This window comes from Leptidea sinapis, chromosome 2 (assembly GCF_905404315.1).
Source record: "Leptidea sinapis chromosome 2, ilLepSina1.1, whole genome shotgun sequence".
NCBI lineage: Eukaryota > Metazoa > Arthropoda > Insecta > Lepidoptera > Pieridae > Leptidea > Leptidea sinapis.
Genome location: NC_066266.1, coordinates 26,393,363 through 26,465,451, shown reverse-complemented (window position 1 = coordinate 26,465,451; position 72,089 = coordinate 26,393,363). Strand labels below are relative to the sequence as shown.

The 72,089-nt window shown below is 34.9% G+C and overlaps 4 protein-coding genes across 4 annotated transcripts; 2 read left to right on the top strand and 2 right to left on the bottom strand.

Moving 5' to 3' along the window:
• Nucleotides 1–15,147: 15,147 nt before the first annotated feature.
• On the top strand, nt 15,148–25,311 carry LOC126975048 (copper chaperone for superoxide dismutase). Its single transcript, XM_050822842.1, has 4 exons — nt 15,148–15,320; nt 17,555–17,710; nt 19,519–19,622; nt 24,072–25,311. Exons 1-4 carry the CDS (start codon nt 15,168–15,170, stop codon nt 24,241–24,243), a joined length of 585 nt encoding a protein of 194 aa, XP_050678799.1. The 5' UTR covers nt 15,148–15,167; the 3' UTR covers nt 24,244–25,311.
• Nucleotides 25,312–25,464: 153 nt separating this feature from the next.
• On the bottom strand, nt 25,465–30,507 carry LOC126971471 (uncharacterized). The gene has a single exon (XM_050817803.1). The coding sequence runs from the start codon at nt 30,441–30,443 to the stop codon at nt 28,620–28,622; it is 1,824 nt and encodes a 607-aa protein (XP_050673760.1). The 5' UTR covers nt 30,444–30,507; the 3' UTR covers nt 25,465–28,619.
• A 2,389-nt stretch (nt 30,508–32,896) lies between these two features.
• Nucleotides 32,897–36,233, top strand: LOC126975220 (partner of xrn-2 protein 1-like). The gene is made up of 2 exons (XM_050823016.1): nt 32,897–33,073; nt 34,283–36,233. Exons 1-2 carry the CDS (start codon nt 32,910–32,912, stop codon nt 34,428–34,430), a joined length of 312 nt encoding a protein of 103 aa, XP_050678973.1. The 5' UTR covers nt 32,897–32,909; the 3' UTR covers nt 34,431–36,233.
• On the bottom strand, nt 36,203–55,855 carry LOC126974224 (S-phase kinase-associated protein 2). The gene is given in 4 exon segments (XM_050821688.1): nt 36,203–42,279; nt 43,206–43,325; nt 54,552–54,672; nt 55,695–55,855. Coding segments are annotated over 4 exon segments (396 nt in total). The 5' UTR covers nt 55,783–55,855; the 3' UTR covers nt 36,203–42,212.
• Between the last annotated feature and the right edge of the window lie 16,234 nt (nt 55,856–72,089).

Sequence of the window (72,089 nt, the reverse complement as noted above, 5' to 3'; positions counted from 1 at the left end):
CAAAATTAGGGATCCGTAATAAAACTGCTATTTTGTAACACAAGGTGTAAAATCGAAAACCTATTTTTGCGTGCGCTGCAAAAACTATTGACAATAGAACAAAATGATGTACAGGCTATAATATAGGCAATATTTTATTACTTATAAAACTATCGCGTGAATTATACTTTATATGGCAAAACAACGTTTGCCGGGTCAGTTAGTATTATAATATATATATGTTCTCAAAGATATCAAAATTTAGAGGCGGCAAAACTTTAATAGCCTACGGGCGGCAATTCTGTAAATCCGCTACTGAAAAAATGGTAACCATCGTTGACTTTTCTGTCCCAACTTATCGACGGTAATTCACCTTATCCGTACACGCTGTCTGTCAATGGGACGACGTATAGCTTACCAGTGATAGACGTTTGTATGGACATTGCAATTCACGCGTCCCAATATAGGGCGATCAGAAAGACTTATCGGATATATTGGGACAGCTTCAGATTATTGACTGCTAATTACTGACAGTAGATGGTAGTAATTTATATCTATCTGTAGGTAATATATTGGGATAGGCCGTCTAATGACTTAAATAAAATCAAAAATATTTTATTTCGTAGGTAAATTGCAATCCACTTGAAATATCTCATATTCTCATACAGCTCGTTCGGAATGCAGATTTTCTTACAGGAGAAAGAGCAAGAAACTCTAAGGTTGGTCTTTTCAAACCAGAATGGTATTACAAGTTATTATTGAAGTTATACTTCTTTTGGCGCAATGGAGAAAAATGATGAGAGTGAATTTTTACGATGCGCGCGCACACCAACACCTGAATTCTTCAACGTGAAGTTAGTTCTAGGTGGCATGAAAATCGATAACGATGTTCAAGTTGTATATTCTAGTATTTTTATAGAACACGTGTTTCGTAACAGTACAATTAAACAGTGTGAATAAATAAATATTATTTTGGTGTTTTTATTAAATCAATTTCATAAACGACGGTGATAGTATTTACTAATAATTTATTAGTATATCTTTATATATATTTTGAATATTAGTGATAAAACTAATTTGAATAAACTGTTTTGAGTGCATTTATAGATTTAAGGTTAATTGTCGGTATGTATAATTTATTTACATCGTTAATTAAAATTAATACATTAGTATCTAAAAAATTTTTTTTTTCGTTTTGTTTTATTTCTGGTATATTAACAAATTTTATGTATAAATATAAAAAAAATCTCTCTCTCTCTCTCTAATGTTTACCTTAAATGCTGAGTGTTTATACTATCTTTGATCTTAACTATTTGTTAAAATTTGATTTATTTTTCCATACGCCAAAGAAGTATAACTTTTAACGCGTGTACACATGCTCTTTTTTTTCAATTAAATTTACAAATAATTTAAATTATATATTGTAATTGCAAAGTGATGCAACAAAATATAGAAACGTCAATTAATTATATTACAATCTTACGACTTTAAAAAAAAGATGTGCCAATACCCTTATACTGAATCCTACTTTCGTCTTTAGATCCTCGAGCATCGATCGACAGCAGGCTGTCGCAAATGGAAGAACAGATAAGAAATCTATCGGCACTCCCGGACCTGATTCAGCGGAAAGTTGAACAGATGAAGTCACAGTTCGACGAGTTGACAAAAGAGGTAAGAGAAGTGCTTCTGATGGTTAAATCAATAGAAAACATCATCATCATCAGCCGGAAGACGTCCACTGCTGGACAAAAGCCTCCCCCAAAGATTTCCACTATTAACGGTCCTGCGCTGCCCTCATCCAAAGTAATCCGGCGATCTTGACCAGATCGTCGGTCCATCTTGTGGGGGGCCTACCAACAGGCCTTCTGGAACGTGGTCGCCATTCGAGGACTTTACTGCCCCATCGGCCATCTGTCCGTCGAACTATGTGCCCTGCCCACTGCCAATTCAGTTTCGCAATCATTTGGACTATGTTTTGGTTTGGAAACTCCGAGAAAAATTATAAATGAATGAAACTGAACCACAGAACTTTTTTTTTGGAGAGGAGGAAAAGTATTTATATCCTCTTTGCTATCATCAATATAAGCTTTGTAATTCTTTTTCAGAAGACGCTCCAGATGGCAAAGGCAAAAGAAATAGCGACGATGCAAGATGAAACAGGTATAACATGATAAACAAGTATATCATGTGTTTGTTCCGATATGCACTGCGAGCACTGCACAGCGCTATCACTGTAGAAAAATTCGTTCCATTGTGGACTGTCAGTAACCAGTATACTGCCGCAGTACCCTAGGGAATATATGACGTCATAAATCGCCGCCATATTCTACTGTGAGCACTGGCGTTATCGAAGTAAGGTACTCGCAGTACTTTGATCACGTGATCAGTCAAAACCACTCGAGTGCCTAACGTTTTATAAACAATACCTACAGTTTAATCCCAAATATTTTTTATTTGACAGCACTCCAACAACAGTTTTTTTTTATGAACTAGAAAACTTAAATACGCTCATTTGAATGCTGCGTCAAAAAATGCGACTGACAGTATACGAGATTGCGTTCCGTTTTAAATAGTAACCAGTATAACTGACTATAAAGGAACGGCTTCACAGTATACTAAATTGACGTCACACTGTATAGTGGTCGCAGTGCATATCGGAACATACCTCATATAAAATATACTCAAGCAGTTTTAGAACAGGTAAACTCAACAACAGTCCTAGATATGTTATTATTGAAAACAGTTTTTAATAATATAGGAAAAACTTAAATTTATTTATCATTTCCTATTTAATTTGTTATTTATATGATATTTATTTCATTTCAACATAAGCATACTTATAACTATGTATATATGTATTTACAATGATTTTGCAATCTATACATACATTTAAATAAAATTGGAGTGTCTGTTTGTAATATTGAAATAATAACCGTTTTTTACTACATGTATATGAATATTATATGGTACATACATCTAAATAACAATGTTTAAAATGTTTGTATGTCTGTCTGTCTGTTTGTTCCAGCTAATCTCTGAAATGGCTGGACCGATTTTTACGGGACTTTTATTGGCAGGTAGCTGATGTAATAAGGAGTAACTTAGGCTACGATTATTTTAGAAAAAATCTTTTATTTTAGAAAAATAAAGTAATGTTGCCATGTCCGAGAAACAGTCTAACTCTAAAAATAATTTATCTGGCAAAACAATGTTTGTCGGGTCACCTAGTTATAAATAAGATTTAGAAAGAAAGAAAGAAGAAAGAAAGAAAAAATGTTTATTGACGTCATTATACATTCTGATAATAGTTCTTAAAGTTATACTAATCTAATTATGATCTAATGACGCCAATGGGCCCCCAACTCATGCTGAGTTGTGGTTTCGAAAGAATCCACAACGCTGGTCTTCCGTGGAAACCCAGAGAGCGCTACTAACGCACAGTCCTGTCACAAGAAGGTGTACAAACTATTAATTGTCTATGAGCACAAAGCACAAAAAATAGTGAAACTCCGATCTAAAATTAAAACTAACAACAAATAAAAACAATTAAACTTGATTTAAACTTGCCATTGCCACACAAAAAAACCTAATTTTTTTAAATATTTTAAATTGATTTTCGGACAATAATGAGATATTGCTTGTATTTTAATTCAAATAGCCCTAAACTAACGCAGTTCCGTATGGGAGGTGGAATATTATTCCAAAACTTCGTGGAAGCATACCGAAAGCTGCCACGAAATGCAGTTGTTTTGGGGAAACCAAACCTGTAGCCATACGCACCTGGCGTCGTGGGAACTACAATTTGTGCCCACGACTTTGTCCGTACAAATTTCGTGATCGCGCATCTTTGAGAAATTGCAATCTAATTACAACATGCCCAATGAACAAACATCGAAACAGCCGTATTTTGTCACTAACTCTTTTTTTAATATGCTTTTATTAGCTTCATACGTATGTTGATGTATGACCGATGACAATTCAATATAACAAAAAGGTTACGTTTTTATAGAAAATCCCACTAAAAAATAGAAAATTCATCTAAATACCTCGGAAATTGATTCTTTCGGCCCTCGGTTAACCATCTATATATATATATATATATAAGAGAATGTATGTTTGTATGTTCCCTAATAACTCCTAAACTATTCGACCGATCTCAATGAATCTTTTTAATCTAAATCTAAAAAACAATTAAACTTGATTTAAACTTGCCATTGCCACACAAAACAAACAATTTGTTTTAAATATTTGAAATTGATTTAATTTTCTTATTAAGTCTTATGTTACTGCGAAGAAGTGCTACAAGAATACTTGCAGAATATCCGTGTTGTAACAAAAATATACCTACGATAAAAGTTTGAAACCTTAAGATTAGTCTCCGCTCCGCTCCAACTAGATAGCGCAGGCGTAGGCGTGAGGTGCGGCAACTAATACTATGCCCAAGTGGGCGTACTCGAGCCAGTCTCGAACAATGTTTGACGTTGACGTGCCACATGTTCTGTTAAACTTTGCTAATAATTGAAACTAAAATTGCGTAGTAAAACTTTGTTTAAATAATACTACAAGAAATAAGAAAGACACTGATCACATATCATCAGTAAGTATTTTGTATTTTATTAATTTCAATGTAAAATAACACGAAGCGTATTTAGGTTACAAAATTTGAAAGATGCCATTGAGTGTCAAGATGCCACGCACACAAGCATCTAATAGTTGCCGTAATAAAAAAAACTATTGTTCTTAGGTAGTGCGGTATCTAGTTGGAGCGCAGCTGAGACCCATCCTCTAAGCTTTAAACTTATTTAATTAAATAATATATAACTGCTTCAACTCTTTAAATGTCGTCTGTCATTCGGTACGTCTGAACTTGTCAATTATTTTCATTATATTTATTAGTCCCTTTTAATATTTCATAAAAATGTCATTATACAAAAAAATATCAACAAAAGCAATGTTTATTCCAGCTCCACGTGAATTCGAAGTTCCTGTCCACATCATTCAAACTCCTGAACCAATCATCCAAATACAGGAACCAACCAATGACGTGAAGATAGAAGAACTTAAAGAAGACAAAAGTGAAAGTTTTGGACAAACATTGGATGAAGAGCAAGAGGTAATATTGTATCTTGTCTTACATAGTAAATGCACACAAAACAGAACAAGAAAAAAAATTAAAATAAATGTCCTAAAATTGTTACATCTCTGCAAAAAAGTGGTAAATAATTGGCTGACTAATCTAACTTATGAGTATGAAGGGAAGAGGCAAGGAGAATTATCTCATATGGGAGTAAAGTTGACAAAAAGTGTCCAGCTTACGCTGTAAATTACAGTTCAAAAAGCCTCCAGCACAGGGTATGGCATGAAGTATGGTGAATATAGTAATTGTAAACGAACTGAAGTATGCCGAGTTAAAAAAAACAATATTATTGTCGACTAAAGTAGTTAAATAGTGAATATTTCAACAACTTACGTTGTACAAAATATAACCTTAAAGAATTATTATTATAGGGAAACCTGCACCTAGATTGATTTTATATTTGGCGCTTCTTTTCAAATCTACCCTGATGCGACTGTAGCGCCACCCTAATTTAACGCATTTTGACGGACACTTTTTCATAAACACAGATGATTCTCCTTACCTCTACTTTCCATACTTACGAGGAAGTGGATGGTCTAGGAATGTGATCGACATTGACAAATGACATGACAACTGACAAGCAGACGAAGACTATAGATGGGACACACTTCTCTTTATAAACCTGATTTACAGTTCAATAAGTACAGTAACGAAATAAGAAATCGGTCTGTTATGCAGTAAGTTTTAGGTAGCGTCCATACGAGTGAGTAAATAGGTTATAACTAATAAGGTGTAATAATAGGTAAAGGTAATCACGGGCTATTTTCCGAATGTAACTCAAACCTCACCCATGACCTCAAGGAGTTATCGGTGACACCAGTGGCTTGGCCCGATATGTGGCCAAACTTTGGCACTCGAAAAGAATGTGTGAGGCCGTCTCTTTTGCCTCCATGCATCTCCTGCACAGGAGACTATCGGCGACACTTATATTAAACAGTTGCTTGTTAAAAGGGCTATAACCCGTTATTGCACGAGTTATTTTACGTAACATTAAAATCGTGTTCTTCTTTTGCCTGTATGAATCGATTCGCGAGAAATTTTTGATATATTATTGGCATACCATAACACATAAATTTGCGGTTTTGAATGAAAAATATAAGTATGTGCGATTTTAAAGGAAATTTCTATGCAATGATCCATGCACTTCCAGGTCGTTACGACACATCTTTAAGAGGAACCTTGTATACATTTCCTATGATCTTTCTAGCAGCGGTGCTCAGTTGCAGTTGACCCATACGTTTGTTTTTGGCTGCTATCGGTTCCAGTGAATCTAAATATTCACACATTTGAGTATAATATATCTGGCCTTATTCTTCGTCTTCTTATCGAGCCGACGGTCACCTCAAATACGGGCAGCCCAAAAAGCCGCAATCGTGATAGCTCCTCGTTAAAGTTGCGTTGTCTTAGGATAAGCCCTCGATGTTAATAGAGAGTACTGTCAAGGCGGGCTCTAATAAGGGCCGTTTACAGCGAGCTTGGTTCTTAGAGATGGCCATCGTGGTGAAAAGATTAGTCAGCCTACTGATTTTGTTTGAGTAGTGCTGCTTCCAGGGGCGCCGGGTGCTTGTGATCGGTATAAAACTAAGCACCACGCGGGGAGGCTCTATTCATGTCCCCATGGCCTTATTTATAATAATTAATATTCCAGAAACTCTCATCTTCATGTAATTTGCACTTGAGCACAAATTTTTAATATAAATTACATTTGAGTATTAATTTTCAGTACATCATGAGAGAAAAGCTAAGTCAAGAGCTGCGTATAGTCAAAGAGAGGCTATCACCAAGTCCTGACCGAATGAGAGCCAGTCCGGACCCGGTACGAACCGTGCCATACCAGATGCAACCCAACCCAGAGCAGATCCGAGCCAACCCAGTCCAAATGCTACCCAGATCAGAGCTACAGCTACGGCCCGCAGCTAACCAGAAACAACCAGTCGTAACCGGTGTTAAGTGGAAGAAGGCGGATTTTGATGACGCGAGCTTAGAACAAATGCTATCAGAGACCTTGGCTGCTCAATCTGAAGTGATCCAGGGAAAAGCTATGGGGTAACGAATAAATATGTGGTTTTTCTATAAACCTAAAAACATGCATATATTTATAAGACTTAGGTCAAATGACACTTGTTAATATCAGAATTAAATATGCAACCCTTTAATCACCACTATAACAGAAAAGATGAGTTTTTCACGAGAAGTGGCATGTTAGTAATTTCTACTCCTTTTGCACGTTTTATATTTAGCGTCGATATTTCCTTACCATAAACATAGACACTGTCATGACATAATCTGAAAATATAGATTTAAACAATTTTCAGAGTAAACTTCAAAAAATATGAGAAACCGGCCCCACCCTTAGATCACCTTCAGAGCTCTGAGGTGTACAAAGCCGTTCACAACATGAACCAGGCTCCCAACAAGAAGGTGGAGCTCTTGAAACCAGCCATTGCAGCCTCAGACTACATCCAGGTATATGGAATACATACCTATTATCAAAGCTTGGAACCGGTTTCACTAATCACGGTTATCAATGGTTAAACCTGGTTTTTGTCAATTATTTCATTTGGAGGGTTAACGTTAAGACCAGATGTACGCTTGGCTTGTAAATTTCACTAAATTTTAAACTTAGACTGTCAAATAAATCGGTAAGGAGGGTAGGAAAAAACTATTATTATTTGGTAAAGGTATAACAAAACTCAATAAAAATTCACTTTTTTAATTGACTCGTATATTTACATTTTTATTTGTACTAAAATTAATGAATTATCCACTTAAGCCAATGGATGTTGGACGGCGCTAGATTTTAAGTAAATACTATCAAAAGATGCGAAGATATCTCAAAACCGTCAGATATTCCCATTTTTGGTTACTGCATTGCGATTTATATGTAATAAATATCTACAAATAGTAAACTCTCAACTAGGTCAGGTAAATAGGTCAACTCTTTTGTTTGACTGCTAAATATGTACAAAGCTGTCTTGAAGTCTAGTTGCAAAACATATGCAAGGGTTGCCACAAAAACATTCAAAAAAATGATGACGCACGTCCATTAACAGCACAGTGGTTGGCATATCTATATATATAAAAATGAATTGCTGTTTGTTAGTCTCGCTTAGTCTTGAATTATTTGTGGAAGTCCAGAGAAGTTTTAAAAGGAATTGAATAAATAAGAAAATGCTGCTAAATTAAATAAAAACAACAAATTTGTTTTTCCTTTGATGTGTCCATACATAATTTCTGTGAGAGAATTTATTGACGCACGGTTTGACAGTTCTGCTGTGAAACAATTTCATTACGACAGCAGGGTGCATATTTTACGAAGTAATTTTTGATGTTATGGTATATTATTGACAAATTCATATAAAAACATTATTTTATTTATTATATACAGAACAACGTCTGTCGGGTCAGCTAGTTTAAGATAAAAATATATGTCATTAAAACTTTACAACGGTAGTTTTCCAATTACAGGGCATAATGCGACTCAGATCCGCACAATGCCGAATTGTGCTGATGCTTAATTGGAACATGAATTAGTTTTAAAATACACCAGCAGAATGCGTGTGTACTAAGTTCAGTGTTGAAAAAAATAATCATAGAGTTAGTATTATAATAAGAAAATAAGATGTTGTCTTCTTCATTTTGATAAATATGTTCATTTCCACGAAAACATTTATAATGTATGCTTCATTAAATGATTCGATCAAGCCATTGCAATGATGACAAAAGTATATTTCTGCTCAATAAATTTGTATACTGTATACTTTAGGATATTAAAATGAAATTGTATTCACAATTTAAATGTGGTATGTAAAATTAAATACTTAGTGAATGTTTGTACCTTCATTAATTTTAATTTTATTTATTTAGAGCATTGGTAAAAAGACCATCAGCTCAAAAATAAACGAAGAATATTTAAATATTTTTTTACTTTCATACTTACATTTTTTTTAACACAGTAAGAATTAAGTTTTATTATTTCTAAAAAACTACGACGAAACGAATATTACTACCGATAGTAAATAAAATTAGGATCAATGCCAACTTATAGAAAAATCACACGTTAATTTTCTGCCACTGAGTTGGTATCTATTCTACGCATCATGCGAAAGCACTACTTTTGAGAGTGTTCGATTGTGCGAAGCTGTAGTTGGAACACTCAACGTTGAGCGTTATGCTGCATAATGCGCTCTAGTGATGTAATTGGTAGACAGTCTATACTTGCAACAGATTTCGTGTATGTGACATATCTAAGTACCGATTTGCAATTGAACGAATCGATACGAACTCAAATGGCGCGTGGGCAGGAGGGGGATGCTGTTCTTGTACGTTGGCGCACATCATCTTTGTTCCATCTAGTGGCCAAATTTATAACGACTTAACTAAGTTGGACGAAAACTACATAATGTACAATTACCTCTATTACTGCTATTTTAATCATGTGTTAACAATGAGATATTTTCAGAGTCTCCGATCCTTATCACCGGCTCCCGGAAAGCAGTTCACAGAAGATTGCGAAGTTTGATCTTAATTAGTTGTTCACCATGAAGGAGTAAAATGGGAGAAACTCCAACATATCTTAAAATTTTTGAAGAAACTCATCAGCTTTTTACGCTTCTTGAGCCACAATCAGACTTATTTGGAATTCTCACAGTGCAATTCTACAAGACTACAACAGTGTATGTTTCGTAGTTACTAAAATCCTACATTACTTGCATCTTTCTTAACTAATCTAGGTCAAAAAATTACACTTATGATGTCTTACAATCTTAAAAGCTGTTATACATTTTACTATTTACACACTTGGAAAGAGCCTAAATATTGTCTGTTGATTATTGAAAGATAAATGAGTAGTGGCAAGAATATCATTGCCAGTAGTTTATTAAAGGTTAGTAATAATTATTGGCAGATAATTCTCTCAGTCAACTCGTGATCAGGGCTTACAATTACTATTTCAACATATAGACTGACACAGAAATAAGAAGAGTAACAGCTTCAATTATTTCTAACCATATTTTGTCCTCAATTATTGTATACCTATGTTTTATTTCAACTGTAAACTTCTTGGTGTTAAGAAATAATTTTGTTTAAAAATAATTGTAAATAGTTAATTGTTAAATAAATAAGCGTTAATTCGAGATTGTTTTTAATTATTCTCCACTCAAATTTAGATTATTTGAATTTGACTTTGACATGTATCCACCAGTAATAAAAAAAATGAGTATAACTATAAGCAAAGAGTTAACGAACAATTGTAAGAGCAAAACTGAAAAACCTGACACTGCCTTAAGCATTCAAGAGACCGAAACAGGTGGAAATCTGAAGGTTACGGCTATCTGGCCCACGCAATATCACCTTCCAGCCAAAACCTCGTATGTTTTGCTGACTGGTTAAAGATGTGTGGTCTAGCATTATCGTGATGGAGGACTACACCCTTTCTCTTGATTAATTTTAACCGCTTCTCTTATCTTCTTTCTTTAATATCATCGGTTGTTTGGAGTAGAGATTCAAATCAATGGTTCTATGGACGGTACAACTCTTAGTGAACAATGCCCTTCCCAAAATCTAAAGCCTACCCATCATGGACGAATAAAAAAACATACGACATGAAATATTGAGTATTGTCAATCCCAAAGAGAATTTAAACACTACGTTCAGTCAACCTTCAGAGCTATTTGTCAAGATTATTGCTACGAGTCGTGTCAACCCGAGTTGTCAACAGCCAAGGTTCAAACTTCAAACCAGCGGTGGGCGATTAGTAAAAATAATTGCTGTAATCGAAATATTTTATAATACTAATGTTGATAATCGATTATGAAATAAGTAACAAACTTATTTTACTAAATAATATTACTAATCCTGTTGCTATAGCTATAGATAGAGAGACTCGAAGTCGAGAATGCTTTGCTTTTTTCAGAAAATAATTAAAATAATAAGTATTATTAAATATGGTTACATTTTTGGGTTTTTTAATAATAAAGAGAAGTTGTACTTATTGAATTATTTAGTTGTGTACCTATGTTGAATTTAGACACTCATATTTCCATTTATCATATATTTAATATGATAGCCGTCATCTGTCAATCTATCAATGACTGCACGTTTCAAAGAATCGAGTGAATCGCTGTTTTCTTAGAGTTTCGCTAGGCTGACTGTCACAACAGTCGACTCGAACGACGCGACCAGAGTTGACCCGACTAACCATCGTGTTTGTTTGCTTTGATCGACTCGCAGACACAATTACCTACCAAATCAGTAACTACTAATTTTATTTCAATTCAAACTTCAATTCAAACTGTTGTCTCATATCATGTGATGGCTTAAAGGTCTCGTTTTCAGGCCATAAAATCCAAAAAAATACATCATCTCATGTGACATGTCTGTCAAATGAATTTTGTAAACAATTAAACGTGAGAATCTCAAAAACATTCTAGAAAATTATATTAATTAGGTACTCATAAAAAATATAGCTTAGTATAAAATTATCTATAAACAAATCAGTTGCGAAGCGGTCTTGTGACACTAAAATGTTCACCTCCAAAGTAAGTAATATTATTCTGATATTTTCCCTTGTTTGAACTTTTGATCTTTTCATCATAATTATGCAGGTTTTATGCCCTTCATAGATAAAATGTATGTTTTGAACAAACTACGCTCTTATGTGTATTACCACATAAAATGGCACTTAAAGTCAAGACATTGTACTTAATGCCTAATAATGCGAACTTAGCTCCTTAGTTCGTATGTCTTAAAACTAATTAATATACTGCTAATTAAATATTATGAGAACCAGAAGGTTATTTAGTTGTTTTCTATTTTGAAAAAATCTATAATCAGTTAGGTTAAAACAGTTAGGTATCAGAACAAAACTAATTAATCTATAAAATTGATATTTTGTTCCTCTAAATATTAATATTAACTTTGGCTTAGGATTTTGTTTTATGGAAAAGGAGGTATATACACAAACGAGAGTATAGGTAATCTGGTGTTAAACCTACTACATCCTCTTGCAACACCAGAGGAATCACAGGAGCGTTGCTAGCCAGCAGAAAGGTGTACACCCTTTTTTTAAGGTCCAAATGTCATATCGTTCCGAAAACACCGCACAAAAAAGCTCATTCCACAGCTTTGTTTGTGGAAGAAAGCTCCTTGACAACTGCACTGTGGAGGACAACATCCAGCTGGTAGGAATGATATCGTAATTTGTGTTGTGTCATGTAAAGGTGGAATTCAGTCGAATTCCAGATATTAGCAGGAATTAGGTGAATCAGCTCTTTTTTATGATTTTATAAGACCTTGACTATCAAGTAATTTGAACTGCTACTATGCTTTAGTTTATTAACCACTGTTCAGGCATTATCTATTAATAAATTTAAATGTTTTATAAAAAATGGCTCTGTCCTAATTCCTATTACTCCACTGCTGAATATCTAAATGACCGGACAGCCTGGGACTAGATTGTGATTAGTTTATAGCGATAGAAATGACTGTACAATATTGTATATTTTTATTGAAAAGAGCGCACAAAAAGAATGCTGGGAGAGTTTCTTGCGCAGCTTCTTCTCTCTCAGAGCGCCATTTGTTTCCGAAGCGGTAGTAGTTATTAGAAATGACATCAAAAAGAATTCTAAAGGAATCAATTTTGATAAAATAAATGCCTTTATTAAAATATTTTGGTATATTTTTAGTTGGAAGTCCTATTAGATTTGGGACCGCAGCCTAATGAGGAAATTGTTAACAAAACCATCAACGAATTGAAGTCACTAGATGGAGTGAAAGAAGTAAGTATTCTACAATTTTACTAAGGTTTATACACTTGAATGGTAAGTGCCATTTGTCTGTGTGTTTGTGTGTTAGAAAACTGAAACTAATACAGTGAATTTACTAGAGTTTATATGGATAGCTTCTTTGCCTGATACAGGATATTTCACTAACCACATTACTGGATGGCTGGCCTATTGATCTTATAGCTAGGTATGTATTTTAGAATAAATAAAACGGTACAGTTTTCAGAAATTATAAATGTTTTATTGTGAATAGTTGCTTACATTTAATACATATTACATAATCTATGTTTACTTTATAAAAATTAATAGATTTTATTTACTTGCAATCTAAATTCATGTGGTGTTGTCTTGAATAGGTTAAAGTTGTATTGTTAAGAAATCACCACCACCCACATCACCTGCATCACAAGCGCATTGCCTCCCTTTTTGGAAGTTGTACGTGCTTATTTTGAAGGTACCCATGTTGAATCGTTCTAGAAATACATCGCAAGGAAGGTCTTTATGTGGCTGAGGAAACAACTAACTACAGACTATGTATAACTCCTCACATTATTGACGACAGGCAACATTCAAGAATGGAGCTGTGCTGGTTGAAACTATACTACCGAGCACTGTGATACTTGATCTTGTGTCTCGGACCTCGGGCAAGAGAGTGGTCCTGCAGGGATTCGGAGGTAATTTTTGCTATTTTGTATAGAATAGGACCATACGAGAGACGAGACGAGCAGGACGTTCAGCTGATGGTAATTGACACACCCTGCCCATTACAATGCAGTGCCGCTCAGGATTCTTGAAAAACCCCAAAATTTCTGAGCGGCACTATAACTGCGCTCGTCACCGTGAGACATAGGATGTCAAGTCTCATTTGACCAGTAATTTCACTAGCTACGACGCCCTTCAGACCGAAACTCAGGCGCCGTTGTGGTACCCATAATCTAGCCGGCATCCTGTGCAAAGGAGCCTCCCACTGGTATCATCATATAATCATCTAGAGACAAACTTCTTAGCCCTGGTTTTACCAATGACATTAAAACTCTTGTGTTGTGAGTGTCTTTAACATACAACGCTGGTTACTGGGGCCATGATACCACAAGGGCCTATTCTTAGACCTTCCCTCTTCCTTTTTTACATTAAATACTAATCTTGTAGACAAAAATTCATGTTTTAGTATTGTTTGCGGACTTCACTCGTAGTAACTCGAAGTAAACAACAATGTTCTATCTGACATCGTGTATTGGTTTAGCGCCAATAACTGATTTTTAAACATCAAGTATACCAAATATATAAAATTTAACGCACTAAATGTCGTAAGTTAAATTAGAGATTATTTTTTAAGCAGAGAGAGAGATATCCGGTGGAATCTGGAGTATTGATTACTCTTGATTCCAAATTACAATGGGGTATATTGAAGGATTAGCTAATAGATTTAGTTCTGCAGGATATGCGGTTAAAAAGATTAGACAATTAACTGACATAAAACGGCACGGCACACCTAGTTTTTTTTTATATTTTTTCAAAGTATGGTGTCCTATGGTATATTGTTATGGGGCAGTGCAGCCGATATCAATACTATCTTAGTGCTGAAGAAGAGGGCTATTCACGATATAACATAACCTTGGTATTAAAAGAATCATTAAGAGAAAACCTTTTTTTTTAACCAACTAAGCTAACCGTTCGAGTGACGTATCGTCGTCATAAAATCTTGAATGCTTTGTTCAAGGAACGCCGGAGGTCGTGGGTTCGAGTCCCGCATCGTTCAAAAAATTTTGTTTTTAAAATTTTATCTGTTTATTAATCCTAGAAGTGAGGGTTATCACTTTAAAAAACAACAATTTGTTTAGATACCGTTTATTAGAATCGAATGATGTATGATTTTTCATTTGCGATATTTTTCATACAAAATATTTATTAAAATATCAATACATTATATACATTTAAGAGAAAATTGGCAACGCTGCACTCTAAGAGCTTCAAATTATGAATGATTGTACTTTTTTAAATGAAAATAAAGGCGAGACGAGCAGGACGTTCAGCTGGTAATTGATACGCCCTGCCCATTAGGATGCAGTGCCGAGTGAAGATTTTTGAAATACCCAGAAATTCTGAGCGACACCTACAACTGCGCTCGTCACCTTGAGACATAAGATGTTAAGTCTCATTTGCCCATTAATTTCACTTTAAACAGTATTGTTAATATCTTAGAGTTATGGGAATTCAACATAAGCACTGCATAATTTTTCTGGACAGAATCGCAGTCAGCCGTCGCTATGATCAATAACAACTGCTCCGTCAGTAGAGTGATGGGTGTGATCCGGTTCCAGCAGACTGATGAAGGATCTCTGGTGGCTGACGGGAGCATCGACGGCCTGGCACCAGGGGAACATGGACTGCATGTACATGAGACTGGAGATATGAGTGAGGTGAGGAAATGGATGACTAATGGTGAGAGCTGTCTATTTTTATTAAAGCGAATGCTAAGCAGAAAACAAGGTGTTTATAGACAAGTTTTATTGTGGAAATATAGCATTTAGAGCTGTGAATACTATTTTATCCTATCACACATACCCTTAAGTCTTATTTGTAGGTTGATTATGCTTGCTGTTGGTTGTAGTTAACACTCCAGAGCTATTTTGATCTACCACTTTTCTTTGCAGTTGAACAAGTTTTTTCTCGGCACGACGCATTTGTTTAGTACGACTCTCAGAGAACTTATTCTTTTAGTTTGTGCTACTTTTGTGTAGGTACATTTATTCAGTTTAGTAATCAATAGTGAAAATTATTAGCATATAAACATTAACATATTTTGAAAATAATGGCTTTATAACATTGATGGCGGGCGGACAGTCGTGAACTTATACCGTTCAAGGTCGCTGGTATTTAGTGTCGCCTTAAGCGGAAAGTAAATATTCGCCAAGTCCATTATTTTGACGTATCCATTGCTCATTTACGAAAATTTGATAGTTTCAGGGTTTGGACTTTGAATATTAAAGAAAATACAGGTAATCTGCCCTATAATGAGTGGTTAGCGATCCTACCTACTAAGCTGGAGGTCCCGGGTTCGAATCCCGGTAGGTGCAAGCATTTATATGATGAATATGGATGTTTGTTTCCGAGTCATGGATGTTTAAATGTATTTATGTATGTTTATATGAATTTATGTATGTATAAGTAAGTATATTGTATTAAATATATAATTGTCTTGTAACCCATAACACAGGCTATATATTCTTAAATTGGGGCAAGATAATTTGTGTAAAAAGTGTGTCAATATTATTATTGTCAATATTATAATGCCGTAAAATGGTTCCGCGTTATAAGATAAGGAGGCGTTATATTTCTCTATATAACGCGTTGTTTACAACCTCGTACTACGTAATAATAATAATAATTAATCACAATTCGTTATAAGTATTTCCAATTGTTCGCCTACTTTACGCTTTACTATTTTATTAAGGTATTTAATACACAAATCTAATAAAATAATTTAATTTTGTAATAACAGAATTGACACACGAGCAAAAGTACGCGAACCTAATCACGAACTATACAAATCATTATAAATTTCACAGTACAGAAGTATGTTTATGGGAAATTCCCGCGTTATATGGAGGAATGCCCGTGAGATATGGGCTATTAATAGAAAACGCGTAATATGCGAGTTATACGTGTTAGAAGGGTAATGCGTTATAGGGACTTTTACTATTTATTATATACTAGCTGACCCGACAGACGTTGTTCTGTAGATAATAAAAAAACTGTTTTACTGTTTTATAGGAATTTGCCAATAATATTTCAAAACATCAAGAATTATTTCGTAAAAATGCTCCCTGTTGTTATAATGAAATTGTTCCACAGCGGAACTGTCAAACCGTGCGTCACTAAATTCTCTCATAGAAAATATGTCCATACAAAACATATACTGGAATTAAAAATATGTATGTCTCAAATCAAAATAAAAACTATCCTATCTCTCAAGTTGGACTAAACTGCACTCCATGAAGAAATCCCCATTTGAATCCGTTCATTAGCTTAGAAGACCATCGAGGACAAACAACGTGTCACGTTATTTATATATATTAAGAAGATAAGATTTATAGACAATTTGCAGAAGTAAATTGTCTATATTGGAGCGAGTGTAAGAGGTAGTTGTCACGCACACTAAAGTAATAAACCTGGCCTGTTGACATGCTTAGCCTACAAGCAAGAGGTTTAATCTAGTCGTAGTTGTGGTATCCATAATCTAGCCGGCCTCCTGTGCAAAGGAGCCTCCCGCTGGTTATACTTCCCATAAATATTTATTTCCCTTGTGTGACGTCACAGGTCCACACTCAATTTTATTTCCTTATTAAGTGGTTGTGCTTTTACACTTCGGCCCAACACAAGACTTTCTTATACTAAAACTAAACATTCCAAACAATATATTCGTAATCTCCTAGTAACCTACGGGTCGCAAAGTACAGCGCGAGTGTTGACTTATGACGTCACACGTACCGAACACCGGCTGGCGGGTGAAAACTCGCGTCGCGCGCATGTGTTTACAATTCCATATCTCGGAAACTAATTGATGTATCTAAATGATTTTTATATGGAATTCTCGTATTTTCTATAGAGAATACGATAAAAATAAAAATGAATGAACATTGTTCATTGCCAGGGCTGTGCCTCTATCGGTGGTCACTTCAACCCGTATAAGTCCCCCCACGGCGGGCCTCTGGATCCCCCCGATATGCGACACGCTGGTGACCTTGGCAACATCGTGGCTGATGAGAACGGAAGAGCCACTTTCAGAATAGTCGATAATGTATTAAAGGTATGTATATGTCTAGCAAAACTCCCATCAACTTTACATTATGGTAGTCTCAAACTTAAGATTTCCTTGCGCACTCGTTTACTGCACTATTACATCCGGCAAATACTTCTGTATGGATGTGAGGCGTGGAGTATTAAAGAAGACCCCAGGAAACGTATAGGAGCTCTCGAAATGTGGGCTATCAAGATGAGGAAAATCGCATATTTGGGGCACGTGAATAGGCACGAGAGGTACGAACCCATACAACTCATCATGATGGGAAAAGTTGCTGGAAGAAGAGGCGTAGGTCGCAGAAAAAAGTCTTGGCTGTCCAACATCCGAGAGTGGGCTGGCATCGTGAGTGCGGCAGTACTATTTCGCCTCGCGAAGAACAAAAAGTTAAAACTACAAAGCTAACTACCAACCGACTAGCGAGTCGGAGAGGCACGTGAAGAAGTCTCAAACTGATGTTATAAAATGCTTACAAACATTTCTTACACACATTTGACCATAATGTTATTAAACCGTGTAGGCGCATCCGCTTCACAATACATCAGCTGTCACTTTAGACAAATGTCAAATTGTCAATGCCAATAAGGAAAACAGAGCTCTGGTAGGGCGGCCATCTTTTAAAAACACACTGTCATAAGAACTGCGGCTTAACCTGGCCTTTTTTCAAGACGTCCCTGATTAGATCTTGAAACGTCCGCCTAGGTCTACCACTTCCAACACTTTTATTCACACTGGCCTTATACACTTTCTTCGTCAATCGTTCTTCATTCATTCTCTCGACATGTCCAAACCATCTCAGCATAACGGTTATAATCTTAGCCGAAATCCACTAGGTTTTAAGCAAATGTTCGCTTTCAAACCACGTATAACAAACGAATCTTAGCCGGATTATACTTCGTCGCCAATCGCCATACTGTAATTACTACTATTTCAAACTTATGTTTCAAATGACTGCACGGTTCATACTTAACTAAATGTAAATTTTTACTTACATCCTCTTTGGCAGTTACTGTTGGATCGTCTCGAAGTGCTTACGCAACCACGTGCTCGGTGGACGATATGTTTTACTCCAGTAGTCATTATTCTGTAATGTTATTGATAGTAATATCTGCAATGATTATTATATTACTTATTTTATTGGAATACCGTCTCCTTACCTTAAAAAAAGACTTTTAAACGTTTTTATGTGAGGTAATGTTAGTAAACATTTCAAAATTAAATTGATTGTCAAAAAATTGTAACAAATAAAACATTTGTTTTCATTCTATTGTAAACACACTGTATCCTGGCGACTGCGGAAAAAGCGGGGCCTGTTCTAGCGTGCTCCGCGCCGTGCATAAATCATTGATGCATTAACGTACAATAGACATCTAGACTCACAAACGCGGTCTAAAATTGTCTCAAGCACAGCTCTACCTACACTTCTAGGCAGAGTTTTGGTTCAGTTGTGTTTTCACCGCGCTTTGAATACAACGCCACGCAATAACATAGTGTTCAATGAAAACTGTCCAAATAACAGCATTAAAAAGAATACAGTGTCCTATGTCAGGTAAGTGCCCATTTAAATTAACAAAATTTTGGAACAAACTTGACGTTTTAATCATTTTGCTGTTGAGCAATTATTTAAATACAATAAAGCAAAAGAAACATACTTAGATGTTTATATTTTTTTAAGAATTATATAAAGATAAACTTTGTATTTGCAAATTGATGACGGTAAGCGATCCCTTCACATATTTTAGTACTAGGAACGACCCGCACCACGACGCAGCCACAAGAAAATATTTTGAGATGTATTTAGGTTTATTTATTTGCAGGTGTGGGATGTGTTGGGTAGATCGGTGGCAGTGACGTCACAACGTGACGACTACGGGCGGGGTTCGACTCCCGTCTCCAAAATTAATGGGAACAGCGGAGAGCCGTGCGTATTACAACTTTGTATTTACGAACCATAAGCGGACATTTTTCCATATAAACTTGCCCTGTGCTTCCCCGGGGCATTAAAAGAATAGGGAAGTTCCAGGCCCAAGGGTGTCGTAAGAGGCGACAACAGTGGGAGGCTCCTTTGCACAGGATGCCGGCTAGATATATTAGTCCCACAACGGTGCCTATTTCTGCCGGGAAGCAGTAATGTGTAAGCATTATTGTGTTTCGATCTGAAGGGCGCTGAAGCTAGTAAAATTACTGGGCAAATGAGACTTAACATCTGATGTCTCAAGAAAACGAGCGCAGTTGTAGTGCCGCTCAGAATTTTTGGGGGTATTCAAGTATCCTGAGCGGCACTGCATTATAATGGGCAGGGCGTATCAATTACCATCAGCGAACGTCCTGCTCGTCTCATCCCTTATTTTCATAAAAAAATACCAAAGTCAAGTAAGAGGTTTAAGACACTCCACTAAGTTATACCTAAGTATACTCTTTATAGATTTACAGATTACTCCGTGAGACATAAGATGTTAAGTCTTATTTGCCCAGTAATTTCACTAGCTACGGCGCCCTTCATACCGAAACACAGTAATGCTTACACATTACTGCTTCATGGCAGAAATAGGCGCCGTTGTGGTACCCATAATCTAGCCGTCCTCCTGTGCAAAGGAGCCTCCCACTGGTATTTGTCTGTCATAGCTTAACTAACTTTACTTAATTTACTTTGTTAGTGACTACTAAGCTAGAGGTCCCGGGTTCGAATCCCGGTAGGTGCAATCATTTATATGATGAATATGGATGTTTGTTTCCGAGTCATGGATGTTTATAAGTATTTATGTATGTTTAACTAAGTATATTGTTTTCGAAGTAAATCAATCGAACAGCATTATATTACAAATATTGCTTAGTAGATGAAAATTATCTTAATATATATATTTCTTGTGTGTGTGTGTATGTCACTGAACTCCTCTTAGACGGCTGGACCGATTTTGATGATATTTTTGTGTGATCCAGTGAATTTGAGATTGGTGTGTGTCTTCAGGTGGATTCGAGAATGGTTTAGATTCACAATTAAACTACATCCTAAACGGCTGGACTGATTTTGATGATTTTTTTGTTTGTTTCAGTGAATTTGAGATTGGTTTAGATTCTCAATTCCGTCCATATTATATAATTCTCCTGCTCATGCGTATGTTAGTGAACTCCTCCTAACGGCTGGACCGATTTTTCAAATTTAAGACGTGTGTACAGGACAATGTCTGTCGGGTCCACTAGTTTACTTATAAGTTATAACCATGTGTTGCCTTTAGTAAGGCAGTACGCGTATAACCATTGATCGGGCCGGACTCATTTACCATTAACCTTTCGTCTATAACCATTACAGGGCCAGTCCGAGTAACCATTGTAACCAATTTATAGTAGAAATCCGCGTACTCACAAGTAGAACCATTTATTATAGTTATTTAACAAGTGTCATAGATTAATTAAGTACCTTAAGTAAATAAACATTTTTAACATAAAAACCAATATATCTAATATAATTCTCGTGTCGTGGTGTTAAACTTTGAACTCCTCCGAAACGGCTTGAACGATTCTCATGAAATTTTGAGTGCATATTGGATAGGTCTGAGAATCGGACAACATCTATTTTTCATCCCCCTGAATGTTAAGGGTGGTCCACACGATTTTTTTTTTAATTTTTTTGATATTTTTCATTAAATTTGTTTGATTATGAGTCAGCATTAAAAAATACATACAACTTCAAATTTTGACCCATCTACGATCAACAGTTAGTTTTGTATCGCGATTTTAATATCGCCAATACAACGTTTGCTGTGTCAGCTTGTGTATATATATATATATATCTATAGTGCACCCCTTTTCATATTGTATTAAATATATCGTTGCCTCGTACCTTATAGTACACACAGGCTATGCCTAGTTTGGGACAAGATAATTTGTGTAAAAATGTGTCAATATTATTATTATACTAGCTGACCCGGCAAACGTTGTTTTGCCATATAAAGTATAATTCACGCGATAGTTTTATAAGTAATAAATAGCCTATGTGTTATTCTGGTGTGTAAGCTATATTATTGTAAAGTTTCATCAAAATCCAATCAGTAGTTTTTGCGTTAAAGAAGTTCAAACATACATCCAGACACACAAACTTTCACATTTATAATATTAATAGGATTTCATCTGTCAAATTACTATAAAAACGAAATAAAAGATTATGCTATGCTTACAACTCAGCTAAGTTTTACATAAGTAAAGTCTAAGCAATGTGTAAGAACGGTCTGTTGCGTTGCTACGCTTCGAAGGGTTGCTACCCTTCGAAGTATATGACGAGAGTTGTCAGACTTCAAGACATTGTTAATTTTAACAGCTCCGTCAGCAATACTCGTAGCTCAGCGGAAACGTGTTTACTTTAAACGCTGTAGACCCGGGTTCGATACACCTACGAGTGTATAGATTTTTTTGGGTTTTGTAAAGTTAAAGGAAATTTCTAGTTAGTTCGGGATCGAATCGAACAGAAAAAAGGGATGGAAAATGTGTAAGCAGGATAAAAATAGTTTAAAGAATTTTCTAGTACAATTTAAATTTAAAGATGGAATGGAAGAATCATTTTGAAAATAGAACGGATCCCGGGGTATATAAGCCGTACTAAGCGTGGCCTACGGCAGTTCTAGTTCTGACTCGAAAGTGTAAAGAAGAAGAAGTAGTGAAAAGTGGAAGTGTTCCAAGAGGAAAAAGATAGAAGAGACTTAGGGTTCTGTGCGGTGTGACGCATTGAAGGTACCGCCGCCCACAAGAGGGACAGCGGCAGACCGGCGAAGTGCAAGTTCAGAAAAAGTGAACGCAAATAAAGACTCGTTCCTATAAGCGGAGTATTATTTTCAATCCCTGACCCACTCCCGTGTCAGGTCTATAGATTGAGAGCCTGAGATTTATATAATATACTTAATCTGTGGTGCCAATATGTTCAGAAATATGGTCCAATTGCAACCCCCCACTTTTAGGATGTAGTTGTTTTTATACCCTGTATACGGGGTGGATTTTTGAGAAGGGCGGTTATGGCCAAGTCGGAAACTACGAGGCTTAGCGAAAAGTCGTGAAAGGAGTCATGCCCTTGATTTATAAGAACCCAATAACTGCATATTTCGTTTTTGAAAATTTCTTGATTATTTAACGGAATTCGATCCAAACGATTTTTAAAAAATACCTGTATTATTCAAGCAACGGTATCTGTTGCTGATAAGGCTCAAACTTTGGAAAGATATGTATTACTAAAAATGAAAGCAAATAGAAAATATTTACAAATTACTTTTCATATCTCCCTTTTACCTAACTAATAAGTTGTTCAAAATGGTTTCCGTTGACTCCAATGCATAAGTTAATACGTCTCTCTAATCACACCATGACAGGATTTATCCTCGATAGAATATCAACAATAACGATAGTATTGGTAAAAAAAATTTGAATAGGTGTGTTTTCTTACGTGTAAAAATAATAAAACAAAAAACTATTTCCTTTCATTTTTAATAAATCAAATCAAAATCACTTTATTCATGTAGGTCACGGAAATGATTCTTATGAATGTCAAAAGATAGTTTTTCTTATTGAATCTACCGCTACTTCGTAAAAGGTTGAGCTAATCAGAAGTACCAAGAAACTCATTGCCACTCTTTTATATAAAAATGATTTAAGTTTTCTTTAGTGTTAATTCCGCCAATATTTGTTTTTAAAACAATTCGACACGTGTTTCGCCTCTACACGAGGCATCCTCAGGACGTGTTGTCTCGCCAAAATCTGGCACGATACTGAGTCGAATTGTTTTGGAAACAATTATTGGCGGAATTAACACTAAAGAAAACTTAAATCATTTGTATAATTATGGATTTTCGCAAAGTAACGCCTAGTTCAATAAATATACTATACTTACATCTCAGCTAAGTTTTCCATAAGTAAAGTCTAAGCAAACTTACAGTACGGTCTATACTGGGTGGCCGAGAAGTTGACGTCCAAAGCTAAAATTTGAATTTTGCTCATTTTATTGGCCAATGTTCTGGGAAATTATTAAAAATAGTTGGAACCATAGGCCATTTTATTTTATTTTTGATACCTTGAACATTTTCATGAAATTAGCTGGAGCAGTTCTTACTTGAACTTACGACTCAAATCTAAACTAGTTTCGCATTGTCTAAAGTATTCATGGTTTCTTATGTGGTTATTGCAACTGTAGTTGATAATTTTGGAAACAAATAATGGCGGAATTAACACTAAAGAAAACTTAAATCATTTGTATAGTATAATAAATCATTTCGTTTTTATAGTTATTTGACAGCTGAAATATAATAATATTAATAATGACTTGCCAATAACCGCCCTTCTCAAAATACCACTCTGTATATTAATTAATTGCATTAATTTCTCGGTTCAGGATAGCGTGTGGTATCATAGCGCGTTCTGCCGGAGTGTTCCAGAATCCGAAACGGATCTGCGCCTGCGACGGTGTCGTGGTGTGGGACGAAAGGGACCGACCTGTGGCGGGAAAGGGCCGGCGGTGTTGCCAGCGCGACGGCGGAGGTGACACTCCGTGTTGTAAAGTGTAGACACTTCTAATGGTGCGTACAGACCGGTGAAATGTATAATACCAGTACATTTTACTAGTGGGGCTCCTTTGCACAGGAAGCCGGCTAGATTATGGGTACCATGACGGCGCCTACTTCTGCGGTGAAGCAATAATGCGTAAACATTACTTTGTTTCGGTCTGAAGGGCGCCGTAGCTAGTGAAATTACTGGGCAAATGAGATTTAACATCTTATGTCTCCAGGTGACATGCGCTATGTATTGCCGCTCAGAAATTTTGGGTTTTTCAAGAATCCTGAACGGCACTGCATTGTAATGGGCAGGGCGTATCAATTACCATCAGCTGAACGTCCTGATCGTCTCGTCGCTTGTTTTCATAAAAAAATCATGAAAGTTTTTAAAAATTTCTCATAGTTTGTACGTCTTTTGCGCGCAAAATGACCATTTCACGCGCACGCTACGAACATTACAAGCCGCGCGCGAAGGAATAGGAAGATCACTTCATGTTACGTTACACCAGTCTGTACGCACCTTTATAAATTACGTCACACAAATTTTATGATTTCATGATCTTGGAAAAGATTGTCAATAATGTGTAAGCGGCGTTGCATACGTATAAATTAACTTATACAGATAACATTAAAACATTTATTCAAATTAAAACCTTATGTCGTTGCAGTAATGTTCAAAGTCTATTGTATTGTATACTACAATCTTAAGAAGCTCATTGATGCAAAATATCCGACTTTCGCACATTTCATCGGCAATGTATATTGTTTTAACAATTGAAATATAATTATTTCGCAAAATGATTAAATAAAAGAGGCTTGCTTTTTAAGTTTGGATATGCTGATTTTGGACAGTTTCACTGAACACTACTATCATTGCGTGGCGTTGTATTCAAAGCGCGGTCGCAACACAATCGCAAAGTTTTGCTTCATACAATTTTCGAGCGTGATTGTGAGTCTAGATTTGAACTGTTCTCTTTGTTTCTATATTCTCTGTGTTATGTTGCCAAAATTATGGTGTACTGTGATTATAGAATGTATCTAGTATTAAGGTTGTTGGGGAATAAATGAATTTGTTACTTATGTTTGTTTTTAATTTAATATTCAGCTGAATTTTGAGTGGAGAACTCAGAACTATACACATCAACATTATATAGGCCTATTTCTTCAGCTTCTTATGTTACCCTGGTACTAAGCCCTAGGAAATATCTGGCAACCCATAAAAATAAAACAATATTTCCAAACTGTCTATTATTTTATTATACTTTTCCAAAAACCTTACGGATTACATCACAGCACATTAAAAAAAATTAAGTTCTCATGGGATCACAGACATGTTCAATAGAAAATCAACTATTTTGTAAATACATTATGAATTTTTAACTAGATACAGATTTAAAGCTTTCAATTTTTTTTTATTCCGTGATTTTATTTAAGTACTGTGTGTTTTCACAAAAATTGCCGTATATAGCTATTTTCGATTTATATATAAAAGTAACAGAATTTAGTGAAGAGAAAAATGACAATATTAACGCTGTGCCAAACATAAAAAAAAAATAGTCCAACTTTTTTTGGTGGGTATTTAAATGTATTTTTTTTCAAATTTCTCACACAGGTGAGATACTTACTAATACTATTCGTGGGGTTAAATACAGACTTACATCTATTTGAAGTAATTCCATCACAGTCACTGTTTCCAATACAAAATTGAGTAAAAATTCGGATACATTCTTACATGTTAAATAGCACAATTTTAACCTTATATATAACATGTATATGTTACTCAACGGTTGATAAAAATAATGATTACTGTCACTTAGTTATCGCTAACTGTATAACAGGTGTCGCTTTTCGAGGCTTGTGGTACGAGGTACTCAGCTGTTGTCAAGCACAATACTTTATTTTTATCAACTATCGGCGAACAGAACTTAAACGTATTTTTTTTTGTTTTTCATTTTACTATAAAAAATTGCAATTTTTGAATAAAATAGGAGACACTATTTCAGTCTAATGAATAGGTAGTCAATTGTTAATAATCCAATTTGATAGTTCGTAATATATATTGCAAATCATAGTTTATTGAATGGGAGTTATTTCCCGCCCATAAATGTTCATTTACCTCGAATATTTGCCAAAAACTTTCATATTCGATTTAACATTTTTGTATTTCCAAAAAAAAAAAACTATTCGCACTTGGTACAGATAGTATAGCAGTATTTCTGTCATGTCGATGAGATTATTTTGTTACATTAGTACCTACATTTTACCTTACAGCATGAATAAATTTTTTAGTATAGCACAAAGATTGTAAAATTATAAATCGCGTCTTTTAATGCAACAACGAGTGGAGGTACAGCAATATTTGCTGACGGTACAATTTGAATGTGTCGTCATTTGTAGTACTATGATTTTTGCATGCTAAATACTTATACTGTAATCTGTACTAATGCCTTGTAAAACAATTTTGATAATACGCTGTCACATATCACAATTGAACAGTGTCTCCTACTATTCTTCATATTTTTAAATCATACACTCTTACATCATAAAATCTAATTCTAAACAGCAAAGCTACATTAATGTTTACATCTTTATTATTATTAAAGCTAAGGTTTCGAATATACACGATTCCTGTCCAGATGAAAGAGAAGTCAAAAAAGGATAATCATAGAGTAAAATTGACATGTAAAGGTGAAAAAAACGTTAATATTAAAATCGTATTAATTTTCACTGAAATGAAATACTTTATTGTACATAAATGTTAGTTATAGAAAAAAAGAAATTACACTTCTATTAAAAAATAACATCAATACCAATTATTCACCTAGCTATAGTACTTGGCCCAGATGATGACATCTCCTTCACACTAGGTTCGATGACCGAAATTCTTTCGACTTCGCGACTTAGACACATTATATAGAATATGAGATCTGTAAGTTTATGCACAATTTTGGATTTATCACAAGGTGGGTTTGAAATTTGAATATACAAAATCAGTCTTGATATCAATTATATCAAACAATTATTAAACAAAAATTGTTATATTGTAAAAATACAATTTTTTGGCAAAAATCAGTTTTCTTTCTTATCAAATTTTTAAAATTATATCAAAATACCTACTAAACTACTGAACTTATAAAAATCACATAATTTCTGCTAAGGCGGCTTTAATATTTTTAACAGTTCTTATAATGTACTGTAAATAAAATTGCGAGCATTAAAACAATAAAAAATCATCCTGTATATTAAGTACAGGATGTATTAAAATTACATAATTACAAAAAAAGTTGCACTGGCAATGGAATAGGGATTTGTTTATCGCAATTACTGGACTAAAATATCAATTAAAAGTGCTTGTGACATTTGCTATAAACAAAGATTGAACCACTGTTTATAGGCTGGTTACTAATATTTTCTACTATAATATGAATGAATCTATGTAGGAACTTTTATCAAATTCTGTTTTTTAAAATTTCAAATTTGCATATAAACTTATCTAATTTTGAGAGGTAAGTTTGGTATTGGCAGTTTGAAATTGATTTTTCATATAATATGAATAATTAGAGGCTTTATATAAATTAAATTTAATGTCTTCAATTAAATTAACACCAATTGTAAATTGTTACAGATTACTGAAAAATGTTTCAACAATATTTTATTTTTCAAACTATAAACACCATTGAATATAAATAGTTTGAGAGCTGAATGACTATTGCTGCAAGGTTTTTTAAATTCGCGCCATCTTTTGAAAAAAGGTTAGCACCATTCAAAAGATTTCCAAGTAACTTTTCACTACAAAAAGTAACTGGTTATAATAAAATAATAGATGATTCGATAAAAAATATCCAATTAGTCAATTAGTCATAGATAAAGATAGAGAAAAGTCATAGAGAGATAAGGATAGTATATATTAATGTCAGTTATCATGCAGTGAAACATATTAACTACTTAATTCGCATAACATTTAAATATTACTTAAATTAATTGAAATATGATAATCACTTAAGCACTAATACGAGAAATAAATGCAACTGTGCTTAATAATAACGCTGGGTAGTATAATACTTAAAAAAAATATGGAATCGTTATCAAGTTTCTGTTTTTGAGAATCAATTTACTTATTTTTTTAAGAGTTTTGGTTAAGTATGTAGTTCTTATGCCAGTAAATGGCACATATATATCATTTTTAAAAATTATGGACAAAACAATTATATTCTTTCCTTATTATTATGTACTACCAGCCTGGTGAAATATTTTGATCAAATGGCAACCAATCAAAACTTTTCTTCTGAATATTATTCAAAACACACTTTCAAGTTATTATATTAACTCTGTAAATCACCGGATATTGAGCATGGAATTGCATAATAATATTATTGAAGTACTTTTTGTTAATCAATAATATTATTTAACAAATTTCTTCTTTCAACATGTTGCGGCTGGGAACAATGGGTTATCAAAACAGACTCACCAACTATCAGATTCTCAAAACACAGTGAACAGGCATATACAGCATCTCCAAAGCATACAATTTTATTATCATCTCGGTACATTGTCATAGGATTCAATACGGTGCTTGGCTGAATCTCCTTTCCGGACGAAACACATTTCTTAATGTATGCAGTTTTGTACACAAAATGTATCTTTTCACAGTGCAACTGGCTTAAAATATGTTTCATGAGTCCATTTTCATCTTTTTCTGTGCATCGGCAGGAGGGGCAGTGAAAGAAAATGGAGTTCTTTGTTTCAAATTGTTGTGCCACTTCTTCACATTGCAGTTGAATACTGTGGACCTGAATGTAGAATGTGATACGTTCAATAGCTGCTTTTTGTAGCAATGTGGAATACAAAGATGTGTCATGGAAGCTATTGTAGCTAACGATTTGATCGAGGGATTCAGAATAAGCTGTTAAAGTTGTTGAATCAAGACTAAAGTTGCCAATAGATGAAGTAATTGACAATGTATTATCATTAGACTTTGATGTTAAGCCTGAATCAGTCTGTGATGGCGAGGATTGGCTACACTTGCAAATACACTTACAAGAATCAAAGCTCAGATTTGAATCATTCTCGTGCAGCTCTTCTTCCATACAGAATAGATTTAGCATTGCATCACGCAAGTCAGGGTATTCAAAGTATCTGTGTTTCTTCTTATGGCTGATATTAGACTGTTTCTGATGTCCACTCTTTTTTTTGGTAATTAAATACTTCTTGTTTGTGCCCTCGTTCTGCAAATGGCTGTTAATAAATTGTTCTATAGAGTTCTTTATGGACACTAGTTGTTTGCGAAGTTTAGATTTCATTTGAAAATCTTCTTTTTCCACTATAATATTCCATGCAGCAGAGGAAGTTGGGTTGTTTAGGTCTGGATTAGAATTGGTTAAGCTTATAACTTCCCCGAGACTCTTAGGAATGTCTGAGAGATCAGTCCCAGGGAGTGCTGTGACAACGGATCTGGTGTGAAAGACTTTTGATACCTTGATATGGAACTGAAATTCATTAAGCATTTTATTTAAGAAAGACTCCAGTTTTTCCATCCTCACTTGATAGTTTAACAACAATTTAAGTCTTTCTTCTTCATTTTTGTCTATTTCTACATCGGCAAAGGATTCTGGTGTTGTTGAAGGTCCAGGTCTCTCCTCGTCGCTTGTTGATTGAATGTCTGTTGAAGCTTTTTTACACATTTTCAGCTCATATTTTGGAGCATCAGTCGAATGATCAGATAAAGATTCATTGTTAAAATCTTCATCAATATTTGACTCAAAGTCAGAGATTTCATCATAAATATCGAACGATTTGTTAAAATCAAATCCACGGAAGTGTTCACTAAAAGTATCGGAAGTTTTGGGTTCTATTAAAGCATGAATTGGTGTGTTTTCGACATTAGATTTATCATGAATTTGATTCATAGATTGACTTGCTTTCTTGATGTCTACTTTTAACTTCTTACATTTACGACGCTTATGGCGAATTGGTGCGTCTGTAATGGTTATAATATCTGTGTCAGAGAATGATGCCTTCTTTTCAGCATATGTTTTAAATGATTGTGGTAAATTTAAACTTGAATTTTGAGATGTGCTATCTTCTATATTTTCGTATTTCGAACAATTGTCTTGATAAGTATTTCTGCGTTTCTTTTGGCTAGTTTCTAATGATTCCTCGGGTCTTTTGAAATAATTAATATTCGAAATTATGTTTCTAAACGAGAATGCCATATCGCTTAACTGGAATCAGCTGTAACAAAAGAGAAACTGGTTAAGTATTTATTCCCATACGAATACCAGCGGAGACCTTAGAAAGTATGAAATATGAATTGAAAAATGAAATTATTACCTGTACTGTAGTTATTTAAAGGTATACTGTATATATATAAAGGTGCCCCAGAAAAAAAGGTATTTGAAGTTGAACCTAAACCTTACGCATAGACTACTTTTTTTTTTTGGATTTTATGACCTGGTAACTAAGACCTTTAAGTCAAGTCTTTTCTTTACTATCTAAATATGTATACTTTTCATTTCACAGTTCACTTATCACTTCACTTTATTTTATATTGTTAGAATTGTATTCTTAATATATTTATATAATGGTTTATAACTTCTTTTGTTTCTTAATAATTGATCAAGTGGAGGCGGGCGGGATGAAGAATCACATAAAATTTTGGAGTCACTGATTTCACTATCCAGCACAAGTCTGTCAATCAGAAATGTTTGGCAGTCGAAAATAAGGTGGTCCACAGTTCCTTCATTTGAATTGCAATATGGGCAAATTTTATTCTTAACAATACCCAATCTTGCAAGGTAGACTACTTTTAAAACCTACGGCAAACAAATGGAATTTAAACACTACGTTGAATTTCAGAATCATTGCTATGCAATGACGTTCTCAAAGAGTATAATAATATATAGGGGCGTTCTATACATATAAACAATGCACCCCATACAAAATCAAAGGCGAAATATGGCATATGCTACAAATGACACCATAATAAGCTTCGACTTCGTCTATATATTTCTGCGTTTATTCCAGATATTGAATTATTAATTAAAACTGTTATGGGTTAATAGGCAGCAATGTAAAAACTATTTGAGTTTAGCTGCGTTTTTTGAATTTAGAACCCAATTTGGACAGTGACACCAGTAGAGTAGCAGTTATATAATATATATAAGTTATAAATAAGAAAAACGAAAAAGAGGGTTGCTATAAGTTTTACGTTCGTCAGTCTGGGACATGGATCAATTGGAAGCTCCTCAATATGTAAAAATATTAAAAGAAAACGAGTTTACGGACTTTCATTATATATATAGTGATGCATCTAATTCTAAGCTCTCACCAGATGGTATAGTTGGGGTTGGAGCTTTCCATTTTCAGTATAATATTGTCCGGAAAACAAAACTTCCACCTGAATCATCTGTATTAAATGCAGAATGTCTTGGTCTGTTTAAATCTATTGAATATATTATTCTTGCCAAACTTAAGAAATCCATTATATTTACAGTCTGTATACGTATATATAGCCTTACAAGCTTTATCTAGGTTTCCATTCAAGTCTGCCCAGATTAACCATGTTATTTAAAAAAAATTAAACCTGCTAGGGAAAAAAAGTGGCGTTTTCCTGGGTACCAGCTCACTCTAACATTTATCTCTCATAACGAACGATCTGACCAGCTTGCCAACGAAGCTATTTCATGCGGAGCTATGGCAGATTATTATAACAATGACCATGATTTGTGTGCATTGCCAAAACATTCCCTTCAGAAATCTTGGAGAGTGGCATGGTTGATCTCTAGCAAGTTAAAGGGTAAAACATTTGCTAGAATTCAATACTGTATTCCGTCAAAGCCATGGTTCTCAGGTTTGGTGTTGAGCAGGAAAGTGACGTGTATCTTGACGCGTATGCGTTTGGGCCACGGTTGCTCTCTTGTTCAACTGGAAACCTGGAAACCGAAATTTGGAATTGTGAATAGTAATCTGTGTGAATGTGGTGAGTTGGATGACCTGAACCATATATTTTTATCAAGCCCAAAATATAACCGGGAATCATTACACCCGGGTCTTATTCAGTGTGATATCCCACTTCCTACTTCTGTCGACATCCTCTTATCCTCTGATAAACCTTGTCTATATTAACTTCTTTTTTTTCTTCATTTATCCTGTTAAATGATATTAAAATGTAAATAAGTAGTTTAAGTATTCCATTGTATATTATTTTCTATCCTATCCTGATCCAATCGAAAATTTTGTTAGTTTTTTCTATTATTTTCTAAGTAAATAAGTTTCCTCCGTTTAAAAAAGAAATAAAGAAAAAATTAAAACTTGACAACTTGGCTCAATCGCTTAACGCGCGGAGCCAATAAACCAAGAATAAGAATAATAATTGCCTATATCCTTGACAGCTGACATATATTTATTGATTACTTGTGAAGTTGAGAACGTAGTGTTTAAAATATTCTCTTTGATTAGTTGTTGATTACACTCTAAGGAATAATTCAATAAAATACAAATAAATATACGGAAAATTGTGGTCATTAGAATTATTATATTAAATTTTACTTATTTTATCATAATATAAAGGTTTGTTTTAATATTTTGCATTTAAATATTTTATTTACATGCTTCAATTTCTATGTTTTCTCTTATATATAAAATAATGGTTGAATTTTTTCGATGTGGATGTAGGAAATATGAACCCTGCAATTGATTTGGAATCGTTGAGGAGTGAACACGAATCTGAAGAACAATGGGAGGTCCGTAGGAGTTTCATGTTAGAACATAGAGACAACTTTGATGAACAAGAATTAGTGACTTTAGCCCAGCTGTTTACTAATATAGAATTCCTGGGATGCAGGTATTCTTTATTTGAATATTTATGTCATTTTTGGTATTGTGTACATAATTTTTATTCATATTAGTATTTTCTAGGGGTGAGACTTATTTATCGTCACAGGTATTAAAATATCACCGGTTGTCACTGTGACAAGATATCAAAAATAACAGTGACGAGTATTTTGGAGTATTAGGAGTACAGTTAACAGTATCACACTATCAAATGCTCTTTTATAATCTATGAAAGCAATATGGTCTTGTAAATTCATTGTATTTCTATATTATTTTTTATATTCTATATTATTTATTAGTCTGTTAAACTGGAATGCAATTTGCCTAACTGTAGTGACATATTACTACTATATATACTTAAAAGTAGTCTGATCTGTCTACTGTTTATGATACTCAGTGGATCTCCCTGCTTATAAAGTTTCCAGGTTTGATAAGTCTATGTTTTGCAGTCAGGTGCAGCTTTAACTGACACTGATCTGCCACTGATTGGTATTACAGAGCTTGGTATGAAAATATCCATGCCCTGTATGTGCCACAGGCACGGGGATCATCCAAAGGGAAACAAACCCACCAAAAGAGTAGGATGCAAAAAGATGTATATCCTATCCCAATCTGCTGACTTATAGTGCTAAGCACAAAGTGTTGCTGGTGTTCTGGGACATAGAAGTTGGAAAAAGGCACTACACTCCAAATCAAATCAAAATAACTTTATTCATGTAGGTCACGGAAATGACCCTTATGAATGTCAAATAAATATTTATCTTATTGAATCTACCGCTACTTCGTAAAGGGTTGAGCTAATGACTCCCGACCAGGCAATGGTCTATTTCAAGAGAAGTGTCAACAAGGATCTGGTAACTACCAGAATGTGTAGTCAGTGGAATGTTCAATAAGGATGACATGTACCAGAGTACGGAAGTGACTGAAGGTGAATAGGTGACTCAACCAACTTCATCTTCTTTTTTAGCCATCTCAACCTCTGAGGTGTAGGCCTCCTTCAGCTTATGCCATCTTTTCTGATCTTGAGCGGTGTCCAACCACTTTGTTCCGTCTTTTGATATTGTCGTGCCAACACATCTGCGGTCTTCCTCTCAGGTGTTTCTCACGAACGAAGCGCGCTCACCAGCTAAGGGCCTTTCTCAACCAACTAAGGAGTAATTATTATTCGAAAGTTTTTAGAACATATTAATTTTTTCATGCAGTAATTGTTTTTTTCCAGATACCCACAAGAAACTATGAAACGGATAGCACAGCTAGCGGGAAAGGTGTCTGCTAAATACAAAGACAGTAGGAAGAACAAGCTCAAGAGAACATTTGTTCAGGCCAGTGATGCGGCGGAGCAAAAGGCAAAACGGTCATTTAAGTAACATACACTGTAAGCTTCGATTATACAAGAAACCTAACATTAAAAGAAATATGATAAATACAATAATGATTAAGGATTGGTCTCCGCTGATCTCCAACTAGATACCACACTACCTAAGAACAATAGCTTTATTATTACGAAAACTAACTGATGCTTGTGTGTGTGGCATCTTGACTTTACTGATGATATGTGATCCCAGTATCTTTCATAATTCTTGTAGTATTCTTTTTACAAAGTTTTATTGCACATTGCCTGGTACTTTAGTTTCAATTATTTGCAAAGTTTAACAGAACATTTGGCATGACCAATCCTTAATCTAAGATAATAACACATTTAAGAAGCAATACTTCTTTGATGTATATAACTTTTATATATATATAATATGACAAGTTGCACCGGCACAGAATAAACCTTTGCTCCATTGCTTCAATGTGAACACAGCAAAACAAGTTTAGTTTTAAATATGAAACTCTAGTGCTCTGACGTTTGTGTTACCATAGTAACCTGTTGTTTGTATTGACATTGTTATTTGCTAAATATCTGATATATATCACTTCAGACTTTATATTTAAATTGGTGTCAAAACGCTGCCCCCACACATTGTAAAAAAATTATTTTTATAGTTTTTTTCTCAACACGCCAATAAAATGCAAAAAAAATTCACTACCTTTTTTTGTTTACTAATAATAATGAATTTAAATTAAAAAGACAATGTTTTTTTTTTCCAACTTTATGTTCATATTTCTTGGGACCAGTCCAAAGTAATTTGAATCAAATTGAATCTTTTTTCATGAATGTTTATATATAATTGTGATTATATATATTCTTTATCTAAATTGGTCTGTGGTTTCAATTATTTTGTCAAATTAGTGAATTAATAGTCTGTGTGTCCTTTGTGTAATAAGAACAGCTTATCTACTTGAACTCTGCTACAAGTAACAGATTTTCATGCAATTATTGTCCACAACATGACTGCCATTGATTTCAATGATTACCAAGTTCAATGTATTTTGAGTCCAGTTGTGGGTAGGTCCATGGTATCACTACCATTGTACAAGTTGTTTACTTAAAATATGTCTGTATACATAATATCCAGGGTAGAGACAAGGTGAATCATCTCATATGGGAGAAACCTTGAAAGTGTCCAGCTGTAAATAATAGTTCTTAAAGCTTCCACAGTGGCGCTGGTGTAGGACCTCAAAGAATTATTATAGGGAAACATGCACTAATAGTGATTAGTATTATTTTATATTTGCCACTTCTTATAAGATTTATCCTGATGCGACTGCAGCGCCACCCTAATTTAATACATTTTGACGGACACTTTTGCATAAACAAATGAGTCTCCTTACCTCTACCCTCCATAATACATACAAGAATTTAGCATGTTATAACTACCGTCATTTACACCTACCAGTGGGAGTTGCACAGGATTCCGGCTAGATTATGGGTGCCACAATGGTGCCTATTTCTGCCGTGAAGTAATGTGTAAGCATTATTGTGTTTCGGTCTGAACGGCGCCGTAGCTAGTGAAATTACTGGGCAAATGAGACTTAATAATCTTGTCTCAAGGTGACGAGCGCATTGTAGTGCCGCTTAGATATTTTGGGTTTTTAAGAATCCTGGGCGGCTCCGCATTGTAATGGGCGGGGCGTATCAGTTGAACGTCCTGCTCGTCTCGTCCCGTATTGATAAAAACAAATTTTGAATTTATTATTTTTTAATTTTAATCATATTGTTCAATAATTCCCATTAATAAATGAAACGAGAGAGTTTTTAATAAAAATCTTTTATTCCACAAAAATATCTTTCATTTAACAATCGTAAAAAAGTCTATGTACAATTATAAATGCATTCTAGTTACAGTTTTCAATTAAACACAAAATATTCTTATTACTTATAAGGATATGATCAATTTAATTATATATATACAATAATTAGTGAATGTGTGACAGTGTTGTCAAAGAGTATATGTAACTACTACGAAATAAGAGGCGGTACTGCCTAAGTAAAAAATAAAATTTAGTTTGATATTAAGGCGACACTAAATGCCAGCGACCTTGAGCGATATGAGTTCACGGCTGCCGGCCCGCCATCTATGTAACAAAGCCAATATTTTCAAAATTCTTAGGTGGAAAACAGTTTATATGCTTACAATCGTCGTTATTCACTACTAATCTGAATAAATGAACCTACACAAAAAATTACAAGCTATAAGAATAACTTTTCTGAGAGAAGTACCAAAAAAATGCGTCACGCTATGCCAAAAAACTTGTTTAACTTCAAAGAAAAGTGGTAGTTCAAAAAGGCTCGGCAATGTTAACTATAACCAACAGCAAGCATTAGCAACTTTACAAACAAGACTGAAGGATATGTGTAACAGGACTAAGTAGTGTTCATAGCTCGAAATGCTATACTTTCACCACAAAACTTGTCTAAAAACACCATGTTTGCGTGTTTTCTGCTTATTCTTCGCCTTACGTGCAGTCATTTGATATAAGTTCGAAATAGTAATTATTACAATATGGCGACGAAGTATAATCCGGCTAAGTTTGAAAGCGAACAGTTGCTTAGCGGCCGTTTTCAATAACCTATCCTTAGTTTAACTTACGGATACATTGCTGTCACCGTTTAATGACAAGATCTTATCTATCCATAGTTATAGCCCAATGCTATCTGTCAATAGGTTATTGAAATGTAAGCGTAAAAGGATAGATTTGTCTACGTCTAGTAAGTTAAACTAAGGATAGATAGGTTATTGAAAGCGGCCGTAAAACGTAGTGTATTTCGGCTATCTCCTTTTTCTGTCAATCTATCAATGACTGCACGTTTCATGCAATCGAGTGAATCGCTTTTTTTAAAAAGGTATTACTAGTCTAGTGTTGCCAGCGATGTAGTCAACATTTTGCATATTCTTGGTTTATTATCAGTTGCAACTATATACCAAGTTTATTTGCAAAGCCGTTTGTTTGTCGTTACCTTTGTCACTACAGAATAACATGACAGGGAGAAGTAATTTTAAACTTGGAGTAACTTTCCATCGCGTTTATTTATTAGACAGAACTACTTAGTTTAGACAACACTATTTCATTGAGATAATTATGAATTAACAATTTCAATTAAATTTTCTATAACATTTCGTAATAATATATTATTGGTCATTAGAACAAGTTTTTAATTGATAAATAAATAAATAATTATTTATTTAGTTATTTTAATAGTATTATGTCCTATGGTATATTGTTATGGGGCAGTACAGCTGATATTAATACCATCTTTGTGCTGCAGAAGAGGGCTATTCGCGCTATTTATAACTAAGGATGGGAAAAGTGCCTTAGGTTATTGAAACTGATAAGAAACGGGTTCTGAAGCCATTAACTATACTATCACCTACAAAAAAATCTCGATTGCGGTTAATTATTGATTATAAGTGCATCACTAGTCATTTTATTATCGATAGGGAAGACATCACTACACTACGTATTAAAAAATAAGAACAAATACGTGCTCTCTTAGAGGGGCTAATTAACTTAAAGTACTTTAATGATAATGTGTGTAAGACAAACACTTTATATACTACCGTAATAGACGTGAAACCATTTTGAAACATTTTAGTGTCCATTAGTCTCCTGTCAAATTGGACCGCGTTTTAATTTTAGTGCTTTTATCGTTATTGTTTTGTGTTTCAACGATCCAACTAAAGAATCATCTCACGGGTAAATACTGAAATCTTCAATACTACTTTCGTGATGTTTATTTTCGTAGAACATATGCACTAAAATACTAAATATTACATTTAATATACGCGGTAAACAGTATATTCTTAATATTATAATCATTTAATAAAATATGTGTTAGATAATAAAATATTGTATACGTGAATATGACGCCATTTATCAAATGTTTTCATAGGGATTTTTTTAATGCAAAATTCTACACACTTCACTAACACATCTGTAAAACTAGCACACATGAACTTTTTAAATTTAGTCTCGACGTAATGAGGAGAGTGTTTGTCTATTACGCTATTATATTAAGTTTATGGTGTTAACATAAATGTTAAGAAAAAGTACGATAAAACACTCTTTTGTGATATGAAATTAGCCGTTTCTTTTTCCATATTTACTATGGCTGCTAAATTATCGAATTCTCGTATGATGACCCATTTATCCCAGTAGTTGGTGACCCTGTCTATTGAGCTAGAGGTCCCGGGTGCGAATCGCGGTAAGTGAAGTCATTTATATATATTACTAGCTGACCCGACAGACGTTGTTCTGTACGTAATAAATAAAACACTGTTTGTTTTATGAATTTGTCAATAATATTTCATAACATCATTACGTAAAATATGCACCCTGCTGTCGTAATGAAATTGTTTCACAGCAGAACTGTCAAACCGTGCGTCAATAATTTCTCTCATAGAAAATATGTTCATACAAAACAAACATTGGGAATATAATTATGGGTCCCATATCGAAATAAAAACTATCTGTCAAGTTGGACTAAACTGTACTCCATGGAGTAATCCCTATTAAAATACGTTCATTAGTTTAGGATATCAGGTTAAGATATAGGTGTTTGTCTCCAAGTCATGGATGTTTATATAAGTATTTATATATGTTTTAAGTAACTATATTCTATTAAATATATCGTTGTATATGTCTATGCCTAGTTTGGGACATTAATTTCTTCCTTAACCCCTACTTGTAAACGATAACGAATCTACGGAGAGCGATAGTTATAAATTCCTATTGCAACAGAATACTATCGGTCATTGACCGATTACCGACTACCCTCAAAAGCTAAATATAAAAATGGCCGGAGCATCTGTTTGGTAATTAAAGCCGCCAATCCTATATTAGAAACACAAAAGCATCATTCAGTTTAGCTATAATATTTTTAGGAACTATTCCTTTATTATTTTTAAATAATAAATCATACAATATAAAAAAAAAATTAACACGTTCTTTTTTTACCAAGGCTTTGTTGCCTTGTACTTTTTGAGATTTTTCACAAATAACTATTTTGAAGACCTAGCAGGAATATCCTACTATAAAACCCGTGTCTAATGTGCCCAATGTCTGAAGACACATTAAGCGATCACCGCACAAATAAAAAAAAAAGATAGAAAACATACATTATCGATATGATACAAAAAATAATAACAGCATACTGTCGTTGTCATTAATTACTCAACGTTAATATTATAACAGGATTGATTATTTTAACGTCGCGGGAAAAAATCACAAATTATTGTTAAAGTAGGAAATATTAAAAAAAAAAAAAGTTAGACGTGTCGGCGGTGCTTTGATGAAAGGTCATTTGCCTATTGCAGCTGTACGGCTCGCACGGCCTCGTGTGCACACAAAATATTATGGGTGCAAAGATTTCGGACATTTTAGGCTATTCGAAAGAACAAAATCTTATAATGCTAATTAGCTAACTAACTTCTGTTGAACTTACCAATCCACAAATTTAAAAAAGATTGAAAACATTAATTATAGAAATGATACAATAAATTAATGTCAACGTATCTGTCATATCTGCGGTAGTTAATTACTCAACGTTAATATCTATATACAGAATGGTTATTATAATGTCGCGGATAAAATATTACAAGTCACACTTTGAACACTTAGGTTCTATTACAAAAACAAAAAAGTATTTAAGTTTATAGTAAATTAGTAATTTACTAAAAAATAGCCTGAATTTGATTTTTTAACATAGGGAATATAAATTAAAGTAACCAAAAATTGTGAACGACGCCAGATTCGAACCCGCGACCTCTCGGGTTACGCCCGAGCGCTCTTACCAGAGCCAATCGTTCGTTAATCTTGGTGTCTTGTTCAACTCTTATGTTATGGCTCCATCTGCAGGATCTACTTTACAGTTTATAACCTGCTCATTGATTTATTTAATTATCACCTTAAAAATAACAAATTGTTAACATATAAAATACTTATAAAACAAAAATATGTTTCTAAATTGGATTAAACAAATTAAAAACATGCGCATTCTTATTTTGCTTAGAAAATATAAAAAAGTTAGGTCTGTCGGCGGGGCTTTGATCTAAGGTCATTGGCCTATTGCAGCTGTACGGCTCGCACAGTTCTGCCCCGTGTGCAAAGATATATTAGGTGCAATGATTTAATGAATATTTTAGGCCATTCAAGAGAACAAAATCTAATTAATGCTGATTAGCTTCTGTAAAACTTACAAGACAAGCCACTTAAACCTCCAGACGGAATTACAATCAATCTGTATAAAAAATAAAGACAATCTGTGTAACTTAACAAGTCTATGAAAAGCATAAATTTATTATACTAGCATAATAGACGAATCCTGTGTGACGGTGAGATAACTACCATTACATGAAAACCTAGGTGTGAGAACGAGACCATGAAACCGTTTTGAAACAATTTAGTGTCCATTAGTCTCCTGTCAAATTGGACCGCGTTTTAATTTTAGTACTTTCATCGTTATTGTTCTGTGTTTCAACTGATATTAATTTTATTAATGGTGTCGTGTTCTGTATTTGATTGTGTTGTTACGTCATATAGCAACAATATAACTAAAGAAACATTTCACCGGTAAATACTAATTCTTCAATGTTAAATATTACATTTTATATACGCAGTAAAGAATGTTATCTTAATATTATAATCATTTAATAAAATATGTGTTAGATGATAAAATATTGTATACGTGAATATGACGCCATTTATCAATATTTGTCATAGGGATTGACGAAAAGCAAAATACTAGACACATCACTTATATCACTAACACATCTGTAAAACTAGCACACATGAACATTTTTAATTTACTCTCGCATTAATGAGGAGAGTGTTTGCCTATTACGATATTATACTAAGTTTATGATCAAAAGACCTCGCGTTCAATCCGAGGAGGGATAATATCAGTGATTGATCAGTATTAGCTCTCTTTATCACTCAAGTAAAATTATTAACACAACTCGCTTTACGATACTGAGGCGAATCACGTTATATAGCCACCCACGGAGGTCAATAACCGCTATATCTCGTGCTCAGCGACCACATAGTATTGTTCAAACACTCAATTGTGACCCATTAATTATTTAAAAAATAATTCTTATAATAAATCAAATAAATATGTCTGATTATAAAATAGTCCAGGAGGCAGTTGTACTTTATATAGTTTTTTCAAATTGTAACTCAGGATTTAACGGATGAGAAATTGTCAATATTATATAATGTATATTTTGAATATAAATAGAATGTTATAGTTTACGATTCTCCACACCTGTTAAGGTGATATTCCAAAGCACCATTTAGACAGATTTCTGCCAATGAATTCTAGCATTATACCTTCCACCAACAAAATTAAATACCTTTCACAATCTGGATGTGTGGCGTTCATTCAGCTTTGAGAATAAGGAAACTTTCTGACACTGTCAGCCAATCTTCTTTCCGTAGATTTTAGATGTAAATATGACAGATATCTCAAAAAAAGTGCGCACACCTACCAATTAGTGCGGTAACGGTTTGGTAATTAATATGTTCTTACAAGGAAGTTCTAACTCACACGCAGGCTCAGTAGTCTTGCTATTCCATTAATAATTAGATATTTCAATCGCAAACTCTATATACCATACCCTGTATATCCATTAACACTAACCACTTCTACCAACATTACATAATATCGAAAAATCAGAAATATTAAGCGAGGGTTTCAGTTTCACCACTTGGTGCCTCGAATCTGCGTCTGCCTCCTGGACTACATCATTTATAACTAAAAATACTCAGTCTCTAGTACGAAGTCCCCATATTGAAGTTCTTCGAGCACCTACTGTTGGTCGGGCTATAGCGCTGCAATAAAAAATAGAGTATCAATTACCTCATATCAATATGACGTTATTATTGAATATTTACCAATATGGCTGTATGAACTCAAACCCTTCGCCTGTCCTAATAATGAAACGAAGAAATCAAAACCGGATGGTACAGAAACGTGACGCCATCTTGCCGTAACGGACTTCCGTTGCATTATCCTCCAGTTAACTAGTATATAAGACTCGCCTAAAGAAAGTTTTACTTCAAAAAGAGGTCTTAACAACAACAACCAAACATAAATAAGATTCTAACACTACATTGACAGGACAACTGTGAAGTTATTTTAAAATCCCATTTTGAATATAAATATTTGAATTTGTATGAATGTAGAGGAAGCGCGTGAGGTTTGTAAGGATAGAAACGAATGGCACTCTATTGTCTCTGCCTACCCCGACGGGAACAAGGCGTGAGTGTGTATGTATGTATGTATGAAATGCAAGGAGCTAGTACTGAGGAGTTCCGACCAGAGGTGAGTTCAGTACACCATGTGAGGCCTATTTGGCATTCTTTTCCAATTTGCCCTGTGCTTCCCCGGGGCATAAAAAGAATAGGGAACTCCCAGGCCCAAGGGTGTCTAGGATTCTTTGCGCAGGATGCCCGCTAGATTATGGGTACCACAACGGTGCCTATTTCTGCCGTGAAGCATTAATGTGTTAGCATTATTGTGTTTCGGTCTGAAGGACGCCGTAGCTAGTGCAATTACTGGACAAATGAGACTTAACATCTTATGTCTCAAGGTGACTTGAGACATAAGGTGTTCGTGAATTGTAGTGCCGCTAAGAATTTTTGGGATTTTTAGAATCCTGAGCAGTGCTGCATTGTAATGGGCAGGGTGTATCAATTACCAACAGCTGAACGTCTTTTGATCTTTCAAAGTGACACGGCGAGAAGCTACTGTTTACCTGAACATAAACTGGTTGACTTGTATCGCCGGGAGTGCTGCCCTCAGGGCGTTGAGGGAGGCGGTTTGCAGCATTCCCCACACTTCTAGATACTGCAGCGCTGGCATGCTACTCAACTTTCTGTGGACAAAAATAAAATAAAATTAAGATAATTTATTGATTTACCCCTTTATTCATAATAGTCTGCTAACTTAAAGCATTGCTAATAATTCTCACTCTGTCTTCTTCTATTGACCTAAGTCAGAATGAGAAAAAAACACTCCTTAGCGACTGTTTTAAGATAGCGGACCATTATGAATAAGGGGGATAGACGTTATTCTGCAGAAATCCATAATTTTTTATGAGTTGTCTTAACGGGCCGTCGATTAATTACGTAAGGTGTTTTAAGGGGGGGATCAAGCTAAATCTTTCCAAATCTCACTATGGGCAATCTAGGCAGATATCACATAATTATTTTTCTATCTGAAAACGGTGTAAAATTGCATGAAAAATTATTTCTAAAATAAAATAATATAGCCAAATCTGACACAATAGTGTTTGTTGTATTCGTCCGAACCTCGCAGATAAAACGAAGTAGTGCTAGATTAGTCTTTGCTAGTCTAAACATATAAATAAAATTGGAGTGTCTGTTTGTAATATTGAAATAACCGTTTTTTACTTCATGTATATGAATATATATACGGTAAATACACCAAAACAACATATTTTATAATTTTTGTCTGTTTGTTCTGATGTAATAATGAGTAACTACGTTTATTTTAGAAAAATTCTTTTATTTAAAAGGCATTTATTTTCTCAAAATTGATTCCATTAGAATTCTTTTTGATGTCATTTCTAATAACTACTAGATACTACTACCGCTTCGGAAACAAATGGCGCTCTGAGAGAGAAGAAGGAAATATACAATATTGTACAGTCATTTCTATTGCTATAAAATAATCACAATGTAGTCCCAGGCTGTCCGATCATCATCGACAGAGCCATTTTTTTTATAAAACATTTAAATTTATTTATAGATAATGCCTGAACAGTGGCCGGGACTTCATTATAAAAGTGTATAAATTTACCCTTAAAGCTATTATGTATCTTATGAAGCCTACTAGAATTAAAAAAAATAAAGTAATGTTGCAATGTCCAAGGAACGGTTTAACTCTAACAATAATTTATATGGCAAAACAACGGTTGCCGGGTCAGCTAGTCTTCAATAAAAGTATGTGTTATTGTTTTATTTTGCTCAGAAAATAAACAATTAATATACAGCCAAAACATAAATTTTGAAGAGTTCAGGTAAGGGGGAAGGGAGTTGAGAAAAATCTTACGATATTTCACCAAGGAGGGAAGGGGGGGGGGGTCGAAAATTTTTCGTAAGTCACGTAATAGACACCCCCTAAGGGCTAATCATAAATACATCTGCCGGTTTCTGTATAACCGATTTTTAAGTCTACAGCTGCACTTCGTGGTCCAGCAATGAACCTCTGGTAATGCCCATGTCCAAGCGCGGTTGGTTTTTATTTTCCATAAGGATACCCCAGAGTTGGGACAGACGCTTTAAAGTGACGTTATCAGAAGACTGTAGTGCCATCTGTTAGTTGGTTCGAAAATGAAAGCTTTGTCAGCTGTCACTCGCTTTGAAACCTTTCAACTTTTCTTTAATTGTGTTACTGCCCACTGGTCATAAAATAGCGGTTATGTAGCTCTCGTGTTCCATTTTGCATATTTAAACTACTAAATCTATCCTTTATGTTCTATGTTGTGACGCAATTAATTAATTATTTAATTGCGTCACAACATTAAAAATGAATTTTATAATTTCGAGGAATATAGTTATTTTCGGGGCCTATCTCCAGATGGCGCTAGTTTTGAAATAGACATCTCATAATGCGTAGAGAGGGCTCTCTTTTCCCTATATATTATTATACTCTTTGGGGTACCCGTTTATGAACTAGTTTATATTATAGAAAGTTTTGTATGAGACCGTATGTTCGGTAAGCTATAATCACCACTATCTTTATATTAATTCTTCGAATTGTACAAAAAAGAAAACGTACAGATTACAGGCATTTTAAGTTCTTCTTTTACTATTAGACAACCGGAAAAAGATTCCGTCGTTCGTGAAACGAGCGAGACAAAATACAACTGTCTTAAGTGGAGTTTTACCAGCGGGAGGCTCCTTTGCACAGGAAGCCGGCTAGATTATGGGTACCACAACGGCGCCTATTTCTGCCGTGAAGCAGTAATGTGTAAACATTACTGTGTTTCGGTCTGAAGGGAGCCGTAGCGAGTGAAATTACTGGGCAAATGAGATTTAACATTTTATGTCTCAAGGTGGCGAGCGCAATTGTAGTGCCACTCAGAATGTTTACGGTTTTTCAAGAATCCTGAGAGGCACTGCATTGTAATGGGCAGGGCGTATCAATAACCATCAGCTGAACGTCCTGCTCGTCTCGTCCCTTATTTTCATAAAAAAATTAAAGGTTTGCATTACTTACGTGAGCGCGTGAGGAGGAAGCAGATAGCATCTGGAGAGAGCCAGGTGTTCCAGTCTTGGCATGGGCAGAAGGTTAGTGAGCGTCACGGCACCCAGGCGGGGACAGTCCGAGAGATCCAGCTCTAGGAGACGAGGACAACGCTCCACGAGTCGAGATACCACTGAGAACAATAATTATTATTGAAATGACGTGATAAATAAATAATAAAAAAAAAGTTAGACATTTTTTAGATGGGTGAAATCTCATGAGTTCGCGTCACCGAAATGCTTACAGCAGTGTATCTGTAGCTATACAGCTGACGTATTGTGAAACATTCATCAAAATCAGCCGGAAGACGTCCACTACCGGACAAAGGCCTCCCCCAAAGATTTCCACGACGATCGTTCCTGCGCTGCCCTCATCCAACGTATTCCGGCGATCTTGACCAGATCGTCGGTCCATCTTGTGGAGGCCTACCAACACTGTGTTTTCCGATACGAGGTCGCCATTCGAGGACTTTACAACTATGTTACAACAACTATTATATTTTTTAGAACTATATGCCCTGCCCACTGCCACTTCAGTTTCGCAATCATTTGGACTATGTCGGTTGCTTTGGTTCTCCTACGGATCTCCGCATTTCTGAGCTTTCTCATAAGGCCCATAGTTAGCGACCACGTCTGTACCGTAAGTCATCACTGGCAACACACTTTGTGTAACATTAGTGCTGTGTATATCTTATAAGTGAAACTGAATGGATTTAGTGAAAAGTTCAATGTGTGTATACTGTGCATTGTTGAAATATTGTTTTTTTTTTATTATGGGATAGGAGGACAAACGTGCGTACGGGTCACCTGTTGTTAAGTGATCACCGCCGCCCACAATCTCCCGCAACACTAGAGGAATCACAGGAGCGTTGCCGGCCTTTAAGTAAGGTGTACGCGCTTTTTTTGAAGGTACCCATATCGTATCGTCCGGTGTTTCCGCCGCACTAGGAAGCTCATTCCACAGCTTTGTAGTACGTGTAAGAAAGCTCCTTGAAAACCGCACTGTGGAGGACCGCCACACATCCAGATGGTGGCGATGATATCCTAACTTGTGGCGTGTCGTGCGAAGGTGGAATTCGGCGGCAGGAATCAGGTTAAACTGCTCTTCGGAACACTCCCCGTGATAAATGCGGTAGAAGACACACAATGAAGCGACTTCTCTACGCAACGCCAAGTGATCCAGCCGTTTGATTAATATATAATTGAAAATAAGTTTTAAAAATAATTTTGAATTAATAATTTACACAAATAAAATTTGTAAAACAAAATTTTATGAACGATGCGGGACTCGAGCCCACGACATCTGGAGTTCCGTGGCAGTGCTCTAACCAACTGAGCTAACCGTTCGAGTGACGTATCGTCATAAAATCTTATATGCTTTGTTCAACTCTCAGGTTGTGGCTTCATCTACAGAATCTACTTAACAGTTGATAACCTGCTCAGTTGATAAATGTTTAAAAAACCTATTAAATTACTTATTAATTCCAATGTATTTTTAAAACTTATTTCAATAATATATTAAGCTAAGCTAATGGTCACATATCCCGCGCGCCCGCAAACGCCACGTTCTCAACTGTTTTGGCGCCGAGCCCGGCGCGGCCAATTGAGACGCTATAGCCACTTGTGTTTACAATAGTCGAGGTATCATTATGCGGTTTATGTTACGGGCCTCTAGATAAACAAGCTGTTTACAATAACCAACAAAAATCGTGATCTATAATAGATTCGTGCTGTGATATCGCCGTTCTTTAACGGCCGTTCCCTCTACAGATAGAGATAAATTACTAGCTTCTACTGTCAATAATCTGAAGCTGTACCAAAATACCCGATAAGTCATTCTTATCGCCTTATACTATACCAGCTAACCCAGCAAAACATTGTATTGCCGATATTAAAATCGCGATACAAAAGTAACTGTTGATCGTAGATGGGTGAAAATTTCAAGTTGTATGTATTTTTTAATGCTGACTGATAATCAAACAAATTAAAAAAAAAAAAAATCGTGTGGACCACCCTTAACATTTAGAGGGATGAAAAATAGATGTTGTCCGATTCTCAGACCTACCCAATATGCACTCAAAATTTCGAGAATCGGCCAAGTCGTTTCGAAGGAGTTTAACTACAAACACCGCGACATGAGAATTTTATATATTAGATATATTAATTATTTATTTATCGTGCGCCAGTCATGAGCATGTCGGTGACGCGGAGAAAATTTGATTCAAAAAAGAAGTCCACTGGGTTTCTTGCGCCCGTTCTTCTCAGGTCTGAGGCATACTTGTTCGAATGAGTGGTAGTTTGAATAAAAATAATTGATTTTTTTTTTTTTTTATAATTACCAACAATACTTACTCTCGTCGTTAAGAACACGAGCGCCGCTCAAGTTGAGCCGCTGTAGTTTCTGCGGCAATTTCGTCACCAGTACCTCCAGACACGACTCCTTGAGGCTGCACCATGATATGTTCAGGGACTGGAGACTGGAAACCGAAGTACAAAAAGTCATTTTTATATCTTTATCTTAATAATATATTAATTACATGTCACGTTGTTTGTCCGCGATGAACTCCTACAACTAATGAACGGATTTTAATGGGGATTACTTCGCGGAGTTCATCACACATCGTCAGTAAGTATTTTGTATTTTATTAATCTCAATGTAAAATAACACGAAGCGTATGTTACAAAATTTGAAAGACACCATTGAGTGTCAAGATGACACGCACACAAGCATTTAATAGTTGCCGTAATAAAAAAGCTATTGATCTTATGTAAGTTTAAACCCTTGTATGGTATAGGGCTCCTGTTTCCGCAATTAAACCACTAGTATGGGTCCATTTTGCGTGCAGTAATGACCAGTTACTCCAACCAGCCCAGCTCCTTCCAGAAGTTCAGAACATGCCTGGGGTGTTCGCAGACTTCCTGGAGCGACCTCGTATTGGTTAAGGTTTTTGCCCGTTGGTTGGCCATCCCCGCACATTCTAGGATTACGTGAGAGACCGTTTCGTCCTCGGCTAGACAGCCTCTGCACTTAGGACTGTCCGTTACGCCGATTGTGTAAAGTTGCTTGTTTAGTGTTGTGTGACCTGTTAGGGTGCCCACCATTATACGGATGTCATGTCTGTTGATTTCAAATTCAAATATTTTTATTCAAAATAGGATGAGACATCACTTATTGAAAGTCAAAAACTACCACCCATTGCAAAATGAATGCCTCAGACCGGCTTTTTTTCTTATTTCATCGAATAAATATGTTTACAAAGTAATATTGTACAATTAAACTTATTATTTAATAGCCTGAGGGCGGTCGCTCCATTCCCAATCTGTGGTATCATTAAGAAAGTCATTTATGTTATAGTAACTTGTACCACACAAACGTTTTTTAATAATTCTTTTGAATAATGTTATACTTTTGTTTTGAACATTTTCAGGGATCTTGTTGTAAAAGTATATACATCGCTCCACAAAAGACTTAATAACTCGACTTAGCCGAATAGTAGGCATCATAAGTTTATGTCTGTTCCTGGTGTTAACATTATGGTTATGACAGTTTCTGGCAAATTCACTTATGTGCCTATGAACATACATTACATTATCAAGAATATATTAAGAAGCAACAGTCAAGATGTATGATGTGATAAGTCTACGTGTCAGTTTGGGCCACAGTGCAGGTATCGCCTCCTTCGATTGTCGACAGCTTGAGACATTCATCTATCGGGTGTTGTGTAGGTCGTTGGTGAGAAAGCGTATCCATGAGGGCATTTGACTGAAGGGCAGTGGCAGAAGTGGCAATGGACCAGTCACTATATTTGCCGATGCCGCCTTGCAAGCTCATCCGCTGCATCACATCCCAACGAACCGCTACGTCCCTTGATCCAGGGTTTGGTTTGGTAGCATATACCCCCTTATTCATAATGGTCCGCTAACTTTAAACAGCCGCTTAGAAGTGTTTTTTCTCATTCTGATTTAGGTAAATAGAAGAAGACAGAGTGAGAATTAGCAATGCTTTAAGTTAGCAGATTATTATGAATAAGGGGGTTAGTGTCTGTGTATAATAGGGTATATTAACTTAGTTGAAACATTATTTTTTCCAATCTTTATTATTATTTATTTTATCTTAAATCGTTTTTTTTTTATTAAATATGTGCTGAATAATAAAAATTAAATATACAATGGTGCAGTAAAAAAGAAAGGTTCTAAATAAGTAATCACCAATATATTATATACTAAAATCTTCTCCGAAACACGCTGCATCTAATGGTACAAGAATTATTCTGATCGGTTCAGTAGTTTTCGCAGTATGGCCAAAGGAAAAAACCGGCCATAAATTTATTAGTACAATATAGATTCTTGGGATAGACTCTGACGTCACAGAAACCCCGCGCAAAATGGCTCTGTTGAATAGCCGAATTATCTTGCTGGGAAAGAATATTGATTTTTTAATTGAATAAGAATTTTTTTATCTATAATTTGATGTGTTTGATAATTTTAAGAATGTTAAAAATAGTAGATTTTACAACGAGTGCACAAAACGAATCATTTTTAAAATACATAAAATAAAATGGTTTTGTGGACGAGTTATAAACTCTGCTTTTCATTTCGATTGCGAGGACATTTTTAACAATTTTTAGCAAATTTTAAGAAATTCATAAACGCACGAAAACACACGACCTGTTTCTCGCCGCTTTTTTTTAAATCTTACGACATTGATATTAGGCTTGGCCTCCAGATCTATACAGCCTACCGTTCAATTAATTTTATAATATATATATATATTTTAATTAATTAAATAACCTACCGTATTTTAATTTAAATCTTAATATCTTTTATGTCTTAAAAACACAAAGAAAATAAATATTATAAAATAACAAATTCTATCTCTGAACTTTTTATTGTGTTTGGCTGTATGGCTCATTTTCTTTGCCTCAATATAGATACATTTATGAGTAGATACGTTAATGCACTTGTGCACAAAAATCGATTTTGTGCAGCCTATATCGTGCACAAATAAGCAATTTCAGAGCATGTGAAGTGAAAATCAAATTTTAAAATTCATGCATATACCCTATTATATGATTGTCATAATTTTTGTTTCTGTATAGATTTTTTCAGTTGAAGTTAACTAGAGATAATGAAACAGTAGCTTGACTTGTTCTTTTTGTGTTGTCTGTGGTTTAACCATTAACTTAGTATAATAGCGTAATAGATAAACACTCTCCTCATTACGGCGAGAGTAAATTTAATATGTTCATGTGTGATAGTTTTACAGATGTGTTAGTGATATAAGTGATGTGTCTAGTATTTTGCTTTTCGTCAATCCCTATGACAAATATTGATAAATGGCGTTATATTCACGTATACAATATTTTATTATCTAACGCATATTTTCTTAAATGATTATAATCTTAACAAAATAGATATAAGTTTAACATTTGAAATGTAATATTTGATATTTTAGAGCATATGAGTAGAACGTTCAGCTGATGGTAATTGATACGCCCTGCCCATTACAGTGGAGTGCCACTCAGGATTCTTGAAAAAAAAACAAAAATTCTGACAACTGCGCTCATCAACTTGAAACATAAGATGTTAAGTCTCATTTGCCCAGTAATTTCACTAGCTACAGCACCCTTCAGACACAGTAATGTTTGCACATTACTTCTTCACGGCAAATAGTCGCCGTTGTGGTACTCATAATCTAGCCGGTATCCTGTGCAAAGGAGCATCCCACTGGTAGTATTGTAGAATCAGTATTTACCTGTGAAATGTAACTTTAGTTTGATTGTTGCTACATGTAACAACACAATTTAATACAGAACACGACTCCATTATATTTTTAATTAATATCCGTTAAAACACAGAACAATAATGATAAGAACAATAAAATTAAAACGCGGTCCTATTTGACAGGAGACTAATGGACACTAAATTGTTTCTAACGGTTTCATGGTCTTCATCTCTTCCGTCTCTTTCCCACACATAGGTTTTTATATAAGGATAGTTATGTAACTTTCACACAGGGTTCGTCCATTACGATATGTTTGTTACATCACTTTACATATTACATTGTAATTGAAATGATCTGTAAATCGATGTAAATGTTAATCTATATATAAAAGAGTGGCAATGTAATTCTTGCTACTTCTTCTCATTAGCTCAACCCTTTACGAAGTAGCAGTAACAATAAGAAAAATATTGTTTTGACATTCATAAGTGTCATTTCCGTGACCTACCATGAATAAAGTGATTTTGATTTGATTTGATAAGTTTAACATGGTAAGAGGATGACAAAGGGAGCAAGAAAGTGACACGATGGTATCCCAGAGAAGGGAAAAGTGGTAGACCCCAGAAAAGACGGGAGGACGATATCAGGGAAGTTGCAGGAGTAACTTGGAACAGAGTAGAGTCAAGAAAGACACGATTGGAAACGGTTGGAGGAGGCCTTTGCCGATTGGCAAACAGATCCACAAAAAATAAAAACAAATACTAGAATAAGTTTTGTTGTTTCTAATGTTTTATGTTTGTTTTTAGAGTATTGTTAGTTATCTATGTTAGTTAAGATCTGAATAGCAGCCCCGACAGACGTTGTTCTGTAGATAATAAAAATAAAACTGTTTTATAGGAATTTGCCATTTATATTTCAAAACATCAAGAATTATTTCGTAAAAAATGCTCGCTGTTGTTATAATGAAATTGTTTCACAGCGGAACTGTCAAACCGTGCGTCACTAAATTCCCTCATAGAAAATATGTTCATACAAAGCAAATATTGATAATAAAAATAATTATGGGTTCCAAATCGAAATAAAAACTATCCTATATCTCAAGTTGGACCAAAATGCACTCCATGAAGTAATCCCCATTAAAATCCTTAGTTTAGGAGTCCATCGTGGACAAACAACGTGTCACGAAATTTATATATTATATTAAGATAAGATAATTATAAGTTTAAGTTACTTACCTAGCACATCCATCTAACATTACTTCCAATCCGTCATCGGTGACACCCTGAGACATGGTGAGATTGAGAGTTTCCAGATTTCTGCATTTACCTTCAAAAATTAAATGCAGTTTAAAATTATTTTTGTGAATATTTTAAATTCCGTGTTTCCAGTTTATGAATTGTTTCATTTATACAATAGGAGGACAAACGAGCGTACGGGTCACCTGGTGTTAAGTGATCACCGCCGCCCACATTCTCTTGCAACACCAGAGGAATCACAACAGCGTTGCCGGCCTTTAAGGAAGGTGTACGCGCTTTTTTTGAAGGTACCCATGTCGTATCGTCCCGGAAACACCGCACAAGGAAGCTCATTCCACAGCTTCGTAGTACGTGGAAGAAAGCTCCTTGAAAACAGCACTGTGGAGGACAATTTAAATAGGCTGAAATAGCGAATGCTCTATTACCAATAAGTGGTATAATTTCGTATCCACTTCAAAATATTTCTTGAAGTGAACACTTATTCGCGTTGGACACTTTTATGGAGGGGAAAATCTTATGTGTTCGCGTCACCGACATGCTCATGACTGACGCACGATAAATAAACAATTAATAAAATAAATATAAATATTTATAGTTAGACATTATCTAGATGGGTGAAATCTCGTGAGTTCGAGTCACCGAAATCCTTACAGCAGTGTATCTGTAGCTATACAGCTGACATATTGTGTAACATTAGTGCTGTGTATATCTTATAAGAGAAATTGGATGGATTTAGTGAAAAGTTCAATGTATGTATACTGTGTATTGTTGAAATAGTGTTTTCGTTTGATTAATATATTATTGAATATAAGTTTTAGTCTCTGCGACTGAATTTTTTTATTTTTTACTAGCTGACCCAGCAAACGTTGTTTTCCCACATAAATTGTATTGATGTTTTCCTTGCTAGTTGATAAGAGATGGTGCTAGTTGTATTCATTAGTAACAATCACACTTCTTTTATATTTTGTATAATTCACACTATAGTTTTATATATTATAGCCTATTTGTTATTCTGGTGTGTAAGCTATATTATTGTAAAGTTTCGTCCAAATCTATTCAGTAGATTTTGCGTTAAAGAAGTTCAAACATACATCCAGACATACAAACTTTCACATTTATAATATTAGTAGGATTTTCAAGGTGTGTCTTTGAATGTAAAATTATCTAACAGCTTGCAAACTCACCAACTAATTCCATTGTGGTCATGCTGAGTTTCAGATTCTCCAAGCTGAGCTTCCGGAGTCCTGGACACCGTTCCAACAGTGCGTTGAGAGTGTCTGTCTGTATCGAACACATGCTGAGGTCCAAATACTGGAGCCGAGACTGTGTTATATCTTTTGGGCCCCATTCACTTATCTGTAATGGAGAAAGCAATGATGAATTTATATTATATTTTCTGTACCACAAAAAGGAAAAAACCGAGTACTTATTGAAACATTTTGTTGTCAATCAAATCAAAACTTACCAGTGGGAGCCTTATTTACACAGGATGCCGGCTAGATTACACACTAGGTACACGCGCTTTAGTGAAAAGTGGCAAGAACCTCAGCCACTCTTTCAAATCAACATTAACAGCTTCATCTTTTAACCGACTTCAAAAAGGAGGAGGTTCTCAATTCGATCGGTATTTTTTTAAATGTATGCTCACCGATTATGCTGAGATTTATGTACAAATTTACGTGATTCTTTAGTTTGATGGATAGATAATGCCTACACATTACTGCTTCACGGCAGAAATAGGCGCCGTTGTGGTACCCATAATCTAGCCGGCATACTGTGCAAAGGAGCCTCCCACTGGAGCCTCTCTTCCATAAAAAAATAACTTGAAATTTCAAAAAGAGTAGATATTCGAAGGATTCCTCACCTCAGAGCTGGCAAGTCTCAGTATGACTGGTTTCCTGGACAGTATACCATTAAGCGCGTTCTTAGCCAGAACTCTGTTACCGAGGTCTAACCGCTGCCATAGAGTTTCATCTGAAGCAACTCGGTACCATCTGAAATTGAAAATAAAAGGTATTTTTTACATACAATAAATTACTAGGCTCACAATCATGCTCAAAAACTGTCTGAAGAAGAACTCTGCCTACGCGTCTAATAAGCAGATTTCAGTTGTGTTTCGACCGCGCTTTGAATACATCGCCACGCAATGACAAAGTGTTCAGTGAAAATCAGCCCAAATAACAAGAATATCCAAACTTAGAAAGGATCGAGTGTCGTATTTACTACTGCCATACTAACTTGACGTTATTAACCATTTTTAACTGACAAAGGAGGAGGTTCTCAATTCGATCGGTATTTTTTTATGTGTATACACCAATTACTTGGAGATTTATGATCCGATTTACGTAATTCTTCTTTAGTTCGATGCGGAATAGATGCCATTTGGTCACATAAAAATTTTGTATAGTTTGGCCAAGTAGTTTTCATTTTATGAAAATTTTTGTCTACTTGGATGATATAATAGTTACTTGTGTATGGCTTTTTTAGGAGTTTTCATTCAGGTTGATGATATAATATAATTATTATAAACTGACACTAAAAAGTTTAAATAAAACTACGTTTAAAAAAACCGTCTTCAAAAACTGAAAAAAAAATACTAAAAATGTAATACAATACACCTCTTATGCAAACCTTTACCTTTAATATGAATAAAATACTATTATTTGTATGTGCTACATATTGATAGCTTAGAAGTCGGTGCCAAGCCAAATGGTACCTACACTCGCCACGCGTGGCTTTGAGCGGGATAGTCTCGTCTAGAACAAAACAATCCAAGCGGACAGACACGTGTGGCTAGAAAACCTTAATAATTATAGTAAATAATAAAAAAAAATATTTTGTTTAGGGCTTGGCACCGACTCGCTCGTCTCCTTGATGCATAAGGTGTTAAGTCTCATTTGCCCGGTAATTTCACTAGCTACGGCGCCCTTCAGACCGAAACACAATAGTGCTTACACATGACAGCTTCAAGGCAGATATCCTTCTGCTAATGTTACCTTTGACCATTTTAACTCACCGCTTGCAGACCAGCATACAGTGCGCCAGGGTACGTTTTGGGAGCCACTTGAGAACACTCAGGATCATCTCATCAGAGAGCAAACTGAATGTCTCTCCGGTTTCCACATCGCAACTGCTCTGAGATGCCTCGCTTTGTTCCTGGAGTACACCTATCAATCGATCAAATATTAGTTATTTGTTCAACAAGTGACCAAAGTTATTTTTTGCTGCGAGTGTTGACTTTAAATCACGAATTGGCGAAGTAGTCTAGAATTTAATTCTAATATAGACTACTGAGGTAGTGAGTGATTTAAAGGCACGGGACAAAAAAAATTGCTCTCGTGTGAAACATACAACTTTTCACCTCGACTAGCGAGAAAAGTGTTAAAGGCTAAAAGTGTAAGAGAGACAATTAAGATAATATTTAACAATATTTATTATAAATATCATTACTAGTATTTATTTTCATAAATCTAATTTTCGATAAGTAGCATATAAATTTTTGTGACAATGAGATAATAGGCTAGGCTAAAATGAGTTTCGGAACGCACCGGATCGCATTGTTTATTTTTTAAAAGCGGAGTAGTTCCCGGATGTATGGTCACGTGGGGTTCAAAATTTAAATCACTTTGCCTCACGCGAGTTTTCACGTAGCAATAGCGCCCTTTTCGTGCTGGAGAGGTAAAACTTATATTGTACTGTCATTTTTATTGTTAAACAATAATCATAATCTTTTTTTTTATGAAAATAAGGGACGAGACGAGCAGGACGTTCATGATGATGGTAATTGATACGCCCTGCCCATTACAATGTAGCTCAGGATTTTTGAAAAACCAAAAATTCTGAGCGGCACTACAACTGCGTTCGTCACCTCATAAGTTGTTAAGTCTCATTTGCCCAGTAATTTAACTAGCTCCACCGTCCTTCAGACCGAAACTCAGTAATGCTTACACATTACTGCTTCACGGCAGAAATAGGCGCCGTTGTGGTACCCATAATCCAGCCGGCATCCTGTGCAAAGAGCCTCCCATAGTGCCTGTGACTGTCAAAACAAAAAAGTGGCTGTGCCACATATACAGATAGTGGAGATGATATCCTAAAATGTGGCGTGTCGTGCGAAGGTGGAATTCAGCGCGGCAGGAATCTTCGGAACACTCCCGTGATAAATGCGGTAGAAGACACACAATGAGATGACAGCAATACTCCATGTGTGGCTGGAACTGCGTTTTGTAGAGCGCTAGAATGTGGCCTCAACAGATCAGAGATGACTTGATCGCCGATGATACGAGCATTTGTTGTATGCGGTCAAATGGAAAAAGCTGGTATTGAGGAACGACAACTACCATATATATATATATATATATATATATTAAAGGAATTTGCCAGTAATATTTCAAAACCTGTTGTTATAATGAAATTGTTTCACAGCAGAACTGTCAAACCGTGCGTCAATAAATTCTCTCATGGAAAACATGTCCGTACAAAACAATTAATATTGGGAATAAAAATAATTATGGGTCCCAAATCGAAATAAAACCTATCCTGTCTCTCAAGTTGGACTAAACTGCACTTCCATGAAATTATCCCCATTAAAATTCGCTCATTAGTTAAGGAGTTCATCGCGGACAAACAACGTGACACGTAATTTATATATATATATATATATATATATATATATATATATAATATTATTATATATTTTATATATAATATTATATATTTATCCTATTACTCCACAGCTTAATATCTAAATGATCGAACAGCCTGAGACTAGATTGTGATTATTTTATAGCAATAGAAATGTACAATATTGTATATTTTTATTGAAAAGAGCGAAAAAAAATAATGCTGGGAGAGTTTCTTGCGCCGCTTCTTCTCTCTCAGAGCGCCATTTGTTTCCGAAGCGGTAGTAGTATCTAGTAGTTATTAGAAATGACATCAAAAAGAATTGTAAAGGAATCAATTTTGAGAAAATAAATGCCTTTTATGCCTTTCATTTTGATAATACTTATAAAAAATAAAAATCAAAAATACTTTATTCGTGTAGGTCACGGAAATGACACTTATGAATGTCAAAAAAAATAAAAATATTGTTTCTTATTGAATTTACCGCTACTTCGTAAAGGGTTGAGCTAATGAGAAGAAGTAGCAAGAAACTCATTGCCACTCTATTAAGTCAAGATTTACATTTTCATTGTTTTACAAATCATTTCAATTACAATATATGCAAAGTGACGCAACAAAAATACTCTAATGTCAAAAACTGAAAGGCTTACACGAGTAAGTCAAAAAAGAACAAAAAAAGTAAATTAATACTTATAAACACAAGAGTTATTGAGTATAGTAGATGCATCAATCCACACATACCGTAAATAAATAGAGGCATTATGTGAGCATTTCATAAAATAAAATATATAATAACTTTAAAGGAAATAATAATAAAAAAAAAACACATCAAGCAGACCTCCTCCAAGAGCATCCAGCCACCAATTTATAGTTACAATAATAAATGGAATGCAATACAAGAATATTAAAACTAAGTGTGGGTGTGTGTGTGAGTGTGTGATGTGTGTGTATATGTGGGTTTACTCGCAATGTGTGAATTAGATCAACTCTACAACTTCTTCGTATGTAAGATCATGAAGCCATTTCGAAAGTTTGTTTTTACAGTCATTGTATGCCAAAAGTGGTGTAAATTAAGGATTTTGTTTATTTTAATTTATATAATAATACTAGCTGACCCAGCAAACGTTGTATTGCCGATATTAAAATCGCGATACAAAAGTAACTGTTGATCGTAGATGGGTGAAAATTTGAAGTTGTATGTATTTTTTAATGCTGATTCATAATCAAACAAACTAAAAAAAATGTCAAAAAAAAAATTGGCGTGGACCACCTTTTAGCAAACATTTAGGGGGATGAAAAATAGATGTTGTCCGATTCTCAGACCTACCCAACATACACTCAAAATTTCATGAGAATCGGTCAAATCGTTTCGACATGAGAATTTTATATATAAGATATACATACGTGACGCAGACACAATCTTCCTGCCTCCTGTGGTGCTTGCATCGGACCCGGGCCCTCCACTGTACAACTCCGCGTGAATCATCGCCGTTGGAGTACCTTCCTCAATCTGGTATTCGCTGGCGATCACTGTCTCCAGATCTTCAGTTATTGGTTGGAGTTTGGCTGGAAATACAATTATTTTTTTATGGAATAGGAGGACAAACGAGCGTACGGGTCACCTGGTGTTAAGTGATCACCGCCGCCCACATTCTCTTGCAACACCAGAGGATTTACAGGAGCGTTGCCGGCAGGGGCATGCATTTGTTTTCTAGCCAGGTAGGCACTGTGGATCTAACTAGTCGTAGTTGAACTTTGGAATAAGCAAAGATTCCTTACCGTAGGTGTTTTGTTTCGTGCGTAAAAATAAATTATGAGTGGGTACAAATAATGGAACCAAATTAAATTAACTTTAACACTAGTGCTATATTTATTTAGGTTCATATCTATATAATATCCACGCCCCTGGTTGCCGGCCTTTAACGAAGGTGAACGCGCTTTTTTTGAAGGTACCCATGTCGTATTGTCCCGAAAACACCGAACAAGGAAGCTCATTTCACAGCTTTGTAGTACGTGGAAGAAAGCTCCTTGAAAACCGCACTGTGGAGGACCGCCACACATCCAGATGGTGGGGATGATATCCTAATTTGTGGCGTGTCGTGCGAAGGTGGAATTCGGCGGGGGGAATCAGGTTAAACAGCTCTTCGGAACACGCCCTGTGATAAATGAGGTAGAAGATATGTATAGATATTGTATATATCTATGCAATTGAATATTATTTGCATATAAGAAGACATGAAGAATTATTTTGTTTTTAACTAAGTAATGCCTCTCGCCGACCAGCAATTTTCGCCATATCTCATTGCAGTGGCGAGATACGGTTTACGAAAGCTGAATTTACTGTTTGTCAAAGTGAAATAAACTATGTATATTCAATTAGGCTTAAACTAAGCGCTTTTGCGGGTCACTACAAATATTTCTTTTAAATTACTGAATCTACAATATGTTCGTAAAAATTTGAGCTCGTGAGAAGAACATACAAGAAACTCAACGGCCACTCTTTTCAATCAAATAGGCTATTTAACAATGTCTGTAATATACATAACAAATTAATTTGTAAGGTGTTGCATCCAGTATATGAGTCGTGTTTAAATAATATAAATTATTTCATAAAAGTAATAAAGAATTAATTGTATAAATATAAATTATCGTACATTTGGAAATTGAATTCGTTGTTTGTGTAAGGATGCTTCGTGAACACGATGGTCGTGATTACTGTCACAGTTAGTAATAGCATTCAATAAGAACGATGATTTATTAACTTTTATGATCCCGAAACCAAAAGACTCCATTATCCATGTCGCCCTAGAGACAGAGACAACATATCCTTAATTTTGGGTACCGCAACGGCGCCTATTTCTGCCGTGAAGCAGTAATGTGTAATGTTGTGTTACGGTCTGAAGGGCGCCGTAGCTAGTGAAATTACTGGGCAAATGTGACGTCCAATCCATCTTATGTCTCGAGGTGACGATCGCAATTTTAGCGTTGCTCAGAATTTTCAGGGCGGGCGTATCAATTACTATCAACTATACATCCTGTTCGTCTCATCGCTTACTGTCATAAAAAGAACTCATACCTTTCTCCAAACTCTTCGGACTCCTAATCCTCGAAGGACCAGGCCCCGGGCTGTTCTTTCTCCATGGACTCTTCGGTGACCTCGGAGTACTTCTAAACCTCGATGATGAGACACAATTTACGTTTGGGTTCACGTTCTCAATGTCATGTTTCCGTTTCATTCCCGGTTTGGTCTAAAAGTAAATTAAAAGTTTACTTATAAACTGATAAAGGTTATTAATAAAAAAAACAGATCAGATTTTTGAGTTTTCTTTAGTGTTCATTCTGCCGACACGTGTTTCGCCGATACACGAGGCATCCTCAGGAGATGTTGACTCGCCAAACTCAGGCACGAGACTCGATCGCGTTTAGGATACTTATGGAATTCTACAAATTACTTTTCATATCTCACTTTAACCTTTTTTTATGGAATAGGAGGACAAACGAGCGTACGGTCCACCTGGTGTTATATATATATGTACTTAATTTATAACCTCCCACCATTAACATACAATAAATAACTAACTAACAATCAACAATCACGCTCAAAAACTGTCTAAAGCAAAACTCTGCCTACGCATCATTAAGCAGTTTTCGTTTAGCTGCGTTTCGACCGCGCTTTGATTACAATGCCACGCAATGACAAAGTTTTCTATGAAAAAAATCCAAATAACAGCATATCCAGACTTAAAAAGGATGGAGTTTCGTATTTCAGGTAAGTACCTCTTTGAATAAACAAAATTATGTAACTAAATTGACGTTTTAATCATTTTGCCAAATAATCACATTTCTTGTCATTGCGTGGCGTAGAATCCAAAGCGCGGCCGTAACACGACTGAACAAAAACTCTGCCTAATAGACTCGCCGGTGGACTAGACAATTTTTGAGCGTGATTGTGATTCTATTTGTTTATTTTACATCAATGAGACGAAAACTGCTTTTTGCTTTGGTGTTTTTAAATAAAATTTTGTAGACTGATACTATAGTAATACATAGTCAAAGTCAAATAGATTTTATTCAATTAGGCTTAAGCGCTTTTGAATCGCCACTAAAAATATTCCTTTTAAAGTCCTTAATCTATCATATGTTCGTAAAAAGTTGAGCTCATGAGAAGAACATACAAGAAACTCAATGGCCACTCTTTTCAATCAAATAGAGTATTTTACAATGTCTGTAATATACATGAACAAATGAGTTTGTAAGGTGATGCATCCAATATATGAGTCGTGTTTAAATAATATAAAATATTTCATAAAAAGGAATCTATACATATAAATAAAATTGGGGTGTCTGTTTGTAATATTGAAATAACCGTTTTTTACTACATGTATATGAATATATATACGGTACATACGCCAAAATAACATTTTCTGCAATTTTTGTCTGCCTGTATGTCTATCTGTTTGTTCCGGCTAATCTCTGAAATGGCTAGACCGATTATGACGGGACTTTTATTGGCAGGTAGCTGATGTAATAAGGAGTAACTTAGGCTACGTTTATTGAAAAATTCTTTTATTTTAGAAAAGTAAAGTGATGTTGCAATGTTCAAGAAACTCTAAAAATAATTTATATGGCAAAACAACGTTTGCCGGGTCAGCTAATAAACAATAAACTGTATATTTATACATTATTTATATTTATAAATTATCGTATATTGGATGCATCATCCTTTAGAGCTTGAATTCTTTGTTTGTGATTGATGACGTAATATCTTACCACGGAGTTTGTGTCACATGTGATTTCGCCGTCATCCATTTCCAAAATGCTTAGGCCCATCTCGTGAAGAACCTTGAAAACACAGTGACAATAAGTGGGGGGTCCTGCTAGAGCGACGAATAATAATAATAATATTGACACAAGAGTGGGTATGGTATAGGGGTATGGGTTCATATTGCGTGCAGTATTGGCCAGTTACTCCAACCAGCCCAGCTCCGTCCAGAAGTTCAGAACATTCCTGGGGTGTTCGCAGACTTCCTGGAGCGATCTCGTATTGGTAAAGGTTTTTGCCCGTTGGTTGGCCATCCCCGCACATTCTAGGATTACGTGAGAGACCGTTTCGTCCTCGGCTAGACAGCCTCTGCACTTAGGACTGTCCGTTACGCCGATTGTGTAAAGTTGCTTGTTTAGTGTTGTGTGACCTGTTAGAGTGCCCACCATTACACGTCTGTTGAGGCTGATAAGTCTACGTGTCAGTTTGGGCCACAGTGCAGGTATCGCTTCTTTCGACTGTCTACAGCTTAAGACATTCATCCATCGGGTGTTGTGCAAGTCGTTGGTGAGAGAGCGTATCCACGAGCGCATTTGGCTGAAGGGCAGTGGCAGAAGTGGCAATGGATCAGTCACTAGGGTTACTCAAGAGTGGGTCAGGAATTGGAAATAATAACTCCGTTCAAAGGAACGAGTCTTTATTTTCGTTCACTTTTAAAAATTGCACTTTGCCAGGTTGCCGCTGTTCGTCTTGTCGATGGCGGTGCCTTCAGTAGAACACACCGCACCGAAAACTAGTCTGTATCCTTCTATCTTCTTCTTCTTAATCACTTTCCACTTCTTACGACTTCTTCTCCTCCTTCTTTTCCCCTTTTCACTTTTGAGTCTGAACTATAAGTGCCGTAGGCTACGCTTAGAACGGCTTATTTACCCCCGGATCTGTTCTATTTTCAAAATGATTCTCACATTCCATCTTTAAATTTAAATTGTAATATAAATTTCTTTTAACTATTTTTATCCTGCTTACATATTTTCCGTCCTTTTTTGTCTATTCGAATATTATTATTAATATGATTATCCTGAATATACTAGAAATTTCCATTAACTTAACAAAACCCAAAAAATTCCATACACTGGTAGGTATATCGAACCCGGGTCTACAGCGTCTAAAGTAAACACCTTTACGCTAAAGCTACGAGTATTGCTGACGGAGCTGTCGAAATTATCAATGCCTTGAATTTTGACAACTCTCGTCATGTACGTCGAAGCGTTGCTACACGACAATATTGCCACACAAATTATCTTGCCCGAAACTAGGCATAGCCTGTACTATAGATACAAAACAACGATATAATTAATACAATATACTTACTTAAACATACATAAATACAGATAAACATCCATGACTCGGAAACAAACATCCATATTCATCATAATAATGTTTACACCTACCGGGATTCGAACCCGGGACCTCTAGCTCAGTAGGCAGGGTCACTAACCACTGGGCTATATTAATTTTATTTTAATTGCTAATTACAAACAAACATGGTTTTAGTGTGTCTTGCCACAGATAGTAAACTAGTATTATGTAAATCAATCCAGTTTATCTGGTTGTTAGTAGCTTAGATGAGCCTAAAAATAGGAGAGTGATGATACAAACCTGTCTTCAACAATTGAGTAGAAAGGTAAGTGTCATTCTTTCTCAAGATTCTACTAGGAACAGAAAAAAATATTATAGCCAAAAGTTGACCACAATCAATATTACTTGGTAAAATTTTAAATGTAAAAATATAATCACGTCTCATCCGATCCGAAGTTATCATTATGATTATTAATTGTTACAAAATGAATAATTTTTTTTTATCAATAAATTAAATAGCGTGATGGCGATTGATCTATTCCCATTCTGTGGTATCAATAAGAAAACACACTGATAACCTGTACCACATAACCGTCCTTTAACAATTATTCTTTTGCGCAGTTTTCGAAATCATGTTGTAAAAGCATATAGGACATAAATAAAAGACTTACTAGGAAAAAAGCAAAGAATCAAGATATGCCGTTCTACTGTTGTTTTATAGATTACAGCAAGGCTTATGATTTAATTGAACTTCAACAAGACCTTGAAATCAGTATATGGCAGGCGCTCAAAAAACAGGAAGTTCACAACAAACATATCAAAGTTATATGAAATATTTACAAAAACAGTAAAGTTAGACAGAGAAGGAAAATAAATAAATATAGAGCGTGGTGTGCGCCAAGGTGCACCTCTATCACCAACACTTTTTGCCGCAGTTCTAGAAGAAATCTTCCGAAATCTTAATTGGATGGAAAAGTGCCTAAATATAAATGGAATAAAAATAAGCAATGATGCATGACCTCGAAAAACAAAGTCGCCCAGTGGGTCTGACTCTGAATATTGCCAAAACTAAAGCAATGAGAAACAGGACAGAACAACCAATTGTAGTAAGCAATAACAATATCGAATATGTACTAGAGGTGGTTGTTGAATCAATAAACTGTTTTTATATTCGTTAACGAATGAATTGTTTTTCTTCAACGAAAAAACCTGTTAAAAATAATAAGGTAATAAATTCAATCAACGTCTTCGCCCGAAACTCACAATAAATGAGGCATAATTCTGACCCTTTTATACCTAACCCTTTCTCAGTTACACTTCCGCCACAACAACGCCAATAAATTGATGATTGAATGCCTCCCAAAAACAGCTTTTATTGCTTGCAGAGTTGCAAGGGAAGATCTGTTGTCATAAACTAACAATATTTTTGGTGTACTTAATTCAAAATAGCTAACGAAGTTGAGAGCGAAAACGTTGACTTGATATTAAATTGTAGAAATAGCTACTTAGTATATATTAAATTTAGCATTGGTAATAATACAATATGAACCTAGAAAATCATTAATTAATGCACTAACCGATTATTGAAAACCCTTTGACGATTTAACTGTTTTTTCAACCTGTTAACCATTGACAAATACAGTTAAATTAAATTAATTTAAAAATCTTCAATGACACACCTCTTATATGTACATTAATACACTTACCTAGGACAAGTTATATATCACAAAAAGATCAAGGCAAAGAAACTGATACAAGAATAGGACATGCATGGAAAAAATACTGGGGACTCAAAGAAGTAATAAAAAGCAAAGATATCAAAATAAACATAAAAAGAAAACTTTATAATACTTGTGTACTTAATGTAATGACCTACGGTTGTCAGACATGGTCATCTACGCAAAGACAAATTAAAAAACTAGAGGCTAGCCAAAGAGCCATGGAGAGGAGAATGTTGAATATAAATAAAACTTTCGAAACATAAATTAAGAGAGAAAACAAAAATCACTAATGTCACTACTGTTATAAGAAAACTTAAATGGCACTGAACAGCACACCCCCCTCGGGGTATAGACAAATGGAGTAAATGTGTCACAGACTGGTACCCCAGAAACCTAGAAAGGAAACAGGGGGGACAATACAGGAGATAGTCAGACAAACTTAGGATGATAGCAGGCAAGACATGGTCTAGGTTAGCTAAAGATACAAAAGAGTGGAATTTGGAAGGGGCCTTTGTCAATAGACAAATAGATAGTGATAGATACTTAGTTAAGGATAGTATCTAAGTACTATCTGAATAAAATCTATATTATTATTATTATAAAAGACTTACTTGACTTACGGTCATTCCCAATATACTATCTACAGATAAAGGTAAAATTGCTACCTTCTACGTCAGTAAATAGCTGTCAATGATCTGAAGCTGTCCCAATATACCCGATAAGTCATTCTTATTGCCTTATATTGGGACTTAATTGCAATTTTCATACAAACTTCTATCGCTGGTAAGCTATACGAGATAAGGTGAGTTACTGTTGATAAGTTTATTGGGATAGAAAAGTCAACGATAGTTACGATTTTTATCTCAAGAAAGAGATAGACTGAATATTGGGATCGACCATTAGCGGAGCAGTAGGCTTAACAAGTTTATGCATGTTCATGATTCATTAGTCATTAATACACATGATGTTACCAAGAAATTTACAGTTAAAATGTTTATTTCTTTAAATTTCTCTTGTGCAGCACAAAGATGGTTTAAATATTGGCAGCATTGCCCCATAGCAATATACCATGGGATATTAAACTATGAAAATAATTAAAGTAAACTAGTCGCACCATGTCTATGCCAGTTATTTGTCTAATTTTTTTAAACCCCAAATGTTTAACACTCACATTAAAAAAAGAGGTTTATTCAAAAGAACCTATACAATTAACTTAAATAACCAAAGACCAGAAAAGTAGAACATGTGAGAAAAAGTTAACCGATTTTTTGGCACTGTTACATTACGGATGGAAATTATAAAAGGTGCCTTGAATGTGTGACATCCAGACAACAAAACAACAAATCTCAGGTGATTCAAGTGATAAAGAAGCACCTAGTAATATTTGTGTTTGATTAACAAGAGTATCACTTGTTATGATTTACCAATGGGAGGCTCCTTTGCACAGGATGCCGGCTTGATTATGGGTACCACAACAGCGCCTATTTCTGCCCTGAAGCAGTAATGTGTTAGAATTATTGTTCTGATAGCTATAGCTATAGTTAGTGAAATTACTGGGCAAATGAGACTTAACATCTTATGTCTCAAGGTGAGAAGCACAATAATTGTAGTGCCACTCAGTTTTTGGGGTTTTCAAGAATACTGTGTAATGGCACTGGCACCACATTGTAATGGGCAGGCATATCAATTACCATCAGCTGAATGTCCTGCTCGTCTCATCCCTTAGTGTCAATTATGTGAAGTTTTCTTGACACCAGGGTGTTTTCACACAAAATAAGTGCACCATAGATGTCTTGAATACAGTTGTGTGAATACCTTTACAGTGAAACTGAATATTAACACTAGGTTAAGTGGTTGACAAACATTACACACTTTATTTATATTATTTGTAAATTATATACTGTTATAATTGAGATTGATATATATATTTTATTTCAAATCAAAATCACTTCAAAGAAATGAGACTTATGAATGTCAAAAGTATAGCTTTAGGGACTATGCGCACTTATTGAGCTCCATTCGCATTTCGCTGAACGATTTTGGTCACACTTATACAGCTCTGCTTCTATCAGCCGCGTACGGCGTCGTAGAATGGGAATAATAAGTTTAAATCATGTCAAGCAGAATGGATGTGGAAAGCTGAATTGACATGTACATGTCTCTATACAAAATTGTTGTTTTCTATGGACAAAAGCTGAATAAGTGCGCATAGTCCCTTCACAATTTTTTTTTACCACCAATTGGAAGAGCTTTAGCTTTTGTAGGAATAAGTGACAAGAACCTTGTTGCCATTCTTTTAAATCAATATTTACAGCTTTATCATAATATATTTGTAGGTAGCATGTAGGAGTTATGAGTACAGAAAATGCCTATTTCTGCCATGAAGCAGTAATGTGTAAACATTACTGTGTTTCGGTCTGAAGGGCGCTGTAGCTAGTGAAATAACTGTGCAAATGAGACTCAACATCTTACGTCTCAAGATGACGAGCACAATTGTAGTCTCAGAATTTTTGGATTTTTCTAGAATCATGAGCCACACTGCATTGTAATGGGCAGGGTGTATCAATTACCATCAGCTGAAAGTCCTGCTTGTCTCCTCCCTTATTATCAAAAAAAAATATGTGTCATTCTACACCCACTGTATGTATGTGTGTAATAAATAAATATGTAGAGTATATTCTATATATATAAGAGATTTCCACCTATGAATAGACTCATAACAATATCACTGGAACCAAAACTATAAATGATACTTGAAATTTGGCAGAAATTTTCCTTTCGCTGAGCAGAAGTGAGCTAAGAATGGATTTTACGAAATTCGTCTGGATTAAAAAAAAATATTAGTTTTTTTTTATTATTATTAACTGAACAATGTCTATCAGCTCTGCTAGTTTATTTTATGATAAATTGTGGTACTGTCTGACACTGGGTCAAGTGAATGTACACACTAAGACAAAGGAACACTAATTACGCCCTATTTTATGTACTTATTTTCGCTGTGCAATATTCAACACATGAGTATAGGTTATTAATAGAAATACATTAATAAATAACGATTATTTACACAACAATTCTGTACTGACAAAACCTAAGAATATTCTCAAAATAACTATGTGTAAATTCCGGAAGTAGATTTTGCAATGTTATTTTGAAAAACTAACAATTACTTTATAACTGTATAACCAAAAATGGAGGGAAGAAAGTGGTAATATAATTACCTCTGTATCTGTCCTCCTATCCATTAAACTCCAACTCTTTCTTCCAGGATTATCTAAACGCGGTGGTCGTTTCCTAAAATCAAGCGCACAATCTTTATAACATAACTGAAAACACTATTAAATAACTAAAATAACACGTTGCACTTTCGCGCCTTTAACTTTGCCGCTAAAAATCAGCTGTCACAATCAGGTGCATGAAATCAAAACAAATTTTTACGAAGCTCACCGTGGACTTTCGGCTTCATTTATAGTTGATAATGGCGCACAGTCTTCTTTATTCGTGCCAACACTCATTTTTTCACTTTTTAGTATAGTGCTTGATAATTTTAACATATAAGCAAAAAAAATTTCGTCTCTATAGAGAGCTACTCATGTAACACCTAACGATTATTGACAATGGATTCACAGCACACAGTCAGTCTGCCCGATCTATTCTCATTCGTCGGCAAACTGTCTAAATTCTAAAATGAAAGTTGAAACTGATGTCTGCTGAATTCTGATTTAATGTCAATTTGTCATGAGAGCGTTGAGCGACTTCACGAGAAAATGTCAGTTTTGAGCAGCATCTATACTCTATAGCCAAAGAGTATAACCAAAGAGTAAGATAATACTTATAGAATTTCCTCCTTATTCTTAATAGTCTGCTAACTTAAAGCATTGCTAATTATCACTCTGTCTTCTTCTATTGACCTAAGTCAGAATGAGAAAAAACACGCCTTAGCGGCTGTGTTAAGTTAGCGGACCATTATGAATAAGGGGTTTATTGTTCTTCTCCTATCTATGTGTTGTTAATGCCTTAACCCATAGATAGGAGAAGAACAATTAAAGCGTCACTAAAATATTAATAATATGACAGAGACGCATAAATTAGGTTGGTATTGAGAAAGATAAATAGAAGCGAGATAAATTACAGTATTTTCTAGCCCTTTCACGAATGCGATTTTTTATTGTTTGAACTTAGTTCAACAGCCCCCAACAAATAATGGCTGCCGTGGTTCAATGCTTTTTAATTTAAAAATCTAAATGAATAAATTCTGATTGTTAATACGTAATTGAGTGATTCGGTGTAAATTCAGCTATTATTATTAAAAGGGACGTTTTTGTGACCTATTACGTGTTGTACAGATCGTCCAGAACTAAAACATGAAACAAAATACACGTTACAGACTATTTACATTCGCATATTACATTACATATCACATTTACATTCGCAGACGAAATTTAGGGTTCATGTTCTATATATTTCTTAACCCCTCTGCAGAGCTATTCCACTAAAAAAAACTGCAACTGCACTGCAACGCGACTCGCGCCTGTCCAAAATTGTTTAGATTGATAGGCCGATAGATAATACACAAATTTTAATTTTATTATAAATAATTAATAAGAATCACTTTTATGGATTTATAAGAATAAAAAATGAAATATAATACTCATATAATCGATAGAAATAGGTGCGTATTCTAATTATATATAAACTCTATGAGCTCTGTTTACAGTCCAGCAACATTTAAGTATAAATCCAGGAAATCCTCGTATTCCTGTCGATTTGCCGCCGTGAGATCGTAGTGGTTTCTTCGTTAAGTGTCCCGCGATATATATATTGTGGTTCGCCAGCACACTCAGGCGAATATAGAGGAACCCAGGATCTTGCAGAAGGCGCAACCAGGATTTTAATTACGTAAAGAAAAGTAAGAAATTTATACATAACCAAACGTACGTTAGTTGGTAATAAATTCTAGAGCAAGTAGATGGCGCTTATCACCAAAATATGTGTAAAAAGAGATTTTAGATTTCGTCTCATGAAAGAAAACCCGCGGAACTTACGAAGTTTTATTTTAAAATTAATCATTTATAAGACAAATAAAAAGACCTTATTTGTATTTTTAAATTTTTATTTTTAAACCGCAGTCACCATAATACATAGTATCCTTTTATTATTAATAACGGCTAGATTTTTAACAGCGCTTTCGAGTATTTAAAATTTTATTTAATTTGAGTATGCTTACGTACCTATTCAAATCCATCACCATAAGCCAAGTTAAATATTGTAATTTTGCTTAGAATATTAATTTAACATTTTAAAATACATTAATAATGATTGTATCCCCTTGTATACCAAGTACGTAAAAAATTGCTTATACTAAGATAATTGATAGCCTAGGGTTGTCAGAAATTATCGTCTGTTATTTGTCACTGTTATCAATGCTAATGTCACATGTTATTGGGTTTAATTTTATTACAAACGTTACGAATATTTAATATATAAAATTCTTGTGTCACAATGTTACCTTACTCCTCCGAAACGGCTTTACTGATTTTTACCAAATTTTATATGCACATTCAGTAGGTCTGAGAATCAGCTACTATCTATTTTTCATCTCGCTAAATGTTAACCCCTTAATTTCTTATTTTTAGTTTTTTGGACGTAATTTTTTGTTGTTATTTTTTTTAGGATACATCATTAAAAAATACATACAACCCTAAATTTTCAATCCTCTACGATCAACCCCTATTTTCGTATCGCGATTTTTGTATTATTCTGTGCTATAGGGTTGCAAGATGGCAATGGACGAATACTTACAATAATTGTGGTACGATAAATTTGGTAGGTCTGAGAAACGGTTGCATCTACTTTTTACACCCCAAAAATATTTTTATCACTTTATATGGCAATACAACGTTTGCTGGGTCAGCTAGTTTTAATAGAAAATATATTTACTCTCTTAAATGAATACACCCAAATACACTTATGAATTGTTAGAACAATCTTGTTTTATTATAAACTCCTGTTTAAATATTATGAAATCGGACGAACTTCTTCCATTAGTTTTCTGCATTTGGTTCCTACCTTCTTCCAGTCGTCTGCAGATTTATTGTCGGCCCCAGTTTTAATAACTGCAACATTTTATTTGCCATTTAAAAAAACTGTTTTTATTACCTTGCCAAATTATGAACCAAGCAAAGCAACGAAAAAAGAAAAAATATCAAAAATAAAAGTTGTTTTGAATCATTCGTATGTAAATAAGGATAAATTACTTTCTAGTTGATTTTGCATTTGTGTACATACAAGTACACATTTACATGAATTCTATACTTGAAATTTGAATTGCCTTGCACAGTCAGAAAAGAAATTTCGTTAAATTTGGAAAAGAAAATATGTTGTGAATCAAAAGTCAATTGTGAATGCCAAATAAATAAAAATGATATTTATAAACATTGCTAATTGGTTTGAGTTCTGACTATTTGGTTTTAGTTAATTGAGCGAAGCTGAACGGATCTCCTACCGGGTGACTCCAATTGATTTCTGTGTTAAATTGTTTCTCGGCCGTTTCTGGACCAATTTAAAAAAAATTAGAACTCATAGAAAGCTTTCAAAATGTTCTAGGTTATTGTCGAGACAGAATTTTGAATTTCGACTTGATTCAATTATTATAATTAAAAACAAACATGATTTACAAATTATTCTAAATTAGCACGCGCTATTTATATTAATTTAAAACTTGAGCCGATTGATCAAATCACAATAGGTTTTAATCCCCAACTGTGGATGTGCAGCACGTAGAGACCATCGAGCGACATGTGAAGAACTACTTCGAGTCGCCGATAGTACCGACAGAAGAAACCGTCGTGCTCTCCCCCGGGACAAGTCCAAAGGATGATTCGGCAAATAAGACTGCGCAAATCCCCCGATCCTGATCGAGGCAACAA

Excerpts from the sequence above, each read along its gene's own strand:
- LOC126975048 (XM_050822842.1), top strand. The coding sequence starts at position 15,168 with ATGATCAATAACAACTGCTCCGTCAGTAGAGTGATGGGTGTGATCCGG. Across the intron at positions 15,321-17,554 it reads AGACTGGAGATATGAGTGAG|GGCTGTGCCTCTATCGGTGG; the intron begins GTGAGGAAATGG and ends GTTCATTGCCAG. Across the intron at positions 17,711-19,518 it reads TAGTCGATAATGTATTAAAG|GTGTGGGATGTGTTGGGTAG; the intron begins GTATGTATATGT and ends ATTTATTTGCAG.
- LOC126975220 (XM_050823016.1), top strand. The coding sequence starts at position 32,910 with ATGAACCCTGCAATTGATTTGGAATCGTTGAGGAGTGAACACGAATCT. Across the intron at positions 33,074-34,282 it reads ATAGAATTCCTGGGATGCAG|ATACCCACAAGAAACTATGA; the intron begins GTATTCTTTATT and ends GTTTTTTTCCAG.
- LOC126971471 (XM_050817803.1), bottom strand. The coding sequence starts at position 30,443 with ATGGCATTCTCGTTTAGAAACATAATTTCGAATATTAATTATTTCAAA.